We start from the raw sequence: 70,784 nt of genomic DNA on the forward strand, positions 1-70,784 counted from the left end.
AGCACATCCTGCATAGGAGATGTCCCTGGTGTCCCAGAGGGAATTGGCCATGGATTTGGGAACAGTGGTGGAGATGCAGCCCAGGTCGAGGACGGAGAGGTTGAGGAGAAAGAAGTACATGGGGGTGTGGAGGCGGTGGTCGCAGGCTATGGCAGTGATGATGAGGCCGTTGGCCAGGAGGGCAGCCAGGTAGATGCCCAGGAAGAGCCAGAAGTGCAAGAGCTGCAGCTCCCGTGTGTCTGCGAATGCCAGGAGCAGGAACTCAGTGATGGAGGTGCTGTTGGACATCTCTTATATTTTTGATGAGCCACTATCTGAAAAGGTAAAGACAGTGCGAGAATAGGGCAGACTTCTCTGAGAAAAATTTTGTAGGTCCTTAGACAAAGTAACTGTCCCATACTGCAGGATGAGGAGAGATGTTCTGTCCATCAGCGCTGGTGTCAGCCGACCTGTGCTGGCACCTCTTTGACCTGGAGGAGGCTCACACACAGACATTTCCCCAAAAAGTATCCGGACACTGCTGAGAGCGTAGGAGTCCAGTTTCCAAGTGCAGACCTGCAAACTCCTCACCTCATCTCATCGCACCCAAGCAGGATCTCATCTCTCCTCGCCCAGCCAGGGACACAGAGGGCTCATTGTAGCTGCCCGCATAGAGATGCCCAGTAGCATTTCCGTGACCTCAGCATAGAGGTGTCTTCTCCATGGGGCAGCTCCTGTAGCAGCTATGGGGCTGCTATGTCTGTCCATGGTAGAGCTGTGCCCTTGGGGAAAGCAGCCTCCATCCAGCAGGACCCTCCAAGGAAACAGCTGAATGTTTCAGTCGTGGGATGTTCTGACAGGAGGGTCAGATCATTGCCAGCCCCACATGCTACATCCCCCAGACCCCAAAATATAAGAACCAATTTGGATGCTTTTCCTCCATTGATACACCTGCAGGAGAGGACCCCCAGCATCGGTGTCTGAGCTGCCGATTAACCCTCAACCAGGACACAGTAAATCCAAGGGGAAGAAGAAGGGAGCGCGGAGAAGAGAGGAGCATGCCAAAGAACTCCTGTCAATAGAGGAAGACAAGGAGACATGGTCGGACACTTGAGCATTTCTCCTCTGTGGTGGTTGGGCTGGTGGGAAGGCAACTCATACCCAAGTCTCCATGAGGTTAAAGGGTGGGCTGCTCTGCTGAGGGGGAGAGGAGACCGGGAGGGTTCTCTGGGAAAGGCATCTGCCCTGCAGGGAAATGCCTACATCCCCCCTCGCAGTGCATTTCTGTGAGCAGCTCCCTACACTCCCTGCCCCTCCCTGTGCATCCTGGAGCTGTCCCTGCCAGAGGCTGTTCCTCTCTCCCCGTGTCTCTGTCAGTGGTCACAGACCCCATCTCACCCGCTGAGTGCTCAGCTCTACCCTGCAGAAACCACCTGGCAACAGGGCACTGCCCAGGAACGTCTCTGTGGATGCAGGGACTAAGCTGCTCCGAAAAGTCCTCATGAGAATTTGTGTCTCAGTGCCTTCTCCAGAGCAGAGAAATGAATTTCCACCTCCCACTGCCCACCAAACAGAACAAGAGCAAACACAAAGCACAGGCTCATTTCACTTTCAGATAAATGCTGCCTTTATGTCCTTCTTGAACAGGACCCTCTGTAAATGGGGCGATCTGGGGCTGTGAGCAGCCCTGACCCATGCAGCACCCTCAAACTGGAGAAGCACCTTACTATGACAGAGGTCACTCCTTGCCCCGACAGCTTCTCCCCACAGAACCACAGGGAGCTCCCGGGGCCAGCTGAGTGCTGAGCCTGGCAGAGGCAGAGTCCCTGCCCCAGCACACAGCCCCTGGGGCGCAGGGACCCTGCTCTGAAGGACAGCCCTGGGCACCCCTGGCTGCACACACACATTCACACCCTGCAGCCGTCCCTGGGAGAAGGCAGCCATCATGCTCTGTCCCCCTCACAGTGCAGCAGGGAATCCCTGCTCTGGAGCATCTTCTCCTCCTCCTCTCCAGCAGAGAAGGTCTGAGAGTGGTACTTACAGATCCCGCAGGCTGGGGGAGGTGCCAGCTTTACAAAATCCCTCAGAAACTGAAGCTTCAATGACCTGCAGCCAGACACTTAATATGTCAAGGGCTGTGAAGTTTTCTTCTCCCGTGGGCTCTCAGTGTTCCCTCACCCCAGGCTGCCTTTAACCTTTCTGCCTCGCTCCTCTCCCCTCAGTGCCTGCAGGCAGAGCCCTCAGCCCTGCTGCGCTTGGCAGAGGAGCTGCTCCTGGGCAGAGCTCTCTCTCTGCGGTTCTGCCTGTTTGCTGTGAGTTCCCTTTGTCCCAGGAGCCCGGCCCAGCTCAGCAGCAGAGGACCAGCCCAAGGTGGCACTTCCTCTGCCCTCCTGGTCTCCCTGGAGATGTCCCTGGGGCTCCAAGGTCTGACAGCACCTGGGAGGCAGCCCTGTCTCTCCTGGGGAGTGTAGGCTGATGCAGAGTGAAGTAATCACTGTCCCTCTCTGAACATTGCCAAGACTGATTTTGGAAGTGAGATTTGTCCTTCCATGGTGTTGTCATCTAGGAGAGATGTCAGAGGAGAGATGTCCCTGTCCCATTGCCAGGCAGGACACCGCGGCAGGGACAGGCAGGGGTCATTTCTACCCACGCAGGGCAGGGATTTGAGTCTGTACAGGTGTCTCCTCTCTGGTGAGAAGCCTGGAGTGGGGTTCACCTCTGCCCCATACAACCCACAGACCCACAGCAGTCAGGAATTCTCTCGCCTCAGCTCAGTGTGCACAAAATAGGGGCTACAGGCCAGCCACTTCCCTGAGTTCCCACCATCATCCATGGGGATGGACGGTGGCAGTGAGCAGCTCACACACAAACACCTGCTAGGCACTGGAGGTGCCGGGGATGGTCCAAGACTGATGGACTCACTCTGCACTAAGGGTCTGCCTGTTTGCAGCCCAGCTCTCCCAATGCAGCTCTTGTAGCAGAACAGAAAATTCAAGGCTGTCTGCCTTCAAAAAGTAAAACAAACACAACCAACCCCCACAGCTCTGCTCTGCAGCCGGGTGAGTTGGGAGGGGCAATGCTGAAATGTCGTTGATTTCATGAGGAGATTTAAACAGAGATCACTCCTGGTTCCTACCTGCCTGTTGGTGCACAGCAGCACTGACTCCTCAGGAGCCCACAGCAGAACCCTCTGCTCCCCATTGCACCCTCAGCCAGCAGAACCCAGAGCTCAGCCAGGGAGCTGCACGAAGGTCTTTCTGGAAGGACAGACGCTGGGCGAATGATGGTTCCTTGAAAAATGGAGTCAGTTTTGCTTAGTGAACTCAGTCCTGACCCTTCACTGTCTTCTCCTGCTTTGACAGACTCCCATGCCCAGAGGAAGCTAATGTCCAACAGCAGCTCCATCACTGAGTTCCTCCTCCTGGCATTTGCAGACACACGGGAGCGGCAGCTCTTGCACTTCTGGCTCTTCCTGGGCATCTACCTGGCTGCCCTCCTGGGAAACGGCCTCATCATCACTGCCATAGCCTGCGACCACCACCTCCACACCCCCATGTACTTCTTCCTCCTCAACCTCTCCCTCCTTAACGTGGGCTGCATCTCCACCACTGTTCCCAAATCCATGGCCAATTCCCTCTGGGACATCAGGGCCATCTCCTACTTCGGATGCACTGCACAGGCCTTTTTATTTATCTTCTTGATCTCAGCTGAGTATTTTCTCCTCACCATCATGGCCTATGACCGCTACATTGCCATCTGCAAACCCCTGCACTTCTGGACCCTCCTGGGCAGCAGAGCTTGTGTCCACATGGCAGCAGCTGCCTGGGGCAGTGGGTTTCTCTTCAATACATTTTCACTGCCACTCTGCCAGGGCAATGCTGTGGACCAGTTCTTCTGTGAAATCCCCCACATCCTCAGGCTCTCCTGCTCAGAAACATATCTCAGGGGAGTCTGGGGTAATTGTGGTCAGTGTCTTTGCTGGATTTGGCTGTTTTGTGTTCATTGTGGTGTCCTATGCGCAGATCTTCAGGGCTGTGCTGAGGATCCCCTCTGAGCAGGGACGGCACAAAGCCTTTTCCACGTGCCTCCCTCACCTGGCTGTGGTCTCCTTGTTTATCAGCACTGCCATGTTTACCTACCTGAAGCAACCCTCCATCTCCTCCCCTTCTCTGAACCTGGTGGTGTCATTTCTGTACTCGGTGGTGCCTCCAGCACTCTCATCATCAGTCCCATCATCAGTCATCATCATGAGCACCTCCTCATCTACAGCACGAGGAACCAGGAACTCAAGGATAACCTGATGAAAGAGTACAAATACATATTCTTCCATCATTAGTGAGGACCCACCATACACTTTTAACTCCCGGGAATGCAGTAAAAGAATGGTAAAAGGATTTGTAATGCTGGGGAGTGTGCTCCTTTTCAGCCATGTTGCTCCCGGAGCATGCTGGGAGCTGTAGTGCTGGGGCACGTGGCTGCTGGTTGGCCATGTTGATCCCGGAGCATGCTGGGAGCTGTAGTGCAGGGCATGTGGCTGCTGATCGGCCATGTTCCTCCCGGGGCATGCTGGGAGCTGTAGTGCTGGGGCTTGGGTCTCCTTGTCTGCCATGTTGCTCCCGGAGCATGCTGGGAGCTGTAGTGCAGGGCAGGTGGCTGTTGGTCGGCCATGTTGTTTCCGGGGCATGCTGGGAACTGTAGTGCTGGGGCTTGGGACTCCTTTTCGGCCATGTTGCTCCCAGAGCATGCTGGGAGCTCTAGTGCTGGGCCACGGGGCAGCTGCTCGGCTATGTTGTTCCCGGGGCATGCTGGGAACTGTAGTGCTGGGCATGTGGCTGCTGGTCGGCCACGTTGTACCTGGGGCATGCTGGGAGCTGTAGTGCAGGGCATGTTGGTGCTGGTCGGCCATGTTGTTCCCAGGGCATGCTGGGAGCTGTAGTGCTGGGGCATGGGCTCCTTGTAGGCTATGTTGCTCCCGGGGCATGCTGGGAGCTGTAGTGCTGGGGCTTGTGGCTCCTTGTCTGCCATGTTGCTCCCAGAGCATGCTGGGAGCTGTAGTGCTGGGCCACGGGGCAGCTGGTTGGCGATGTTGTTCCCGGGGCATGCTGGGAACTGTAGTGCAGGGCATGTGGCTGCTGGTCGGCCACGTTGTACCTGGGGCACGCTGGGAGCTGTAGTGCAGGGCATGCTGGTACTGGTCGGCCATGTTGCTCCCAGGGCATGCTGGGAGCTGTAGTGCAGGGCATGTGGCTGCTGGTCAGCCACGTTGTACCCGGGGCATGCTGGGAATTGTTCTGACTCCACACTGACCTTCCGGGCAGCCGTGTTGATGCCCGCAGGTGCGATCTCTGCTCCAGCTGCAGCCCGAGCAAGGTGGGCACTCCCCAGCCCATGGTGGTGCTGGGGAGCTCCAGAGCGCCCAGTGCCATAGGGTCAGCTGGAGCCGGGCCGAGCCGGGGCATCCTCGGGAGTGTCCCGAGAGCTGGGGAGGGGAGGGAGATGGAGACAGAACTCCCCGGGCACAAGCACCAGGCACCCTATCTCCCAGAGCCCCCTTGAGCCCCCGGGGTTTTAGTTACTGCAGTCATAGGAGGAGGAGTGTTTTTTTCTTTTACAACAGTCCACGTACCGAAATGAGCTCTTTGTATTGCCATTTAGGTTCAAACATCTTGTTTGGGTCTGGTCAGGAAGGTATTTGGAAAACATCACTGTTGCATTTGGGGAATTTGGATTCCCATCCCTCCCCCTACTCCCCAAACTCTGTAGGATCCAGACCTTTTCTCCCTACCCACCTGTGGGTAGCCTGGCTTTCTTTGTTTTGCTGCCCCATGCCAAGAATACAGCAAGTGACTTGAGGGGTTTGTCGTGTGCTCCAGGCCAAAGAAAGTTTTAAACGGTCCCGGGTTATTCTCTGCAGCCATGCATCATGGTAGATTTTGTAAAGAACGCTGGGATGATGCATCAGAAGTGACAGAAAATGAGGTGATACTGCTAGTATTTTATTTTCAGTGCATGGTTTTGGAAAGAATATACTCAAATATTCTACAATACTGAGCTGTGAGAAAAAGATGAGTGCAAGGTAAGGAGCATCATGCTGCGTTTATTGCTGAATGTATGTTTTCAGGTCGTTCAAACCAGAAAGTACACACAGAGATTGTGCCTGCCAAAGGATTTGAATTTTTGTCCCAGGGCACGCGTATGAGTACTGGGGAGCAGTTTGCAGGAGCAGAACTTCAGCCTGCTCTTTTAAAAAAAAAAAACCCCAAGTAAAGTCTGTGAACCTCCAAGAACAGCCCCACAGTTTCCTGGCCTCAGCCCTTGTGCGCTGTGTTTCCCCGGCAATGCTGAGGGCGGGTCTGCGGGAAACCCCTGCTGCTAATAAACCACCCTTTATCGCGGAGCCGGGCCCCGTGTCCCAGAAGGCACGATGGTCTGAGATGTGGCTGCAAGCGACCGAGAGAGGTCCGGGGCACCCAGCAGTGGGAAACATAGAACATCTGGGGCCGGCTGCTGGTGGGAGCATTTGCAGTTCACCAGTGGACTTGCAGCTGGACTAGCTGATGAGCAAGAGGAGATACAGATGTTTCTCTTTCTCCGGTCACCAGGGACATCACCTGACTGCCATGACTTTTCAAATATCATGGAGAGTGGCTTTGCAACTGCCACTATTCCTGTTCCATCCTGTTCCTTCAGGACTCTGGGATGTGTCTTGTCAGATCCTATGGACTTAGGGATGTTCAGGTGCCTCAGGCAGTCACAAATCACATCTTCTCTTACAGTGGGAGTGACTTTGCTCCACCAGTTCCTGTCTTTCAGCCCATTCACTCAAGAATTTTTAGGAGTCTGACCAAACCAGGCTGTTGGCCCTGCTCTGGCTGGAGGCACAGAGAACTGTCTGTTCCTGCGGGAAGCCTCTATACAGGGCTGGAAATACTTCCCCCATCACCTGGGAAATTCTTTTTACATCGCTCTTCTGTTTATCCCCCAGTCCTGGTAGCTGTAGAAATCTGGAGGCGTTGCACTAAAAACATGGTTAATGTTCCGGAGACCTTTATTGTCCGTCAGCATAAGTCTTTTATAATTTTTCTCAGTTACACGTGAAGTGCACGTACTTAATAATCTAATTCTGTTGGTAGCAATGAAATGTTCACATGCCTTAAGCTTGGTTTGGATTGGTTATAGATTTTTTAGTTGCCTTTACTATTTTTGCCTTTGGTATTTACTTATCTTGTTCTTATTGCAGTTTTGTTATTGAGCAAGTGGTGTTCAAGGACATAGCTCAAATTCTTCAATATCAGACAGCTGTGCTGAACTCTCTGTTACCAAATTTCCCCCTTTTTGTTTTTCTACTATCAATATCCGATGTAGTATTTTCTGTATCATTTTTGTAGGCAGGTGACTCAAACACAAAATGTTAATGATTATGCTTACTGAGATACCTAGTGTCTCAATTCCGATTTTAGCCAAGGAAAGCAACCACCCAGTTATGCCACAGAGAAGCTTAATCAATATAATTACACGATATACATAATCATAATTAATTAAGCAAAACTAAATTTCACTACCTTCTAATAATTTTGTACTACGGCACTCTTCTACCGTTATAGATAGATCAAGTCCAGTGACTTTCTTATCTACAAGGCCAGTGACTAGTTGTTTTTTTTCCCCAGGCCTCTGTTGAAAAAAGGCATAAATTCTGCTAACAAAGTCTTGTATCTTAAAGCTTCCTTTCTCACTCCATGGCTTTCTTCCAGCGAGCAGGATTGTATCCCTCTCCCAAGGTCAGTTTGCTTTCATTGACACCGTACTGGCTCAAAAAATACCCACATTTCCCCCTTTCTTTATTTATGAGAAGAGGCTTGTTTCAACGCTTTATCTATTAAAGTCAGAACACATTTTAACACACACGCTAAATACAGATCAAAATACATACATAAAGAGCATGAATAAGCGTTCTACAGCTATTTGTAATAGGCTTAAATCAATCCACCAAAAAGATTTCTGAATATATCAAAACCATCACTTTGTTGCTGTTTTTGTACTCTGTTTGCAAGTTTTGAATACTTTGTGAATAGATTCCGAATGATCAGACAGATTCATGCAGCAAAGCCCATCAAAATCCTGACAATCATGATTTTGTGCTAATAATAAAAAAAATCTATTACTGGTCTTTTCTGTTACCAACCCGACTACGCCAAAGACACTGCCGAGCAAGAGGATGCTGATCAGCCGGGTCAGAGCAGAGAAAGGAGGCAGGCGCAGCACCTTCAGGGCGTCCCCTGTTGTAAATAAAGTGTGCTCTGGGTCCGTCCTCTCCACCCCGCTCCGAGCCTCCTCTGTTGATACCCTCAGCAGATTCAGTGAAAGAGTACTGACTAGGTGTTGCTGCACGTGTGGTCAGCACATGCAACAAGGCCTGTCAAATATGTGCTCTGCAGGCTAACAGCGGTTCTGTTTTGTAAAGTAGCATAGTGTATAGAATCTACATCAGTTAACAGCGTTGATAGTGCCAATGCAGTTGTATTTATTTGCTTAGCAAGCCAACAGTCCAATTTATTTAGCATAGTTAACGCCTAGGCACTTGCCACACCAGGTGTAAAGACTGAAGCAGCAATAATTTTACTTAGTTTCCAAAACTCTGTATTATCCTGGCAACCAGATTCAAAGCTGTGTGTACTTCGTTTAGGTCTTTTATGCTGTCTGGATTTTGATATGTGCTCGCGTGATTACACCATGCTGTACCGTTGCAATGTATAAATCTTAAAGCATTTACAATCATTACCCCTCTAGTAACATTAGCTCCTGAATAGTTAAAGAAAATAGGCAGAAGTCCATCTTTAGTGATCCCAAAAGTTCCATCTCTTGTAATTTAGCACTCAGCACTCACGGCTGCTGTTGTTTTACACAGAATTGTTGTCCTACCGCTATCTGATCTGGCAGGTCAACCAAGCATGTTCTGAAAGGGTTATTTGAAGATGACAGAGACAGACAAATGGCGCCCCACCCTGTGGCACCAGCCATAGTTACCCACACGTTTATTCTTTCCATGACTGATGTCCTTGGAGCTGCCACACAGCTTGTTAACAATCCGACGAACGCAAGGCAGCTTGGAGCGCTGGTCGTACGCATCGTGCAGGGATCCACTTGTTCACTGCTCCTGTAGAGACACAAGCATATCCTTCCCCCACGTCATAAGAGGGAATGGTCCTTCCCAATTACTTGTTTCCAGATTCTTATTTTCACTTTTTTTTTTTTAAACTGGTCATACAACAAAGGATTATTAATTTCCTTTAGCATTGTCCATTCAGCGCATTGTATCACATTGACCACAGAGGCAGAATCTGAGACAATACTGAGGGATTCATCTTTCCACTTCTACAAAGCTCGTACCACCACTGCAAGTTCGACAATTTGGGCTGAACATTCTACCAATTGTACGTCATGATGCCACTTATCATTTTTCTTCCACACAGTTACAGATTTGTGCGTTTCTCCTGATCCATCTGTAAATACTGTCAAGGCATTTTTTATGGGAGTGCAACTTAAATGAGTTGCTGGATACAACATTAATTCTCTTGAAAATTGCAGCATTGGTTGCTTAGGCCAATGAATGGAAATCTATAGCAAAACTGTTTGTAACGCAGTTTGTGCTTCTGGAGTGAGTCTCCTAGGAGAGGTTAAATCTGAGTCTCCCTTATGTATTTGGAGTAGTGGAGAAAGCAATTCTGTAGAGGCCTAATACCAGGCATACCCAGTTGATAGCTCCCAGCAATTTCTGCAAATCATTTAAGGTAAACACTCTGACGAATTTTTAACTTTTACGGCCTAATTATTTTTTCCATAATTTGTCAGCCGAGATACTGCTAGGGACATACCTTTTGAATTTTTTCTTGAGCAATAACCAATTTAAATCCGGATAATGCACTGGTGATCTTATTAGGAACTCTGTCCACCAGAGACTCATCAGGTGCTGCAATTGAGATATCATTCTTATAATGATAAACGAGGCTATTCTTATACAACCGCCTTACTAGTGCTATGGCCTGTGCAACGTACCATTGGCAGATGGGTGGACTGTTTTTCATACCCTGCGGAAGTACCGTCCAGTGATATCGCTGATTAGGTTCTCCCATATTGATTGAAGGCACAGAAAATGCGAATCGTGGAGCATCCGATTTTTCTGTATTACAAACACAGGTGTATTCCAGGGGCTGTCTGTTGGCTTTGTACATCCAAGTTGTAATCACTCCTCAGCTCACTCATTCAAATGGTGCAGCTTTTTTCTTGCTAAAGGCCACTGGTCAGCTCAGACGGGAGTATCTGTAACCATGGCAGTTTTTCGGTAAGCTGCCCCCGCCCCGCCGGATGGGGGGTGGGGGGGTGCCTGGCGGCAGCCGCGGCAAGAGATCCTTAAGCCACCATCACAGGCAAAACAGACTTGACCTGGGGAAAATTATTCATTTATTACTAAAACCAAAGCAGGATAATGAGAAAGGGAACAAGACAACCTCCTCCCCGTCCCCTCCCTCTTCCCGGGCTTAACACTATCTCCACCTCCTTCCCCGGCCCCCTAAGCGGGCCTGGGCAGGGGGCGGAAGAGGGAATGGGGGCCAGGGTCGGCCAATCACACCTTGCCTTATGCTGCAGTTTACTAAGAGGAAACCTACAACAGAAGAACAAAACAATGTAGAAGAATATTAATATACACAAAATGAACTGTGTACAATTTCTCACCACTCGATGTCCAAATGAACGATACTCTGTCTGTTTTGGGTTTTGTGGGGTTTTTTTGGTTTTTTTTTTGGGTTTGGTTTTTTTTGTTTTTTTTGGTTTTTTTTTGGCCCAGCTTCCTGCACCTGCTCGTTAACGAGACTTGGAAAGCCAGACAGTGTCCTTGGTCTCATTCACAACAACTCTTATCATCAGAGCATTTTATCAACATTCTTCACGCACAAAATCCAAAGCTTCTGAGAGGAAAATTAACTCCATCCCTGCTAAAACCAAGACAGTATTCACCCCTTATTTCACACCATTTACTTCATGCTTATACGCACACACACACAAACACGCCACCTCTATAACAAGGAAGCTCCAAAGACTGCAGGCTCCTTTTCCGGATCTCTGGGACCTGGATCAAAGGGATTTTCCGGCTCGCTGTTAGTCTTTGTTTCCATGGACGAAGGAGCGGACGGGGTAACGGGTGCTGTTGAATCTCCTTTCTGTGCGTGATTCTTTAAGGCTTCAAACATTACACGCCACACCGGTAATAACTTTTGAACAGCAGGGTCACCCTGTGTTACACAGTCCCACAGTCCAATACCTATGGTGTTCCAGGAGCCCACTGTATAGATATTACAGAGGTTTGTGTTTGATACGTGAGCGGACACCCAAGTCAACAGGCTCTTCAGGTCAGTGTTATTAATAGCACAGTTCTGCTCCTCTAACACTTTTGTTAGACTCGTTAAAACTGATTTATGTTCCTCTGAAGCAGTGCTTCTCGTTGTTCTGGTCTGGAGGACCGCGGCTCTATCACCCACCGCTTTCTCCTTGGTCTCGGGGACCGCGGCTCTTTTCCCCACCAGGAAAGCGCTAGGACCCCGCTCCGCGTCCCGCGACTCCTCGGGCGCCGCCTCGAAACTGGTTCCCACCTCACTATCGCCCCTTTGCGAATTTACAAGCGGCGGAGCCGAAGGGGCAGAAGGAGAGACAGAGGGCACCCCTGCGTCCTCACATCCGGGGGGTTGCCCCCTCAGCCCAGGCCCCCCCAGCAAGCAAGGCGCAACACATGGGGGAGCACACCCAAACTCCATCGCCCCTTATCACTGTCAGAGGCTCTCGGCCGAACCGGGCAGGCCACCGGAGCGCCACCCCCTAGTCTCCTCCACGCCGTCTCGACTCCGTTCGTCCCCCTCCCCTTCCGAGGGCCACCCTTCTTTGGTTGCAGTTAAAGCCGCAACCCACACTTCGTGCGCCTCTCGAGCCTTAGCCAGCAGTCTTTTCACCGAACTTAACGTCTCCAGCCGTGCCGCCACACCCTTCATTCTGACCCCCCCTTCTTCCAACGACTCTTTCCCCGCCGCCTGTAACTGCGCCACGTCCATCACCTCTCCCGGCTTGTTAATCAAGCCCCTAATGAACTCCGTCAACGGTGCCCTGTGCACCAGACAATTAAGATCTTTACCCAACGCCTTTAATACCTTCACTGTATCACAGACGGATGCCATCCTAACAGCAGGCAGGCATGACCGCCGTGCGGCCCCAGCTCAAAACCGTCCAGACGTGTCACACGTCGGGGTCACCGCTTGCCGGCTCTCTTGCCAGCTAACCTACCCCGCACGCAGTGGAGCCCCGCCCCGGGGAAAGCAGGGCATCACACGGATACCGTCAAGCCAAGCCTTCAATTTAATGCTGTGCAACACAGGGTTAAATACCCGTACACGCGCTATGCACGTGAACGCACCCGCCCCCTGCGCCCATGAATCTATCCGTGCCCGCCACGCACCTGCCCCTGCACTCATGGACTTATTCATGCCCACCACGTACGTGGACGCACCTGCCCCCTGCGCCGATGGACCTATCCGCGCCTAGCGTGCGAATCACCACGGACTGCCCCTCCTGCATACATGCAGCCCTGCTAACGTTACCCCACAGGGGGAGATAATATAAGAAAAAAAGACTTGGGGTTTGAGATAAGGACAGGGAGAAAATCCTTAAAGTTACTGTTTCAGGCAAAACAGACTCGACTTGGGGGAAAATATTCATTTATTAATAAAACCAAAGCAGGATAATGTGACAGAGAACAAGATAACCTCCCCTCACCCCTCCCTCTTCCCAGGCTTAACATTATCTCTACCACCTTCCCCTCCCTGAGTGGCACAGGGGGGAAGAGGGAATGGGGATTGCGGTCAGTCCATCAGACGTTGTTTTACACCATGGCTTCAGTGTTGGGGAAAGAACTCCTCACATTCCTCCCCTGCTCCAGCGTGGGGTCCCTCCCATGGGCTGCAGTCCTTAGTGAAACTGCTCCAGCGTGGGTCATCTCTTCCATGGAGTGCAGTTCCTCCAGAACAGCTGCCCCAGAGGGGCCTCCATGGGCCACAGCCTCCTTCAGGCCTCCACCTCCTCTGGCGTGGGGGCCTCCATGGGCTGCAGGGGGACAACCTGCTCCACCATGGCCATCACCATGGGCTGCAAGGGAATTCTGCCCAGGAGCTGCATTACTGCTCATCTTCCTTCTTTACTGACCTTGGCATCTGCAGCTGTTCCACTCACAAGAAAAAATCTTCACAGCAGGAAGGCAGACGCCTCTCAGGATCTCTTCACAACTCATCTCCTCTCCTCTTCTTTCAGCTGGGCCAGGCCGCGTTGGGCCCAGTCGGCAGCCCGGCGGGAGGCCAGAGGGTGAGGCCTGCAAGGCCCACAAGGCTCGTGCCTCCCCCTCTTTGCCCCTGCTTCAGCTTCTTCACATCCTCTCTCCTTCTTTTTTTTTTTTTTTTTCTTTCCCTGTCTTAAATACATTATTGCAGATGGGTTATCACAGAACATTCTGCTGCCAATTGGCTTGGCCTTGGCCAACAGCCTTGGCCACTCAGCTCTAGGCCCAGCCGAGTCCACTGAACAAAGGGGAAACAACTTCTAGCAGTTTCCTACAGAAGCTACCACCATAGTCCCACCTTAATAAATAAAATGAGAACACCAGGGGTGCCTGAAGCGCCCACATGGGACTAGGAAATGTGACCCAGGGCTGATGGGAGCATTTCTGGAGCAGGAGATGGTGGACAGGCAGGGTAGGCCAAAGCATCTCAGTTCAGACAACTCATTTCTCTCCCTTGAGGAGAAGGGAAAATATGAATAATGGCACCCGAGCTGTCCAGTGTTGGAGGAGAATGAGAAATGAGTGGGTCTTGATGCTGCAGAGCCTGCCGGAAGACATTTCTATAGCCCAGATCTTCTGCGATTAGCGCAGGCTGTTCAAAAAAGAGCTTTTCACTCTGTCTCTTTGCTTCCCTCTGTGAATCAAAGGAGCTCATGGCTTCAGAGTGTGACATGCTGTGAGCAAATATGGACAAACAGCGTCCAGGGCAGGGAGTGCTTTGGGGGCTCCTGGGCTCTGTGATTGGCACAAAATGTATTTTCCTTTGGTCTAAGGCCATCCACGGTGGAAAGTGAACTTCAGAGGAGGTAAGGTGGGCTTAATATACAGCAGAGGAGTGAATTTCTTTTTTTTTATTGAACTAGACATTCATTTAGTTTCGGTTTTTTGATAATTAAGAAACATCATTCTGTATCCAGGTGCACGTCATTCCCCAAGTAAAACAAGTGGAAACTGGTGTCAATGGGTGAAATCAGGCAGCTACAGGCTGGAGTGGAGAAAGCTCTGATCTGAACAGAGGCGCTGTAAGTCCCAGGTGGCTGAGGAGAGAGATGTGAGGTTGTACACGGGGATGAAGACAGCCCATAGAGTGTCTGACATACAGGGTCTTGACTTCCCTACATATTCAGATTCAATCAGGACTCAAGATCAGTATCAACAGGAGTTTGCTGATGGCACGTAATGCATAAGCAGAAAAAATGGCATGGTGCATAAAGAATAAATTGTTTCTTACTGACATTTATCACTGAGAACTTTGTACTTTGACTACACTCCTGTAGCCTCTCAAATTAGCCACCTAAGAACAGAGGAATTGAATTATGCCCAGAGACTTGGCTTGTTAGGGCATTTTGCATGTTAATGAGCCCTCTGCTGCCAAGTTCCTGAACTGCAGGCACCGAAAGTGGATTCAAGTGGCCTCTAGAGCAGTCAAAGTCAGCAGCAAACCACGTTTCTGGGGATGTCAGTGGGCTCCACTGAGGGCCATCACTGAAGAGCCCATGAAGGAATGAGGAGATAAGGTTGCTGTCCCTGCGAGCTGGTGAAGTAGGAAGTCAGAGGCACTGCTTACAGGTTGAAAATCCAGTGTTAAGGCGACTGTGAAAGCCCTTGACATGTTTCATTGAGCAGGATTATCTAGTAGTGACCCCATACCCTGGGCAGGGGCATCCTTTTCCTCATGGGATGCTGACGGCCATTCCTGGGAGCACTGAGAAGTGAAGGTGTGTGATGCTGAGTGCAGGAGAGCAGTAGGACACCTCCCAGCCTCTATGGAGAGTGGGGAATGGGAAAAAAGCCTTGTGGCTGTAAGGAACTCATGTTTTCTCAGGGGCCTGATTGGAAGAGACAGCAGCCAGAGTAGAAAGGAAAATTATTTCAGTTCTGTTGGGGGGTTGCAGACTCAACAAAGAGACCATCTCCACCCCTGCTTCCCCACCTCACTCTGACCCCTTGCTGTCCCAAGTTTGACTGAACTCACAATGGCTGTGAGTTCCCCATCACGTGTGCAGCTTCTTCCAAAGCCCTGCTAATGCTCCTCAGGTACTAAAGGTGCCAACCCCTGACTCCCTTGACTCCTATTTTAGCTCCGTGTCCCAGCCCTGAACCGCACATCCTCCTTCTTCTGCTGCCTCAACATCAAAACTGAACATATTTCATTTGAGCATGACACACTTCCACCCCTCGCCATTTCACATCTTCTTCCTCACTTTTACACACACACTGCCACACACCCCCCACTGCATCCCTGCACTCCCATGTGTCGCACAATCTTTCCTCTTCCCCTGCAGCGATGGGAACTCAGTCCAGGAGGTTTGTGCTTCTTCCATGCTCATGGATGTTTCCTGAGGCCCATCCAAGCATGGAGAGTGAAGGAAGAAAACAGAGGTGTCTCAGGGCTGAAGGCCACCCATGGCATGAAGAGACAGAGGACAGTGTCTCCGTGTGTTCCTTGTGCCTGTCTCCCAGACATCCTTCTTGTCCACTGCCAACAAGTTGTTCTGTGCCAGGCCCTCTCCCAGGAAAAGACTCCTGGCCCAGGGGCTCCTCAGGCTGCTGCAGCTCCCCAGCAATAGAGAAAGCTGCCCCAAGCTGGTGCATTCAGAAATAGGTTTCTCTTGGTCATTGGTCCCCTCCTGGAAGCACAGAGTTGCTCCTTTGCTCTTCCCCAGGGGTGTCCCTGCCCCCAGAGAGCCGTTCTCCAGGGCAGTGTGTCCATGCTGACCTGATTTGCTGCCCCTGTCCCCTCCCTGTGCTCTCCACATGGCCCTGAGCTGCTGGCCCTGCTCTGCAGAGTGAGGGGCCTGTGGTGAGAAAGCCATGAGCTGACAGTCCCAGGCAGATCCCTGTGTGGAATGTCGATCATTCACCATCTCCAAGGGAACCAGACACCCACATGTTAAGGCTCAGCCTGGCCCATTCTCAAACACCTTGCTCCAACCCTCCTCCCCTCATCCCATGGAGAACCCCAGCACAGCAGCACGGCACTGTGGGGGCAATTCCTTCAGCCTGACCTCAAATTTGGAAGAAGAGCCCAACCTCCAGACACTGAGAATGCAGAAATTTCCTTGTGTCAGACACACGTGAACAGACCTCTGGGTCAGACAGGCTGGGTCCATGCCTCTGGTGAAGTGGAGTGTATGCAGGCATGGACAAACATGCTTATCACAGATAAAATACCCAAAGCGAAGACTGCTGAGGTGAATTTGCAAGCACTTCTGTAGAGACATGGGCAGCTCAATGCTTCTGAGAAAGAGCTGATTGAATCAGCTTCTGCACTGTGTCTTTCAGCTCCTGGTTCCTCATGCTGTAGATGAGGGGGTTCACTGCTGGGGGCACCACTGAGTACAGAGCTGCCACCACTATATCCAGCAATGGGGAGGAGATGGAGAGGGGCTTGAGGTAGGCAAATGTGCCAGTGCTGATAAACAGGGAGACCACAGCCAGGTGAGGGAGGCACGTGGAAAAGGCTTTGTGCCGTCCCTGCTCAGAGGGGATCCTCAGCACAGCCCTGAAGATCTGCACATAGGACACAACAACAGCCAGAGGATACTAAGAGACTAACTACAACAAGCCCAGCTTCCTTGAGGTAGGAGTCTGAGCAGGAGAGCTTGAGGATCTGGGGGACTTCACAGAAGAACTGGTCCACAGCATTGCCCTGGCAGAGTGGCAGTGAAAATGTACTGGCAGTGTGCAGCAGAGCATAGAGAAACCCACTGCCCCAGGCAGCTGCTGCCATGTGGACACAAGCTCTGCTGCCCAGGAGGGTCCCGTAGTGCAGGGGTCTGCAGATGGCAATGTAGCGGTCATAGGCCATGACAGTGAGAAGCCAGTACTCTGCTGACATCAGAAAGAAAAACAAAAAGACCTGTGCAGCACATCCTGAGTAGGAGATGTTCCTGCTGTTCCAGAGGGAATTGGCCATGGATTTGGGAACAGTGGTGGAGATGCAGCCCATGTCAAGGAGGGAGAGGTTGAGGAGAAAGAAGTACATGGGGGTGTGGAGGCGGTGGTCGCAGGCTATGGCAGTGATGATGAGGCCGTTTCCCAGGAGGGCAGCCAGGTAGATGCCCAGGAAGAGCCAGAAGTGCAAGAGCTGCAGCTCCCGCGTGTCTGCGAATGCCAGGAGGAGGAACTCAGTGACGGAGCTGCTGTTGGACATTTCCTTTCTCTGGGCATGGGAACCCCTGTAAGGAGGAAAAGTCATTCCAAGCGCACGGTGACTTTTCTGAGCCAAACTAAAGAAATTTTGTACAGACTCTTGCCTTCCTAAAAATTCTGTCCTTTTTTTTTTCTTTCCCATTTCTGAAGACCTTCCTTCATCTTTGTTGCTGAAGCTCTGGTTTGGTGCTGGCTGAATGTACCATGAGGAACTGGGCCTCTGCCCGCTGGCTGCCCAGGTGTCCACCCTGCTCTGCAGCAGTGAGTTCATGGGAACAGTGGAAGCAGGGGCCAGGTCTGGTGTTCGACTTTGCCGGATGAAAGCACCCCTAATGCAGAAGGGCTTGTCAGCATCCGCATTTCCTGTTCTAAGAAATTAAGATGGTAGGAAAAGCAGATGGAAGGTCAAAAATTGAAAAAAATCCCTCATTTTTTTTTGAAGAGTGTTTTAGCATGTGAGTAAGTCTCAGTATTTCTTCTGCACTCAGGGAGAACAGAGTGAATCCTGCATATGAAGAGGATTGCCTCTGGCTTAGAGCAGAATGAGGGGAGCTGCTCTGTCCATCAGTCACACGTGATCTGGGCTTGAAGCATTCTGAGATTGAGGGTGAGTACACTGCTGTGTTTTTCTGAGATGCCAGCAGACACTGCCGAGAGCAGAGGGATCTACTGTAGGAACACAGGGAGCTGCTGTAGGAATGTCTCTCAAAAGCCAAACTCTTTTCACCATCTCTACAGTCAGACAGAAATGATATTCTCATGAGAACACCTTCCCGCATTGTCGGATACAGGCAAGGCCACGCAGCAGGCGTAAGGGCCAGTGATGGGTGGGTGCTGCCCACAGGCTCCGCTATGACAATGAGCTGCTGAAGTTGTCCTGCAGCCAAAGGCTCTGCTCTGCACAGCACAGGCGTGAAGGCCAGGCTGCACGTGCAGCGCAGCACAGCTCCATGTACAATGGTCTGCTGGTAAGGGTCACTGCTCAGGTTTCCCTCTGAGAAGTCTGCACTCCACCCTGGTGCCACGGCTGAGCCGCTACGGCCCAAATGTGCACAGCCAGGAGGAGATGGGTCACAGGCAGGAGGAGCTGGAGCCCCAGGGCTTGTCACACAACTGTGGTGGTTTAGGATTAAATGAGATGTGGTGGGACAGCTTCCTCACATGGGGTTTCGCAATGCAGGAATAGAGGCCCTGCTGGAGAGACAGTCAGGGAGGATGAGCATGGAGGATGCCCTTTGTGTTGAAGGCTATGGTTTGTTGGTTCTCTTGCTATGGAGGTGAACAACCAGTTGTGGATGAGGATCAACTCAAGGGTTACTTGAGCAAACTGAACCACCATGACAGAAATGGAGATGTGTGTTCTGATCAGATCCCTGAACACAAGTGTTGGGATGCCATTACATTTGAGACTACATTTTTTGGTCCAGAGGACTATGATGGCTCTTGAGGTGTCCTGAAATATCTCCTGACCCATGTGGTGCTTTAGTCTGTGAAGAGAATCAAAACAACACCTCTGACTGCAGTAATATCTTCTTCAGTACTGACATACAGAGCAGACAGAGGGGTCTCAGACCTTCAAGACACTCTGCTGAAAAGTTAGGTCTTCAGAGCTCCAAAGCTAATGGTGGTGTACCAGTGTCCATCCCATGAATATTTGCCCTTCTTTGTGCTTTTCACCAGTTTGAGACATGTCCCTTGACATTTCTGGGTAGCAAAATAAACTCCTCTCACACACAGTTGAAATAAGGATGAAAGAGAGCAGAAAGGAATGAGAGGCAATATTGTCTGAGAGGTGTTACCATGAAATGATAACACACACTGCAGTGAGAGGAAAAGCACTGTTCTAAAAACTCCATACCGGAGGCTAAACTCTGTTACGTTACAGCTGCCCAGTCAAGTAAGAAGGAATGACAGGAATAAAAGTAAAGAAATTACATTTATCATCATCAAGAAGGGGAAGAAATTGTAGAGCATGGTACTGTTACTCTTTGAAGTGAAAACAGAAATACGTCCATAACGTGGCTGTTAAGCCCCCATCCAGCTGCTCGCTCACTCGTCTCTCCTGAGGGATGAGGAGAGAATCAGAAAGGGCAAAGTGAGAGAAACTCCTGGGTCAAGATGATGAAACTTGAACAAGTAAAGTAAAAGCTGTGCCCAGAAACAAAATAAACCGAGGGATTCATTCATGACTTCCCATTGGCAGACAGGTGCTCAGGAAAGCAGGATTCTATCACAAAACTCTAAATATCTGCCTCTTCCTTCTTCCTCCAGCTTGTATTGCTGAGCATGACATCATGTGGTACAGAATATCCCCGTGATCAGTTGGGGTCAGCTGTGCTGGCTGTGTCCCCTCTCAACTACTTGCCCACCTCCAGGTAGGGAAGTGTGAGGAACAGAAAAATTCTTGGCACTGTGCAAGCACTGCTCAGCAACAGCTAAATCAATGATGCATTACCAACACTGTTTTGGTCACAGATCCCCAAATTGTAACTACGCGGACTGCTATGAAGACAATTAACTCCATCTCAGCCAGGCAGGGTAGGCTGGAGGTCTTGGAAGCTGTGAGGATGGTAACAGTGAAGAACTTGTGAGGGGGAAAATGAGACAGTAAATTAAAGGTGAGGCCAAGGATGTCAAGAGATCTGTGGAGTAACAGCTTACTCAAAGCAGGATCACACCAGGTTGCTCTTGGCTTTATCCAGACGGGTATGAGAAAATTCCAGGGATGGATGAAGCGCACACTCTCCGGGAAATGGCTTCCCATGTCTCACTGTCCACGTGTTGCAACAGTGTCTCCCTATATTGAGCCTGACCATCTCTTCTTTTCACTCCTTGCCTCCTGTGCTCCTGCCTTTCACCAAAGTGTCTTCTGATAACCCTCACCGTAGGTAGTACAAGTCTGTGACATCCTCCCCTCAAAGCCCTCCATCCTCCTCACACCACAGGAGTGAGAGCTCCTTTTGGGAGGTGTATTTTTCATTTTGTGGTTTTGTCTTTTGTTTAGTATACATTGCACACTGACCAGTGTACAATGTGAAATATCTCTCTCTTAAGAACATCAATACAGCTTCATGCTGTAAAGACTCAATGACATGAAAGGGAGGGAAATGTTCACAGCACTCTGCAGACACACACACACAGTGTGGTTCCCTCCAGGAGTTGGTTTTACACCCTCTGTCTATCCAGCAGCTAGCCCTGGGATCCCCTCATCCCTCCTGTTCCCCCATGCCCACACAAGCACACACACACACACACACACACAAATGGCTCTCTCCAGCCCAGAATTTCTGAACCATTGAGGCTGGAAGGCAGTCAGCTTCCACCTTCTCTGTGCTGCCTCTTCATGCTTTGTTTTAATCAGGAGGTCCTTTCTCATCCATGCCAGCCCCCTGACAACTATGCATGACTTCCTGTCTCTTGGGGTGGGCTGTTCTGCAGCTGGGAGAGACCCTTGACCATCCAACAGCTCTCTGCACCCTTTTTCTCTGCAGTGCCATATCCCATGGGATTCATCAAGGCAGGTCCCTCAGTAGGCCAGAGCCTGCTCTCCTGAAGCCCTGCTCTTGGCCTTGTCCCTTTCTTTCAGGAACCTCAACTCTACCTTCTCACCCCTGGCTTCTACATTTCTGACCATCTCTTCCTTGTTTGTAAGTATGATGTCCCACAGGGCAACTCACCTCACTGGCTGCTCTGTCACCTTTGTCAGGAAGACGCTGTCAATGTGCTCCAAAAACCTCCTTGCTATGTTGCCCTTTCAGCAAATACTGGGATAGTTCAGGTCTGCCATGAGGACCAGGGCCTGCAAACATGAGGCTTCTTTTTACAATGAGAGTGGTGAAACACTGGACCAGGTTGCCCAGAGAGGTGGTAGATGCCTCATCTGTGGAAACATTCAAGACCAACTTGGACAGGGCACTGAGCAACCTGATCTGGTTGAAGATGTCCCCGTTCCTTACAGGACGGATGAACTACATGACCCTTAAAGGTCCCTTACAACCCAAATGTCGTAGTTCAGCCCTGATCAGGACCAGACTACACAGTCTCTCTCCCGCTCCCCCCACCCTCCGAGAGAACAGGGGGAGATGATATAAGAAAAACGGCTCAAGGTTTGAGATAAGGACGGGGAGAAATCCTTAAAGTTACCGTCACGGGCAAAACAGACTCGACTTGGGGAAAACTATTCATTTATTTTCTAAAATTAGCAGGAGAATGAGACAGGGAACAAGATAACCTCCCCCCCACCCCTCCCTCTTCCCGGGCTTAACATTATCTCTACTACCTTCCCCTCCCGAGCGGCACGGGGGGGGGGAAAAGGGAATGGGGGTCGCGGTCAGTTCATCACGCGTTGTTTTACGCCGCTGTATCATCGTCGGGGGAAGAACTCCTCGCATTCCTCCTCTGCTCCAGCGTGGGGTCCCTCCCACGGGCCACAGTCCTTCGTGAAACTGCTCCGGCATGGGTCATCTCTTCCACGGGGTGCAGTCCCTCTAGAACAGCTGTCCCAGCGGGCCCTCCACAGGCCACAGCCTCCTTCAGGCCTCCACCTGCTCTGGCGTGGGGTCCTCCACGGGCTGCAGGTGGATCTCTGCCCCTCCGTGGACCTCGATGGGCTGCAGGGGGACAACCCGCTCCACCATGGTCTTCACCACGAGTTGCAGAGGAATCTTGGCCAGGAGCCACATTACTCCTCCCCCTCCTTCTTCACTGACCTTGGCGTCTGCAGCCGTTCCTCACAACAGGCTGGCAGACACCTCTCAGGATCCTTTTTACATCTTATTCACTTCTCATCTCCTCTCCACTTCTTGCAGCCGGGCCGGGCCAAGTTGGGCCCAGTCGGCTGCCCGGCGGGAGGCCAGAGGGTGAGGCCTGCAAGGCCCATGAGGCTCACGCCTCCCCCTCTCTGCCCCCCGCTCAGCTGCTTCACATCTTCTCTTCCCTCCTTTTCCTGTTTTCCCCTACTTAAATACGTTATCGCAGAGGCGTTATCACGGGACATTCTGCTACCAATCGGCTCGGCCTTGGCCAGCAGTGGGTCCGCCCTAGGCCCGGCCGAGTCCACTGAACAAAGGGGAGCGACCTCTAGCAGTTTCCTACAGAAGCTACCACCTTAGGCCCCCCCTCACTAACAAAACCAGAACACCAAAATAGGCTATGATTTTATGATTCTATGATACTTGTAGTTTTCTGCAGAAGGCCTCATCTACTTCCTCTTCCTGATCACGGTGTCACACCAGACATCCACCAACCACAGTGTTGCCCATGTTGTTCTGCCCTCTCATGTTGACCACTCAGCTCTCAGCTGACTCATTGTCCCCAGGCAGAACTCCAGGCCCTCCTGCTGCTCTCTCCCATAAAGGGCAACTTCCCCTCCGAGCACACATCTGTGGCCTTGTGACTTGTAGATCCCCCCGGCCCCCCAGTTTCTCCCGGAGGTGTTATTTGTAGTGCCCTGCAACTCCTGCTGCTGTTACCTTGTGAGAGACACCACCATCATGGTGAGCCATCTGCACACAAACATGAACAGCTGGCTCAGTGCAGAGGAATCTTGAGAAAACCTGGGATTGGGCCAACAGAAACCTCTGGAAGTTTTACAAGGAGTAGTGTCCAGTTCTGCAAAGGGGAGAGATTAACCAAATTCATAAGGAGAGGCTGAGACCTGACACGGACCCTGAGGAGAAGGGTTTGGACACTATGAGGGACACCACAGGAGCCAGTGGTACATGCTCACCATGAACAAGGCCAGCTGCATATGACACTGTATTAAGGAGGAGCATGGGCCTCCCAGACAACCTAAGTTAACATCCTTCTCTTCTCAGAAGTTGTGTAGCCCCACACACACAGGTGTGTCCCAGTGTGGGGATCTCCATTTTAAAGTGGGAAGGAATTGGAGAGTGTCCAGAGAAGGTCTGCTGCCAAGGTGTTTGGGACCTGGTGCATGTGACCTTTGTGAGACAGCTGAAAGACAAGGGCTTCTTTGGCCCAAAGTTCTGGATGCTCCAGAGAATACAGGAGTAGCCTGAGAGTTCTTGAAGGGTGGTTTCAGAGATGGTGGTGCTGTTCTTTGTAGTGCAATACAGTATAAGAAAGAAATAATGCCCTAATGTTCATCTTGGTAGGTCCAGGGTGGTCATAAGGAGAAAGAAATGTCACTCAAGAGCAGTGCTGTTGTGCAGCAGGTCACCCTGGATCAGCCCAAGGCTCTGTGTTTCACGGGAGGGCCAGGGAGGACAGAGAGATATCAGTAAAGGAAGGAAGATGCTCAGGTGAGAGCGAGGTGCAGTAGCAGGGTGGATGTGGACAGCCTGTGGGGAAGGAGGCAGAGGTGAGGCAATGCTGTAGGGCAGCCCGTGGTGGAGATGGCAGGGGGACATGGAAAGACTTAAAGTCCCCCAAAATGATGAGGTCTTTTTCCCGTTGTCAATGGCTATTGTGTCTGCCACTGATGGCTATGAGACACCCTATCCGCAGAGCATTAGGGCGTCCTTGCCTCCTTGTCCATATCCAGCAGCCTGGGAGGTGTCGTACCATAGTCCTGCCCTTGGCACCACAGCTTCCCAGATCACAGTGCCCCAGGAAGAGCCCTGAGCCACTTGTGAGGGACAGTATCTCCCTTCCTAGGGGCTGGGATTTAGGGCTGGACACTTTGGCTTAATGTGACACACCCAGGTTCACTCAGCATCAGAGCCACCTCGACATTGCCTTTGCCTGTCACCTCTGCCTCCAGGTTTCTGCTCTCACCAGCCCCAGGGAGGCTTTGTCAGTAATGTCCCTCAGTGGGACCCATTAAGGCTCCAAGAAACTTTGGAGTTTGCATCTGACTTGGCTTCTGGAGTGGTTTCCTCAACTTCATCTCAGTGTCTGAGGTTCATGGACTCCTCCCGAAAACCACCAGAGAGGTTATTAAAATGCCTTGGGCTGGTCCTCTGCTGATGAGCTGCCCTGGCCCTGGGGCTCCTTAGGCAGCTCCCACATCTCTCCAGTCTCACCTCCCTGTGCCTGTTTGGCACTGACCCAATGTCACTGGAGAGTCTTGTTTGTGGGAACTTTGATTCACTGCTTCACTTGTGAGAAATTTCACCTTTGAGGGAGTTTCACCTTCTGAGTCACCATTCACTTCCAGCCCAAGGCACATGGTGAGTCCCCATCCTGTCCTGACCTCTCTAAACTAATTTGCAGAGAAACTGAACATGCCAACAGTGCAGTCATACATGATGCAGCCTGAGGAGATAATAGGGAGCCCATACACCGTCTCCACTGTCATTGGACTCCAAGAAAAGAGCTTTTAAAACCACAATTTTTGGTCCAGTTGAACCCAATTTACTGTGAGCATAACTCAAAACACCAGGAGAAAACAAAGCCCAAAGGTTCTTTAAAAGATCAATTCCTTGGAAATTTTTTTTGGCAGCAACTTTGGCAGAAGTAGCCAGCCTTCAGTCACTGCAGACGGTACATATAATTTATTGAGGAGCTGCTATTGGACAGGTCACATCTGACACACTTTAGTCAGACGCAAGAGGATCAAGCCTCAAAAGAAGTAAAAGAACATAGAAAATCACACAGAAGTAGAATTATCACAGAGGAAAAAGATAAGGTAAACTCTAAGAAACATGCAGAGAAGGGGAGGTAGGTTGTTATTAGTGAAACTACGTCCATTGCAAGAGTTTCCATAGGGCATCCTTGAGCTCCTGGTTCCTCATGCTGTAGATGAGGGGGTTCACTGCTGGAGGCACCACCGAGTACAGAAATGACACCACCAGGTCCAGGATTGGGGAGGAGATGGAGGGGGGCTTCAGGTAGGCAACCATGCCAGTGCTGATAAACAGGGAGACCACAGCCAGGTGAGGGAGGCACATGGAAAAGGCTTTGTGCCGTCCCTGCTCAGAGGGGATCCTCAGCACAGCCCTGAAGATCTGCACATAGGACACAACAATGAACACAAAACAGCCAAATGAGAAACAGAGACTAAACGCAATAAGCCCAGCTTCCCTGAGGTAGGTGTCTGAGCAGGAGAGCTTGAGGATGTGGGGGATTTCACAGAAGAAGTGGTCCACAGCATTGCCCTGGCAGAGTGGCAGTGAAAATGTATTGGCCGTGTGCAGCAGAGCATGGAGAAACCCACTGCCCCAGGCAGCTGCTGCCATGTGGACACAAGCTCTGCTGCCCAGGAGGGTCCCATAGTGCAGGGGTCTGCAGATGGCAGCATAGCGGTCATAGGCCATGACTGTGAGAAGATAGTACTCAGCATATATAAAATGAAAAAGAAAAAGAACTGGGCCATACACCCTGGGTGTGAGATATCTCTGATATTCCAGAGGGAATTGGCCATGGATTTGGGAACAGTGGTGGAGATGCAGCCCAGGTCAAGGACAGAGAGGCTGAGGAGGAAGAAGTACATGGGGGTGTGGAGGCGGTGGTCGCAGGCTATGGCAGTGATGATGAGGCCGTTTCCCAGGAGGGCAGCCAGGTAGATGCCCAGGAAGAGCCAGAAGTGCAAGAGCTGCAGCTCCCGTGTGTCTGCGAATGCCAGGAGCAGGAACTCAGTGATGGAGCTGCTGTTGGACATTTCCTTCCTCTGAACATGGGGGCCTGTCCAAGGCAGAAGAGGCGGTGAAGCATTATGAAAGACAACTCTGAGGAAAACCTCTTCAATTTCTCATAGAACCATTACCCTCCCCAAAGACTCTGTTCTTCCAGAAAGACCTTCGTGCAGCTCCCTGGCTGAGCTCTGGGTTCTGCTGACTGATGGTGCAATGGGGAGCAGAGGATTCTGCTGTGGGCTCCTGAGGAGTCAGTGCTGCTGTGCACCAACAGGCAGGTAGGAACCAGGAGTGATCTCTGTTTAAATCTCCTCATGAAATCAGTGACATTTCAGCACTGTCCCTCCCAACTCACCCGGCTGCAGAGCAGAGCTGTGGGGGTTGGATTATATTTCTTTTACTTTTTGAAGCAGACAGCCTTGAAATTTCTGACACACTACAGGTGCTACTTTGAGAGACCTGGGATGCAAACAGGCAGACCCTTAGTGGAGACTGAGTCCATCAGACTTTCTCCCAGGTGACCTGGGCTTGCATCTCTTTATTGTGGAGGATGATCATACCCAGCTGTTCCCTTGAAAAGAAAATTGGATAATGCTGAGAGCAGAGGAATCCAGTTTAAAACTCCCCTCCCCAGTAAAACTCCCCTCAGTAAAGATCTGTGAGCTTTCTGATCCCTTGAAGATGGGGTGTCTGGCAAAAAGAGCCAGCTTCATCCCCACCCTCTGGACTGCATTGCCCAGAGACCCACAGGCCAGAAGAGCGCTTGGACACCTTGCTCCCATGGACACATCTGCACGGCAAGGCCTGCAGGGTCAGTGGCTGAGCTGCTGCTGAACCCCCATCCCCAGAGAGCCCAAAAACAAGAGCAGCAGCAGCAGGGGCAGGTGGAGAAAGAAGGAGAAATGCCCCAGTGCTTCTGCCCAGGGCGGCAAGGCCATGGAGGGACTGAGGGGCACTGGGGAGAGTCTCCTCTGCTGGAGCTCTGGCTGAAGATTCTACAACTCACAGAGCCCATCCCACCCACCGTGTGCTCACCCCTGTCATCAGGACAGCTCCTGGCAGCAGGACCCTGCCCAGGCCCATCTTTCTGTTGGCCAGCCCTAAGGAGCAGTTCAGAAAAACACTGAAGAGATGACTGAGCTCTCTGTAGGCAAAGGAATGGATGAAGGAGCTTTATCAAGTTCCTCGCAGACCTGCTGATCTGTCAGTGTAACGCTATAGGAGCCTCCTTCTCTTGTCCAAACCCAACAGCTGCATTGCTGTTCCCTCACAGTCACAGCAGGAAACCGAGAGCACAGACCCTGGAAAGCACCTTTCCTTCCAGGCAGCCCCTGCCTGTTTGTGCTTCTTGAAAAGCTGCTTCTGCCCATGTCCTGGGAGTGACCTGGAGCTGTGAGAAGCTCTGAGCCATGCAGCACCCTCTTGTCAGCAGAAGGACCCTACCCTGATGGGGGTCTCTCCTCCCACCCACAGCTTCTCCCTCAGTGCCCCTGGGGAGCTCCCTGGGAAGGCTGATTCCAGCAAACATTGGACTCCCTGCCCCAGCACACAGCCCCTGGGGCGCAGGGACCCTGCTCTGAAGGACAGCCCTGGGCACCCCTGGCTGCACACACACATTCACACCCTGCAGCCGTCCCTGGGAGAAGGCAGCCGTCGTGCCCTGTCCCTCTGGCAGTGCAGCAGGGAATCCCTGCTCTGGAGCATCTCCTCCTCCTCCTCCACGCTGGAGAGAGATCTCTGTGGGCTATGGCAGCTGGATGAGACCCCTCCAGGAAACTCCTGTCCATTGCCCTGCAGCCAGAGACTTACCGTGCAGAGGGCTGTGAAGGTTTGTCCTCCAGTGAGCTCTCAGCCCAGGCCGCCTTCAACCTCTCTCTGCCCTGCCGGTCCCCACTCAGTGCATGCAGGAGAGCCCTCAGCCCTGCTGCGCTTTGCAGAGCAGCTGCTCCTGGGCAGAGCTGTCTCTCTGCCGTTCTGCCTCCTTGCCGTGAGCTCCCTGCGTTCGAGGAGCCTGGAGCAGCTCAGCAGCAGAGGAGCAGCCCAAGGCATTGTAATGACCTCTCTGGTGGGTTTGGGGCCAAGTCCATGAACCTTGGACATGGTGGGGAATTATAGAATCATACAATGGTTAGAGTTGGAAGGGACCTTCAAAGGTCATCTGGTCCAACCCCCCTGCAAGGAGCAGGGACATCCCTGACTAGAGCAGGTTGCTCAGAGCCTCATCCAGCCTGGCCTTGAACATTTCCAGGGATGGGGCATCCCTCCCTTCCAGCGTGTCAACGGCACCACACAACTTGGTGGCATCGGCGAACTTGCTGAGGGTGCACTCTATCCCACTGTCCATGTCGCTGACAAGGATGTTGAACAGGGCTGGGCCCAGCACGGACCCCTGAGGGACACCACTCGTGACTGGTCTCCACATGGACATTGAGCTGTTAACCACCACTCTCTGAGTGCGGCCATCCAACCAACTCCTTATCCGTCCATCAAACCCATGTTTCTCTAGTTCAGAGAGAAGGATGTCGTGCGGGACAGTGTCAAAGCTTTGCACAAGTCCAGATAGATGATGTCCGTTGCTCATCCCTTCTCCACTGATGCTGTCACCCATCATAGAAGGCCACCAAATTGGTCAGGCACAATCTGCCCTTGGTGAAGCCATGTTGGCTGTCACCAACCACCTCCTTGCTCTCCATGTGCCTTAGCATGGTTTCCAGGAGAATGTGCTCCATGACCTTGCCAGGCACAGTGATGAGGCTGACCAGCCTGGAGTTGCCCGGGTCTTCCTTGTTCCCCTTTTTAAAAATGAGGTTATGTTACCCCTCTTTCAGTCATTGGGGACCTCACCGGACCGCCATGACTTTTCAAATACAGAGGCCAGTTTCCCTTTATATCATATAATTCTTGGCATCCTATCTTCTTGATATTTTTTGATCCACATACCTCATGTACAAATGGAGCCAGACTGCACTGTAGAGAGACACAATAAAGAAACCAGTACAAAATTATTTCTTCAAACACCCATCTCTATTTAACTTCCCTGGAGCAAGGTGCAGTTGCAGCATGCAGGAGGGGTTCAGGAGCCAAGAGCCCAGATGCCATGAGGGGACCTACGGCCTTTCCATTGCTCTCCAGTTTCCCTTTCCACTTGCACCTTGTTCAGAATCAGATCCCTCTCAAGTACCCAGGTGCTTCTTTGAGCTTCAAGGAGTCAGAAGCCTCGCCTCGTCTGTCAGCAACAGGATTATCTCATCAGCCAGCTCCTTCACTGCGTTTGTATCTATCTATCTCTGACAAACGTCTCTAGTGAAGTTATCCCTTGCGGGTGGTGAACCTCACTGGAAACACCTTGGACGGATGAGAAGCATGGGTCCTTGTTTATTAAACTTTACCATCCTCTCCTTCTGTTTGTTTGCAATGAAGGAAACCCTGCTGTGCCTGTGTGCAGCCAGGTCTCTCAGGAAAGCAGGTGGGAGTTGGTGCAGAGGAGCTGTCACCTCCAGCTGCATTCTTGGGTGGAGAAGTCTGATGTCAGGAAAAGTGATGCAAGTCCCAGGAGGTCGATGAGGGGAATGGTGGGGCTGGAGTGGTGAGGAATCAGATTGTCCATGCAGTGTCTGACCTCCAGGAGGAGCTGGTCCTACCCATCCTGATACCATTAGCAAATGTCCCGCATCCAAATCTACTGGAGAATGCTGCAATCACTCCTTCTGACAACCAAAAAAGTAACAAAATTGAAAAAAAAAATAAGAAACTTAAAAAAAAAAATTTTCTATTGAATATTTATTGAAAGCTTCCCCTTTACCTACACTCTGGAGACCTCTCCAATTATCTCTCCAAGAGTTGAAGATTGTAGGAAATAACTGGAAGAGACGTGGCCTTTTGCATTTTAATGAGCCCCAGGGTGTACCTGCTGCTGAGACCATGAAGCTCAGACACTGAGAGGAGCCTGGACAAACCCCTGAAGAAGTCAATGTCAGAAGCAACCCCTACAGTCTCAGGGAGTATTAATGGGTCCCACTGGGGCTCATTACCAACAAAGCCTCCCTGGGGGCTGGTTAGAGGAGAAAATGGGAGGCAGAGATGAGAGGCAGGCAAAGGCCATGTAAAGGTGGCTCTGAGGCTGAGTGAACCTCCATGTGTTGCATGAAGACAAAGGGCCATGGCCTGACCCCCAGCCCCTGGGAAGGGAGATCCTGTGGGTCACACATTGCTCAGGGCTTTTCCTGGGGCAGTGTGATGTGGGAATGTGTGGTGCCAAGTGCAGGACTGTGGTACGATGCTTATGAATCTCTCCTTGGTGGAGTGAGGAGGACTTCATGTCTTGGTTCCATCAAGTTATGGTGTCTCCTCACAGGCCTGGGTTGTCCCAGTAACAGCGATAGTGTGGAGGAAGACCTTTTGTCTGTTGTGGGCTTCTCGCCCTTCCACAGCTCTTAATCATCCCCAGCACAGGGTGTCCTGGAGGGTCTCACACCTACAGCTCTTGCCTTGCATGCTGTCAGTCTTCCTGCACGCTCCCAGTCTTCCTTGCTTACCCACCTTGCTCTCTCACTTCAGGATCCCACTACCCTTACTTGTATCTTTCCATCTGCTCTAGCTGTTGCTTAAAACACGAAATGATGGGATGGTCCAGGAGCTCTGTTGGTGACCTGTTGTAGCACAGAATTACCCTTGGAGAGACATTTCTTTGTTTTATTCCCCTCATCTCAACGTCTCCCCTCATCTCACCGTCTTCCATTATTTCCTTGTCATGCTTTTATTACTGTGAAGCAAAGCTCCACCATCTCTGAAACCACCCTTCAAGCACTCTCAGGATACTCCTAGTCTGCCCTGAGCCTCTCCACTGCTGAGCCGAAGATGCCCAGTTCCTTCTTCCTCTATACTCAGAACATATGGTTGAGGCTCTGAAGCCTGTCTTGGCAGACCTCTTCTGGGAACCCTCCAGTTCCTCCCAACTCCTCCACATGTGGAACTGCAGACAGGGACACACCTGTGTATGGAGCCGCACCAGTGCTGAGGTGAAGGGGAAGGTAACTCAAGTTGTCTGATTTGACACATTCTTCCTAATGCAGCCCCAGCTGGCCTTGTTCATGGGGAGCACGCACCACTGGCTTGTATGGCATCCCTCGCAGTGCCTTCTCCTCAGAGTCACTTCTCAGCATGTCAGCTTACAGTTGGCCCAATAAATGGGGTTATTCTCCCCTCCGATGCAGGACTGGCTACTTCTTCTGGTAAACTTCAAGAGGTATCTCTTGGCCAATTCCCTAAGGTACTCAAGGTTCCCCAAGCTCCATTTGGTCGGCCGTTAATGTCTGTGTGCTGATGGCTCACCCTCACTCAGGTGTGTCTGACACAATAACAGCAGGAGGAGTTTCAGGATACTATAGAAAATAAAAGACGTACTAGTTTAATTTCTGGCCCAGCTATGAATTATTGTGACAACTGTCTCTGCAACAGCAAATGAGGATACAAAGCAAGCAAATCAAGCACCAGTGGAAATAGACTTGATGAAGGTTGGTGTGCCAGGCTGTGTTAGGGGAAAAAGTTATACCTATATAGACAGACAGACAATATGACTCCCTCAAGGAGCTGGTCTTCAACCCTTCTGGCCAGTGTTCTTCTGCCTTCTCCTGCAGACCCCTCAGCTCTCAGCTGACTCAGATACAAAAATGAGGCATGTAGGTGGTGAAAGCAAAGACGAATAACTGGGAGAAACAAACATCCAAGTATCCAGGAATGAAGTTAGAAAAGCTAATACCCAAATGGAATTGAGTCTGGCCAGGGATGTCAAAGACAACAAGAATGGCCTCAAGAAGTACATAGGTGACAAAAGGAAGAATATGGAAAATACGGGCCCATTGCTGAACGATCAAGGGACTGGCTTACACAAGACATTGATACCGTGGACGTACTGAACACTTTCTTCACCTCTGTCTCCACTAGCAAGGCTTTGACGAATCTCAGGTCCTAGAGACCAGTGGGAAAGGTTGGAACAAGGAAAATGCACCCTTCGTAAAAGAGTATCAGGTCAGGGAACAGTGACTTTTTAATGTCATTCTGAGGTCACCCTTGATAATCTTTGATCGATGATGGTGACTGGGAGAAGTGCCTGGAGACAAAAGTAAAGCAAATGTCAGACCCATCTTCAAGAGTGGCACAAAGGGAGAACGAGGGAACTACAGGTCTGTCAGCCTCACCTTGATCCCTAGGAGGCTGATGGAACAGCTAAATCTGGAAAACAATTACCAGGCACTTTGAAGACAATAAAATGATCAGGAGTTTTCTGCATGGCTTCACGAAGGGGAAATCATGCTTAACAAACTGATAAACTTGTATGATGAAGTGATTGGCTTGGTAGATGAGAGCAGAGCAGCACTCAGAGAGTGGTGGTCAATGGCTCTCTGTCCTGCTGGAGACTGGTGACGAGTGGAGTTCCTCTGGGGTCCATATTGGGGCAGATCCTGTTTAAGATCTTTGTCAGTGGCATGGACAGTGGGATAGAGTGCACCCTCAGCAAGTTTGCTGATGACGCCAAGCTGTGTGGTGCCATCGACACGCTGGAGGGTAGGGATGCCATCGAGAGGGACCGTGACAGGCTGGAGAGGTGGGCCTGTGCCAACCTCATTAAGTTCAACCAGGCCTGCATCAAGAGAAGCGTGGCCAGCAGGTCGAGGGAGGTGATTCTCCCCCTCTACTCTGCCCTGGTGAGACCCCACCTGGAGTACTGTGTCCAGTTCTGCAGCCCCCAACACAAGAAGGACATGGACCAGTTGGAGAAGGTCCAGAGGAGGCCACAAAGATGATAAAAGGGCTGGAGCACCTCTCTTATGAGGACAGGCTGAGAGAGTTGGGGCTGTTCAGCCTGGAGAAGAGGAGGCTCCGGGGAGACCTGATAGCGGTCTTCCAGTACCTCAAGGGGGCCTACAAGAAAGATGGAGAAAGGATGTTTAGTAGGGCCTGTTGCAATAGGACAAGAGGTAATGGTTTTAAAATAGAGGGGGGTAGATTTAGGTTAGAAATTAGGAAAAAATTTTTTACGATGCGAGTTATAGAACACTGGAACAGGTTGCCCAGAAAGGTGGTGGAGGCCCCATCCCTGGAAACGTTCAAGGCCAGGCTGGATGAGGCTCTGAGCAACCTGACCTAGTCAGGGATGTCCCTGCTCCTTGCAGGGGGGTTGGACTAGATGACCTTTCAAGGTCCCTTCCTAACCATTCTATGATTCTATGATTTCCAAAGACACTACAGGTATCCAGGTTGGCCTCTAGATCCATCCAGCGGTAATTCATTGCGGGTAGTAGGAACTTTTCTCTAAGCTGGGCCTGCTGAGTCCCCACTGCATCTTGTGCAATTGTAGAGTCTGTCTTTGTGGATGCCTTGGTTTAGGACTTTACCTTGAGATGACTCCACCATGGGCAATCCATCACTATGTGAGGTACCAGTCACTGCCCACCCAAGGCACATGCTGCTTCAGGAGATCCACTGGGCTCTCCAGGAAGCTCCAGATTCCCCTCTTGAAGGGGTTCTCTGCCATATGGAAAGCCCCAGGTATGTACCTCAGTGAGCATTCACTCTCCCCACTGTGATTAGACACTGACGAGCGAGTTCTAAACCCAACCATTGATCACAAGGTCACTGCAAAGTTTTTGCTCCTGAACCCATGGAGCAACAGACCTGTTTGGAGTCCAGTTTCTTGGACCTGTTCATGACAGCACCTTTAGAAGAAAAGGACAACCTTCAGGCACTGCACTGGGGAGATTTCATTTTATTACAGAGGTGCTAGGACACCTATCCCACCTATCCCCCAGTTCTATCCCACTATTAGGTAGAATTTTATACAGGCTCAAAACTGAAAAAAAAGCAAGGTCATACCTCGGTATAAGTGAGGGGAAAAAATTGTGAAAAGACATAAGAACAATCTACAACATAATGATACAAATACAGTGAATAAAAAGATCCGGTTTTGTCTAGGGCATTGTGGGAATCAGCTGTGAAGAAAGACAGGAGGTGTTTGACTGCTGAAAAATGACTGAGAAATCCATTTCCATGCTCCATCGTTGATAACAGTAATGATAATGACAACCAAAATGATAAAAATAACAATAATGACAATGATAACAATAATGATAAGAACACGGATCATGATAAGGGTAATGATGACAATAAGAATGATAAACAAAGCACCAGAGTCATCTGTGGTTAGTGATGAGAAGTGTATCACTATTCAGAAACATCCAAGAAATCACTTTATTAATGGCATCCTTGAGCTCCTGGTTCCTCATGCTGTAAATGAGGGGGTTCACTGCTGGAGGCACCACCGAGTAAAGAAATGACACCACCAGGTTCAGAGAAGGGGAGGAGATGGAGGGTTGCTTCAGGTAGGTAAACATGCCAGTGCTGATAAGCAGGGAGACCACAGCCAGGTGAGGGAGGCACGTGGAAAAGGCTTTGTGCCGTCCCTGCTCAGAAAGGATCCTCAGCACAGCCCTGAAGATCTGCACATAGGAAACAACAATGAACACAAAACAGCCAAATGCAAAACAGAGACACTGAGCACAAGAAGCCCAGCTTCCCTGAGGTAGGAGTCTGAGCAGGAGAGCTTGAGGATCTGGGGGATTTCACAGAAGAACTGGTCCACAGCATTTCCCTGGCAGAGTGGCAGTGAAAATGTATTGGCCGTGTGCAGCAGAGCATAGAGAAACCCACTGCCCCAGGCAGCTGCTGCCATGTGGACACAAGCTCTGCTGCCCAGGAGGGTCCCGTAGTGCAGGGGTTTGCAGATGGCAGTGTAGCGGTCATAAGCCATGACAGTGAGAAGCCAGTACTCTGCTGACATCAAAAAGAAGAAGAAAAAGACCTGTGCAGCACATCCTGCATAGGAGATGACCCTGGTGTCCCAGAGGGAATTGGCCATGGATTTGGGGACAGTGGTAGAGATGGATGCCAGGTCAAGGGCAGAGAGGTTGAGGAGAAAGAAGTACATGGGTGTGTGGAGGCAGTGGTCGCAGGCTATGGCAGTGATGATGAGGCCGTTGGCCAGGAGGGCAGCCAGGTAGATGCCCAGGAAGAGCCAGAAGTGCAAGAGCTGCAGCTCCCGTGTGTCTGCGAAGGCCAGGAGCAGGAACTCAGTGATGGAGGTGCTGTTGGACATCCCTTATATTTTTGATGAGCCACTATCTGAAAAGGTAAAGACAGTGCGAGAATAGGGCAGACTTCTCTGAGAAAAATTTTGTAGGTCCTTAGACAAGGTAACTGTCCCATACTGCAGGATGAGGAGAGATGTTCTGCCGTCAGGGCTGGTGTCAGCCGACCTGTGCTGGCACCTCTTTGACCTGGAGGAGGCTCACACACAGACATTTCCCCAAAAAGTATCCGGACACTGCTGAGAGCGTAGGAGTCCCGTTTCCAAGTGCAGACCTGCAAACTCCTCACCTCATCTCATCGCACCCAAGCAGGATCTCATCTCTCCTCGCCCAGCCAGGGACACAGAGGGCTCATTGTAGCTGCCCACATAGAAATGCCCAGTAGCATTTCCATGACCTCAGCATAGAGGTGTCTTCTCCATGGGGCAGCTATGTTTCACAGAAAGCCCATGGTACAGCTGTGCTCTTGGGGAAAGCAGCCTCCGTCCAGCAGGACCCTCCAGGGAAACAGCTGAATGTTTCAGTGGTGGGATGTCCTGACGGGAGGGTCAGATCATTGCCAGCCCCACAAGCTACATCTCCCAGACCCCAAAATATAAGAACCAATTTGGATGCTTTTCCTCCATTGCTACATCTGCATGAGAGGATCCCCAGCATCAGTGTCTGAGCTGCCAATTAACCCTCAACCAGGACACAGTGAATCCAAGGGGAAGAAGAAGGGGGCGCGGAGAAGAGAGGAGCATGCCAAAGAACTCCTGTCAATAGAGGAAGACAAGGAGACATGGTCGGACACTTGAGCATTTCTCCTCTGTGGTGGTTGGGCTGGGGGGAAGGCAACTCATACCCAAGTCTCCATGATGTTAAAGGGTGGGCTGCTCTGCTGAGGGGGAGAGGAGACCGGGAGGGTTCTCTGGGAAAGGCATCTGCCCTGCACGGAAATGCCTACATCCCCCCTCGCAGTGCATTTCTGTGAGCAGCTCCCTACACTCCCTGCCCCTCCCTGTGCATCCTGGAGCTGTTCCTGCCAGAGGCTGTTCCCCTCTCCCCGTGTCTCTGTCAGTGGTCACAGACCCCATCTCACCCACTGAGTGCTCAGCTTTACCCTGCAGAAACCTCCTGGCAACAGGGCACTGCCCAGCAACGTCTCTGTGGATGCAGGGGCTAAGAAGCCGCTCAGAAAAGTCCTCATGAGAATTTGTGTCTCAGTGCCTTCTCCAGAGCAGAGAAATGAATTTCCACCTCCCACTGCCCACCAAACAGAACAAGAGCAAACACAAAGCACAGGCTCATTTCACTTTCAGATAAATGCTGCCTTTATGTCCTTCTTGAACAGGACCCTCTGTAAATGGGGTGATCTGGGGCTGTGAGCAGCCCTGACCCATGCAGCACCCTCAAACTGGAGAAGCACCTTACTATGACAGAGGTCACTCCTTGCCCCCACAGCTTCTCCCCACAGAACCACAGGGAGCTCCCGGGGCCGGCTGAGTGCTGAGCCTGGCAGAGGCAGAGTCCCTGCCCCAGCACACAGCCCCTGGGGCGCAGGGACCCTGCTCTGAAGGACAGCCCTGGGCACCCCTGGCTGCACACACACATTCACACCCTGCAGCCGTCCCTGGGAGAAGGCAGCCGTCGTGCTCTGTCCCTCTGGCAGTGCAGCAGGGAATCCCTGCTCTGGAGCATCTCCTCCTCCTCCTCTACAGCAGAGAAGGTCTGAGAGTGGTACTTACAGATCCCGCAGGCTGGGGGAGGTGCCAGCTTTACAAAATCCCTCAAGAAACTGAAGCTTCAATGACCTGCAGCCAGACACTTAATATGTCAAGGGCTGTGAAGTTTTCTCCTCCAGTGGCCTCTCAGTGTTCCCTCACCCCAGGCTGCCTTTAACCTCTCTCTGCCTCGCTCCTCTCCCCTCAGCTCATGCAGGCAGTGCCCTCAGCCCTGCTGTGCTTGGCAGAGGAGCTGCTCCTGAGCAGAGCTGTCTCTCTGCAGCACTGCCCTGTTTGCTATGAGTTCCCTTTGTCCCAGGAGCCCGGCCCAGCTCAGCAGCAGAGGCCCAGCCCAAGGTGGCACTTTCTCTGCCCTCCTGGTCTCCCTGGAGATGTCTCTGGGGCTCCAAGGTCTGACAGCACCTGGGAGGCAGCCCTGTCTCTCCTGGGGAGTGTAGGCTGATGCAGAGTGAAGTAATCAGTGTCCCTCTCTGAACATTGCCAAGACTGATTTTGGAAGTGAGATTTGTCCTTCCATGGTGTTGTCATCCAGGAGAGATGTCAATGCTCACCTGCCTTTACCCCGATCCCTGTCCCATTGCCAGGCAGGACACCACGGCAGGGACAGGCAGGGGTCATTTCTACCCATGCAGGGCAGGGATTTGAGTCTGTACAGGTGTCTCCTCTCTGGTGAGAAGCCCAGAGCCTGGAGTGGGGTTCACCTCTGCCCAACACACCCCACAGACCCACAGGAGTCAGGAATCCTCTTGCCTCAGCTCAGTGTGCACAAAATAGGGGCTACAGGCCAGCCACTTCCCTGAGCTCCCACCATCATCCATGGGGATGGACAGTGGCAGTGAGCAGCTCACACACAAACACCTGCTAGGCACTGGAGGTGCCAGGGACGGTCCAAGACTTGTGTACATCTCTGTAAGCTGTGATGGAGCACACATGGGACACCTGCACCTGCCTGAATGTCAGCTGTGGAGCTGTGAGGATGGGGTCACTTTGTCACCTCAGATTGCATTCAGTGTTTAGGGCACCTGAACATCTGGTAGACACATTTCCAAGGTAGCCACTGGACTTCCAGATGACCAAAAGGATGAGTGCACTGGGAGGGGAGTCAGATCTCTCTCTAGGTCCCATCCTCTATACTCAGTAGAGCTCAGCTCACTGCAAAACTGCATGTGCACATCCCTCTGTCGCAGGCACTGACATTATTTCAAGGTCTTCCCTCAATGGCATAAGAAAGGTCGCTAGTGCCCTGTCTGGTCCCTGGGGTGCCCAGCACAACTGCTTGTGGCTGGCAAATACAGCATGGGACCTCCAGGAAAGCCATGTGCCCCTGGAGTAGGGGCTGGCCAGAAACCCCAGAGCCTCCCAAAGGGGCCTGGTATGTGCAGCATCTGAACACCAGCACCACGGCAAGCATGCAAGATCCATCCCATCTACACCCAGGGATACTGCAGGATTGGGAGGACCATCACACCAGGGTCACCACTCATGTCCCTGTGCTCTCAAGCCCTGACAGTTCTCCTCTCCTTTATCCTCTACCCATGTCCCTGATGACATAAAGAAAAACCACGCCACTGATGTCCACAGCGTGGCTGGATCACAGGCCCTGCCACCCAGGGACATTCTTAGTGGTCCCTTGTGTTCCTGGAGATTGGACAAGGCACTGCAGAGTCACCTCTGCTAGAAAACTCTTCTCTTGCAAGGTCCCAAGCGAGGCTAAACTACAACACATGGGAAGCAAGACAGAAGAGCAAGAGAACTCAGGTTTGAGATCTCAGAGAAGCAGACATTGGCCTGCTCAGGGTTGTTGTTGTAGGAGATCCCATGGAGTGGAAGCTCTGAACGATAAAAATCTATGACAGCTGAGAGTCCTTTAAGGACAGGAAAGGTCTGTCCTGATACTCAGGAAAACAAGCCTTCATCTCAGGAAACTGGCTGAGCTAACCAGGAGCCTCACGGCTCAGCTCCAGTGCCAAAAGGCAGCAGGCAGGAGCTGGAAGCAGGGACAAGCTGCAAAGGTGGAGTTTAGAAAAGTTGTCTGGGGAAATAGGGATTATCTTAGGAGAGTTAAAGCTCCCCAAAAGTCAAGCTTGCAAGGAATGTCAAAGGGCAACAAGATGAGCTACTACTGCTTCCTTAACAGTTAAAAAAACCCCCAAATAAATGTGAAGTAGGCCACAGTTGAATTTAGAATAGAATAGAATGGAACAGAACAGAACTGAACGGAACTGAATGGAACTGAATTTTGCAATTGGAAGGGACCTACAGCAATCATCTATTCCAACTACCTGACCACTTCAGGGCTGACCAAAAGTTAAAACATGCTGTTAGGGCATTGCCCAAATGCCTTTTAAACACTGACATGGGGCATCAACTGCCTCTCTAGGAAGCCTGTTCCAGTGTTTGACCACCCTCTCAGAAAAGAAATTCTTCCTAATGTCCAGTCTAAAACTCCCCTGGTGCAGCTTTGAGCCATTCCCACACCTGGATACCAGGGAGAAGAGCTCAGCACCTCCCTCTCCACACCCCCTCCTCAGGAAGCTGTAAAGAGCATTGAGGTCGCTCCTCGGCCTCCTTCTCTCCAAACTAGACAAACCTAGTTTGTCCTCAGCCGCTCCTCATAGGACATGCCTTCCAGCCATGTTGTCCTCCTCTGCATGCATTCAAGTACCTTAAAATGCTTCTTAAACTGTGGGCCCCACACCTACACAGTGCTCAAGCTGAGGCCGTATCAATACTAAATACAGCAGGATAATCACTTCTTCTGACCGACTGGTTATACTGGTCAAATTTAGGAAGAGTAGATGAGCTAGGTCTGAAGTACCCTGTGTCTTTTTTTCCTCTGTCTTCACTAGCAAGGTCTCTGTGACGGATTCACTGGACCCCTAGCTGTACTCTAGTTTGGGTTGACTGAGGAGCCTAAGTCAGTCAACTAGGATAACTCATGGCCTGCAGTGAACCTGCGAGCTGTTAGGTCCTGGCTCACGCACAAGGGAGAGAAGGTGCCTCAGAAAAAAAAAAAAATTGAAAGGTGATTTTGAAGCCCAAAAATGTAAGAAAACCAAAGCTCAGAAGAAGACACCAGAGCTAAAATGATGACGTCTATCTTGTCTGTGCTATTGACTAGCAGCCAACTGCTCTATAAATACTACCATCAGGATGGGCCCAGTTTGAGCTCTCCCTGAATGGCAGCTGGACTGCATGCCAGGTGACTGTCCCTTTGAGCAGGGACACCTCTCAAGGTTTGAGATCCCTCACCTGAGACTAAGGGATCTTAGTTTTGGTAAAAAGAGTAAGGGATCTTATCTTGGCATAAATCTCTGCCCAAGGAGGGGAGATGCCTTACTGAGGAAGGATCCCTGCTAAGTGACTGATAGCATGCTGAATTAATCCTAATGAAACATTACTAATCCATGTAGCTACTCAATATTAATTATCATAAACTTTGTAGAGATAATACCATTAGACATAAACCATTTTCCAAGTCTGAAACTGAGATTGGACCTAGCAGCACCTAGGTTTCACAAGGAGTTTCTAAAGCAAGAAGATCCACTCTGAACTTCATGACTTGGCAAAAGAGACTTCCTTATCCTTTTCCTTGTCCTGGTAAACCACTGTGAAACTTTGTTAAATTCGATCCAATATGTCAAACTTTTTCTAATTATCATTTTGCCTCAAGAAAAAGTATTACAGCTTCTCTCTTTTGAGTGAGGCGCATTCCACTCATGTGAGAAAACAAGTCCATGGAAAAGGACAGGATACACCCAAGGGTGCTGGGCAAGCTGGACAGTGTCCTTGTTTGTCTGTCCTTGAAATTTCAGGGCCCTCTGGGAAGGCTGTTGATGACTGCAGAAAGGCAGATGTTGCACCCATCTTCAAGAATGTTCAGAGGGAGGAATTGGAGAACTACAGCCCAGTCAGCCTCACCTCATTCCCTGGTAACATGGTGGAATAAATCTGCCTGGAAGAAGGTTCCAGGCCTGAAATGGACAAGATTGGGAAGAGTCAGCAAGGGCAAATAAAAATCACCCTTGACCAGCCCAGTTGCATTCTCCATGAAGAAGAATGTCACTTAGTGGGCCCTTGCTTTACTAAGGCCTTTAACACAGGCCCCCTGGTCTCTCTGTATCCAAACCACTGAGCTCTGGAGTGGGTGAATGGATCATAGGTGGGTGGAAACTTGATTGAGCCATGCAGTCACAGTACAACCAGTTATAGTGGCCTCCATCAGCGACCAACACCTAGGGCAACACTGGTAGATATCTTTATTGATGAACAAGGGAGCAGCGTAAACACTCAGCTTGTTTGTGGATGATGCCAGATGGAGAGGGAACTCCTGAGAAACCTCATGTCCATCGAGCTGACCTAGGTGATGTTCAGATGGCTTGTACACCCTGAGTTCCGCACAAAGTCAATGATACCGAAGAGAAGGAAGGAAGGAGTAAGAGGCATAAGAAGAAACATGAATTATGTCAATATAGGTGTAGTAGTTTCTCTGAACAAAATAACTGTCTTTATACACAAGTCTATAAATATATATGCATATGTATTTGCATATCTCTGTATTTATACCTGTTATATCTACAGAAGCACACAGGGAGATGAAATCTTGCAGGGAATGAAAAGACAGAATGACCAGATGCCTTACAGACTCCTTTAAGAAGTCACTGTAACACAGCTATGCTGAGGTTTGTGCAGAAACGGTGTCGTAGTTCAGCCCGAACGGGGACCAGACTACGCAGTCTGTCTCTCGCTCCCCCCACCGTCCGAGAGAATAGGAGGAGATGATATAAGAAAAAACAGCTCAAGGTTTGAGATAAGGACGGGGAGAAATCCTTAAAGTTACCGCCACCGGCAAAACAGACTCGACTTGGGTAAAACTATTCATTTATTTCTAAAATTAGCAAGAGAATGAGACAGGGAACAAGATAACCTCCCCCCCACCCCTCCCTCTTCCCGGGCTTAACATTATCTCTACTACCTTCCCCTCCTGAGCGGCACGGGGGGGGAAAAGGGAATGGGGGTCGCGGTCAGTTCATCACGCGTTGTTTTACGCCGCTGTATCATCGTCAGGGGAAGAACTCCTCGCATTCCTCCTCTGCTCCAGCGTGGGGTCCCTCCCACGGGCCACAGTCCTTCGTGAAACTGCTCCGGCGTGGGTCATCTCTTCCACGGGGTGCAGTCCCTCTAGAACAGCTGTCCCAGCGGGCCCTTCACGGGCCACAGCCTCCTTCAGGCCTCCACCTGCTCTGGCGTGGGGTCCTCCACGGGCTGCAGGTGGATCTCTGCCCCTCCGTGGACCTCCATGGGCTGCAGGGGGACAACCCGCTCCACCATGGTCTTCACCACGAGTTGCAGAGGAATCTTGGCCAGGAGCCATATTACTCCTCCCCCTCCATCTTCACTGACCTTGGCGTCTGCAGCCGTTCCTCACAACAGGCTGGCAGATGTCTCTCAGGATCCTTTTTACATCTTATTCACTTCTCATCTCCTCTCCACTTCTTGCAGCCAGGCCGGGCCGAGTTGGGCCCAGACGGCTGCCCGGCGGGAGGCCAGAGGGTGAGGCCTGCAAGGCCCATGAGGCTCGCGCCTCCCCCTCTCTGCCCCCCGCTCAGCTGCTTCACATCTTCTCCTCCTCTTTTTCCTGTTTTCCCCTACTTAAATACGTTATCGCAGAGGCGTTATCACGGGACATTCTGCTACCAATTGGCTCGGCCTTGGCCAGCAGTGGGTCCGCCCTAGGCCCGGCCGAGTCCACTGAACAAAGGGGAGCGACTTCTAGCAGTTTCCTACAGAAGCTACCACCTTAGGCCCCCCCTCACTAACAAAACCAAAACAAACGGTCATCCAAAAATTAGAGTGTTTCACTGAAACTGCTTCCCCCCATCAGCTGAGAGAGCTCGATACCTTGGTGTGACTCTGTGCCATGAGTGAGGAGAGGCATGGCCAGAGAAGGACAGGAAGATATTGGGGAGCTCTGGGGTCTGTGCTTGAAACAAAATTCTATCAATTAATGCTGCAGGCCTGATTGTGCAGAAATGTGCAGGAAATTTTACAGAAAAATGAAACAATGAAGAAGTAAACGCAAAGATCTAAAGTGAAGAAATATTTTAATATGCTTTTCATCTTATTAAATTCTTTGTGTTCTTCTCCTTGGTTTTGTTCATTTTGATTTAACATACTAGTCTTTGCGGGGATTTTGTGACTGTTTTCTATTTTTAGAAGGAAAAGCCGTTTCCAAAACTGATCTGGGATGCAGCTACAGGGACACAGATGTCATCAGGTACAGTGACACAGGCGCCTGGTGCCAGTTCAGGTGCCCTGGGACCCTCTGCCTGGCCCATGCAATCAGTGTCCGAGGCACCCTGGTCTTCTGTAGGAGACCTCCTGTCCTGTCTGACAGCGACCAGTCCCAGGCAAACACCTCAGCTACAGTGGGGCCTCTACAAGGGGCACTTTATGTCCCTGGTCAGACAGCTGAGCTCTGCCTGGAAGGAGGAAGAACTGCTTCTAACTTCTAAAAATCACATGAATACCTTTATACCAGCTGAGATACTTGAATCCTTTTCCTAAAATGATGATGTCTTTCCACCATGCAAGAACAGGAATTTCCAGGAAGTATATTAATGAGAGGAGAAGAAATATTGACCTTTACTTGTATTTGCATTGCCGGGACTCTGGCCATTATACCGTGTATTCTCCCAAATCATAGAATCATAGAATGGTTAGGGTTGGAAGGGACCTTCAAAGGTCATCTATTCCAACACCCCTGCAAGGAGTAGGGACATCCCAGACTAGATCAGGTTGCTCAGAGCCTCATCCAGCCTGGCCTTGAATGTTTCCAGGGATGGGGCTTCCACCACCTTTCTGGGCAACCTGTTCCAGTGTTCTAAAACCCTCAGTGTAAAAATTTTTTCCTAATATCCAATGTAAATCTACCTCCCTCTATTTTAAAACCATTGCCCCACGTCCTATCACAACAGGCCCTACTGAACAGCCACTCCCCATCTTTCTTGTAGGCCCCCTTGAGGTACTGGAAGACCGCTATCAGGTCTCCCCTGAGCCTCCTCTTCTCCAGGCTGAACAGCCCCAACTCTCTCAGCCTGTCCTCATAAGAGAGGTGCTCCAGCCCTTTTATCATCTTCGTGGCCTCCTCTGGACCTTCTCCAACTGGTCCATGTCCTTCTTGTGTTGGGGGCTCCAGAACTGGACACAGTACTCCAGGTGGGGTCTAACAAGGGCAGAGTAGAGGGGGAGAATCACCTCCCTCGACCTGCTGGCCGTGCTCCTCTTCGTGCAGCCCAGGATGCGGTTGGCCTTCTGGGCCGCAAGTGCGCACTGGGGGCTCATGTTGAGCTTCTCATCCACCAGCACTCCCAAGTCCTTCTCCTCAGGGCTGCTCTCAATCCATTCTCCGCCCAGCCTGTATTTGTGCCTGGGATTGCCATGACCCAGGTGCAGGACCTTGCACTTGGCCTGGTTGAACTTCATGAGGTTGGCACCGGCCCACCTCTCCAGCCTGTCAAGGTCCCTATGGGTGGCATCCCTCCCTTCCAGCGTGTCGACGGCACCGCACAGCTCAGTGTCATGGGCGAACTTGCTGAGGGTTCACTCTATCCCACTGTCCATGTCGCCGACGAAGATGTTGAACAGGGCCGGGCCCAGCATGGACCCCTGAGGGACGCCACTCATGGCCCGTCTCCACATGGACATTGAGCCATTGGTTGACCGCCACTCCCTGTGTGTGGCTGACCAGCCAATTCCTTATCCACCGAGTGGTCCGTCCATCAAACCCATGTCTCTCCAGTTTAGAAAGAAGGATGTCATGCGGGACAGTGTCAAAAGCATTGCACAAGTCCGGGTAGCTTATATCCATTGCTCATCCCTTGTCCACCAATGCTGTCACCCTGTCATAGAAGGCCACCAAATTGGTCAGGCATGATCTGCCCTTGGTGAAGCCATGTTGGCTGTCACCAACCACCTCCTTGCTCTCCATGTGCCTTAGCATGGTTTCCAGGAGAATCTGCTCCATGACCTTGCCAGGCACAGAGCTGAGGCTGACTGTAGGCCTGCTTTAGGAATCATAGAATGGTTTGGGTTGGAAGGGACCTTAAAGACCACCTAGTTCCAACTCCACTGCTTTTGGCAGGGACACCTTCCACTAGACCATGTTGCTCAAAGCCCCGACCAACCTGATCTTGAACATTTCCAGGCAGGGGACATCCACAGCTTCTCTGGGCAACCTCTTTAAGTGCTTCACCATTCATGTAGTGAAGAATTGCTTCCTTATATCTCATCTCGAGCTAGTCCGTTTCTGTTGAAGTCATTACTCTTTGTCCTATCACTACATATCGTTGTCAAAAGTCCCTCTCCAACTTTCTTGTAGGCCTGCTTTAGGTAGTGGAAGGCTGCTAGAAGGTGTCTCCAGAGCATTCTCTTATCCAGGCTGAATAGCCCCCACTCTCTCAGCCTGTCCTCATAGAAGAGGTGTGTCAGCCCTCTGATCATCTTTGTGGCCTCCTCTGGACTTGCTCCAATAGGTCCACATCCTTATGTTAGAGTCACCAGAGCTGGACGCAGTACTCCAGGTGGTGTCTCATGAGAGCAGAGTAGAGGGGGAGAATCACCGCCCTCGACGGGCTGGCCATGCTTCTTTTGATGCAGCACAAGATGCGATTGGCTTTCTGGGCCGCAAGCACAAAGTGCTGGCTCATGTTGGGCTCAGTGGAGTAACTGCCACAGTCATCCATGGAGTAACTGTCATCATCTTTTCTAAGCACCCCATGGAAGTCTCTGGATGTAGGAGCCTGGGCCTCCATGGGGACTTTAATGACCCTGGCATTTCTGGAAGAGGAACACAGCAGCATGCAAACACTCCAGGTGGCTTTAGGACAGCTTATTGTCACAGCTGCCAGATGGGTCAACAAGGGCAATGCAAACCTGGATCTGATATTTACAGAGAATGAGGAGCTGGTCAGTGGTGTGAAGATTGGCTGTTGTGACCCTGAAACAGTGAGATCTGAGGTGCTCGGAGGAGTGTGGAACAACAGTAGAAGTCTGCAGATTCTTGTCATCAGTGGAGCAGAATTTGGCGTATTGTGGGGAGTTTTAGTGGGGATCTCATGGTCAGCAGCACTGATGGACAGCAAAGCTCAGTGTACCTGGTCTTGAAGGACAGCATCCTCCAAGCACAGGTATTATCTGTTTCAAAACTCTGTTGAAATTCAAAAGGCAGTTCAAGGGCATTATAATAAGATGTGACTAGTTTAGAAACAATTAAAGAAGAAATAAAGATAATATGTGGACCCTGCTGAATTCAGTAAGAGTAGGTGGAGATAGATCTGAGATACTCTATGTCCTCTTTGCCTCGTATTTCACCAACAAATTCTCCTCAGCCATTGTGCCTCGTGGCAGGACTCTATAGGAACACAACCAATGATGGATAGGAATCAGATCAGAGGTTACTTGAGAAACCTCAAATAGTACCAGTTAGAAGAAAACAGAGCGAAAATCTTGAGGGAAAATCTTGAGGGAACGTGTCAACAGCTTGTTCGTTGTTGTCCATGGTTGATGAAAAATAAATATGAGACTCTACAGAACAGTGTCCAAGTTCTCAGAACGAAGTCTTCTTACACATTTGTTACTACGATGTCTCTTCTGCACATGATTCAAGTTCTTCCTGATACCGTCATTCAGGGTTTGATGCAGTTGCCCACAGAGAGGTGGCCACTGCCTCCAGGACACCCAGGGGCACCTGAAGCCCCCACATGGGACTGGGAAATGTGACCCAGGGCTGATGGGAGCATTTCTGGAGCAGGAGATGGTGGACAGGCAGGGTAGGCCAAAGCATCTCAGTTGAGACAACTCATTTCTCTCCCTTGAGGAGAAGGGAAACTCGGGACAATTGCATCCAAGCTGTCCAGTGTTGGAGGAGAATGAGAAATGAGTGGGTCTCGATGCTGCAGAGCCTGCCTGAAGACATTTCTATAGCCCAGATCTGCTGCGATTAGCACAGGCTGTTCAAAAAAGAGCTTTCCACTGACTTTGTCCCTTTGCTTCCCTCTGTGAATTGAGGGAGCTCATGGCTTCAGAGCGTGATATGCTGTTAGCAAATATGGACAAACAGTGTCCAGGGCAGGGAGTGCTTTGGGGGCTCCTGGGCTCTGTGCTTGACACAAAATGTATTTTCCTTTGGTCTAAGGCCATGCACTGTGGAAAGCAAACTTCAGAGGAGGTAAGGTGGGCTTAATATACAGCAGAGGAGTGCATTTTTTTTTTTCAAATTGAACTAGAAATTCATTTAGTTTTGTTTTTTTTTATAATTAAGAAACATCATTCTGTATCCAGGTGCACGTCATTCCCCAAGTAAAACAAGTGGAAACTGGTGTCAATGGGCGAAATCAGGCAGCTACAGGCTGGAGTGGAGAAAGCTCTGATCTGAACAGAGGTGCTGCCAGTCCCAGGTGGCTGAGGAGAGATATGTGAGGTTGTACATGGGGATGAAGACTGCCCATAGAGTGTCTGACATACAGGGTCTTGACTTGCCTACATATTCCGATTCAATCAGGACTCAAGATCAGTATCAACAGGAGTTTGCTGATGGCACGTAATGCATAAGCAGAAAAAATGGCATGGTGCATAAAGAATAAATAGTTTCTTACTGACAGTTATCACTGAGAACTTTGTACTTTGACTACACTCCTGTAGCCTCTCAAATTAGCCACCTAAGAACGGAGGAATTGAATTATGCCCAGAGACTTGGCTTGTTAGGGCATTTTGCATGTTAATGAGCCCTCTGGTGCCAAGTTCCTGAACTGCAGGCACTGAAAGTGGATTCAAGTGGCCTCTAGAGCAGTCAAAGTCAGCAGCAAACCACGTTTCTGGGGATGTCAGTGGGCTCCACTGAGGGCCATCACTGAAGGGCCCATGAAGGAATGAGAGATAAGGTTCCTGTCCCTGCGTGCTGGTGAAGTAGGAAGTCAGAGGCACTGCTTACAGGTTGAAAATCCAGTGTTAAGGCGACTGTGAAAGCCCTTGACGTGTTCCATTGAGCAGGATGATCTTGTAGTGACCCCATACCCTGGGCAGGGGCATCCTTTTCCTCATGGGATGCTGACGGCCATTCATGGGAGCACTGAGAAGTGAAGGTGTGTGATGCTGAGTGCAGGAGAGCGGTAGGACACCTCCCAGCTGCTATAGAGAGTGGGGAATGGGAAAAAAGCCTTGTGGCTTTAAGGAACTCATGTTTTCTCAGGGGCCTGATTGGAAGAGACAGCAGCCAGAGTAGAAAGGAAAATTATTTCAGTTCTGTTGGGGGGTTGCAGACTCAACAAAGAGACCATCTCCACCCCTGCTTCCCCACCTCACTCTGACCCCTTGCTGTCCCAAGTTTGACTGAACTCACAATGGCTGTGAGTTCCCCATCACCCGTGCAGCTTCTTCCAAAGCCCCGCTAATGCTCCTCAGGTACTAAAGATGCCAACCCCTGACTCCCTTCACTCCTCTTTTTAGCTCCGTGTCCCAGCCCTGAACCGCGCATCTTCCTTCTTCTGCTGCCTCAACATCAAAACTGAACATATTTCATTTGAGCATGACACACTCCCACCCCTCACCATTTCACATCTTCTTCCTCTCTTTTATACACACACTGCCACACACCCCCACTGCATCCCTGCACTCCCATGTGTCTCACAATCTTTCCTCTTCCCCCGCCGTGATGGGAACTCAGCCCAGGATGTTTGTGCTTCTTCCATGCTCATGGATGTTTCCTGAGGCCCATCCAAGCATGGAGAGTGAAGGAAGAAAAAAGAGGTGTCTCAGGGCTGAAGGCCACCCATGGCATGAAGAGACAGAGGACAGTGTCTCCGTGTGTCCCTTGTGCCTGTCTCCCAGACATCCTTCTTGTCCACTGCCAACAAGTTGTTCTGTGCCAGCCCCTCTCCCAGGAAAAGACTCCTGGCCCAGGGGCTCCTCAGGCTGCTGCGGCTCCCCAGCAATAGAGAAAGCTGCCCCAAGCTGGTGCATTCACAAATAGGTTTCTCTTGGTCATTGACCCCCTCCTGGAAGCACAGAGTTGCTCCTTTGCTCTTCCTCAGGGGTGTCCTTGCCCCCAGAGAGCCGTTCTCCAGGGCAATGTGTCCATGCTGACCTGACTTGCTGCCCCTGTCCCCTCCCTGTGCTCTCCACATGGCCCTTACCTGGAGGCCCTGCTCTGCATAGTGAGGGGCTGTGGTGAGAAAGCCGTGGGCTGACAGTCCCAGGCAGATCCCTGTGTGGAATGTCGATCGTTCACCATCTCCAAGGGAACCAGACACCCACATGTTAAGGCTCAGCCTGGCCCATTCTCAAACACCTTGACCCAACCCTCCTCCCCTCATCCCATGGGGAACCCCAGCAGAGCAGCTCGGCACTGTGGGGGCAATTCCTTCAGCCTGAACTCAAATTTGGAAGAAGAGTCCAACCTCCAGACACTGAGAATGCAGAAATTTCCTTGTGTCAGACACACGTGAACAGACCTCTGTGTCAGACAGGCTGGGTCCATGCCTCTGGTGAAGTGGAGTGCATGCAGGCATGGACAAACATGCTTAGCATAGATAAAATACCCAAAGCGAATACCACTGAGGTGAATTTGCAACCACTTCTGTAGAGACATGGGCAGCTCAATGCTTCTGAGAAAGAGCTGATTGAATCAGCTTCTGCACTGTGTCTTTTAGCTCCTGGTTCCTCATGCTGTAGATGAGCGGGTTCACTGCTGGAGGCACCACTGAGTACAGAGATGACACCACCATATCCAGCAATGGGGAGGAGATGGAGAGGGGCTTGAGGTATGAAAACGTGGTAGTGCTGATAAACAGGGAGACCACAGCCAGGTGAGGGAGGCACGTGGAAAAGGCTTTGTGCCGTCCCTGCTCAGAGGGGATCCTCAGCACAGCCCTGAAGATCTGCACATAGGACACCACAATGAAAACAAAACAGACAAATGCTACTGAGAGACTAACTACAAGAAGCCAAACTTCCCTGAGGTAGGAGTCTGAGCAGGAGAGCTTGAGGATCTGGGGGACATCACAGAAGAATTGGTCCACAGCATTGCCCTGGCAGTGTGGCAGTGAAAATGTATTGGCAGTGTGCAGCAGAGCATGGAGAAACCCACTGCCCCAGGCAGCTGCTGCCATGTGGACACAAGCTCTGCTGCCCAGGAGGGTCCCGTAGTGCAGGGGTTTGCAGATGGCAATGTACCGGTCATAGGCCATGATGGTGAGAAGCCAGTACTCTGCTGACATCAAAAAGAAGAAGAACAAGACCTGTGCAGCACATCCTGAGTAGGAGATGGCCCTGGTTTTCCACAGGGAATTGGCCATGGATTTTGGAACAATAATGGAGATGCAGCCCAGGTCAAGTAGGGAGAGGTTGAGGAGGAAGAAGTACATGGGGGTGTGGAGGCGGTGGTCGCAGGCTATGGCAGTGATGATGAGGCTGTTGCCCAGGAGGGCAGCCAGGTAGATGCCCAGGAAGAGCCAGAAGTGCAAGAGCTGCAGCTCCCGTGTGTCTGCGAATGCCAGGAGGAGGAACTCAGTGATGGAGCTGCTGTTGGACATTTCCTTCCTCTGGGCATGGGAACCCCTGTAAGGAGGAAAAGTCATTGCAAACTCAGAGAGACTTTTCTGAGCCAAACTAAAGAAATTTTGTACAGACTCTTCCCTTCCTAAAAACTCTGTCCCTTTTTAATTTTTTTGCAGTTTTAAAGACTTTCCTTCATCACTGTTGCTGAAGGTCTGGTTTGGTGCTGGCTGAATGTGCTATGAGGATTTGGGCCTCTGCCCGCTGGCTGCCCAGTTGTCCGCCCTGCTCTGCAGCAGTGAGTTCATGGGAATGGTGGAAGGAGAGGCCAGCTCTGGTGTTCGACTTTGCCAGATGAAATCACCCCTAATGCAGAAGGGCTTGTCAGCATCTGCATTTCCTCTTCTCAGAAATTAAGATGGTAGGAAAAGCAGATGGAAACTCAAAAATTGAAAAAAATCCCTCTTTTTTTTTTTTTTTTTTGGAGGAGTGTTTTAGCATGTGAGTAAGTCTCAGCATTTCTTCTGCACTCAGGGAGAACAGAGTGAATCCTGCATATGAAGAGGATTGCCTCTGGCTTAGAGCAGAGTGAAGGGAGCTGCTCTGTCCATCAGTCACACGTGATCTGGGCTTGCAGCATTCTGAGATTAAGGGCGAGTTCACTGCTATGTTTTTGTGAGATGCCAGCAGACACTGCTGAGAGCACAGGGATCCAATGCAGACCACTAAATATCTCACCCTTACTCAAGGTCTCAGCACCTCACTTCTAGCCCAGCTCAACAGCATTTCTTTGGTCATAGCATCTCTGTGCTTATCCATGGGAATTTCAGATAAGACAAAGATGGTAAGAGACAGTTTGGCAGGCTTGGGGGAAACTCACAGCATAGAAGGACATCTAAAAATTTATGTAAGTGTTTTCACAATGGAAGCGTGGCCAGCAGGTCGAGGGAGGTGATTCTCCCCCTCTACTCTGCCCTGGTGAGACCCCATCTGGAGTATTGTGTCCAGTTCTGGAGCCCCCAGCACAAGAAGGACATGGACCAGTTGGAGAAGGTCCAGAGGAGGGCCACGAAGATGATAAAAGGGCTGGAGCACCTCTCATATGAGGACAGGCTGAGAGAGTTGGGGCTGTTCAGCCTGGAGAAGAGGAGGCTCCGGGGAGACCTGATAGCGGTCTTCCAGTACCTCAAGGGGGCCTACAAGAAAGATGGGGATAGGCTGTTTAGTAGGGCCTGTTGCGACAGGACGAGAGGTAATGATTTTAAAATAGAGGGGGGTAGATTTAGGTTAGAAATTAGGAAAAAAATTTTTACAATGCGAGTTATAGAACACTGGAACAGGTTGCCCAGAAAGGTGGTGGAGGCCCCATCTCTGGAAGCGTTCAAGGCCAGGCTGGATGAGGCTCTAAGCAACCTGACCTAGTTGGGGATGTCCCTGCTCCTTGCAGGGGGCTTGGACTAGATGACCTTTGAAGGTCCCTTCCAACCCTAACCATTCTATGATTCTATGATTCATTCTATGATTCTATCTCACTGAGGGAAAAGCAGCTCCTGCCCCAGCCCCACAGCCTGCAGTGCCCACAGCCCCACAGGTGAAAGCTGGGACACTTGTTCCCATGGACACAGCTGCAGGAAAGGACCCACAAGATCAGGGGGGGACTCTGCAGCTGGAACTCCCCTCCCCAGACAGCCTGACAGCAAGAACAAGGTCCCAGCAGCAACACCACAGAGAGGTGGAGGCACAAGGGCAAATACAGCCAGGGTGCGGCTGAGAGAGGACAGGGCAGAGGCAGGCGGGCACTGGGGACAGCGTCCCCCTCCCCCAGCTGTGCGTGCCCCCTCCCCGACACCACCATTGCCGGGCAGCTGCTCTCAGCCCCTGTGCTCTGCAGAGGGCCGTGGGCACGTGGCTGGAGAGCTGCAGCACGGCTCTGCTGGAGCTCTGGCTGCAGAGGAGGGGGTTCATGGCTGGGACCCCACAGCCCTGAGGGCAGAGGCTTGGGTGGGTGGGAGAGGAGGCCAGGGGGCTTGCCCATAGGAAGGGGTCTGCCCTGGAGGGGATGATACAGAGATTTCTGAATTCTCCCTCCCACAACGTTTCTTCTTTTAGTTTCCCCTCAGTCCTTGATCGTAACTGTGATGCCTGGGGATTTTCCTCCTGGCAGCTGTTTTCCTGTCTGATCTCTTTTCCCTGTCAGCACTCACAGACCCCATCCCAACCTCTGTGCACTCACCCTGGCCCTACACACACCTGCCTGTTTGCAGGGCACTGGTTGGGTGCCTGTTCCTGTTTGGAGGTTCCAAAGGCCAGGGCAGGACAACCCTGCTGGGTGCAGCAAGGGTGATGCTGGTGCTGTCCCTGGGCAGAGGAGTGGCTGAAGGCACTTGAGGAGGCTCTTAGCAGACCAGCTGACCACTCACATTTACAGCTCAGGAGTCTCAAGGACTTGTCCAAGCTTGACAGCTCCTTTTCTATTTCTTTCCCTCCCTTCTCCTCACCTGCTATCTGTCCCCTACCCTCAGAGCAGGGAAAAAAAAAATCACACTCAGGAAATCTCTTTATCTCTATAGCAAACCCTGCCTTGACCTTCCTCTTGAAACATCCCCTTGGAACTTTCCCAGTGGTGATGTGGAGCTGTGAGCAGCCCTGACCCACACAGCGCCCTCTCGACAGCAGAAGGACCCTGCTCGGCCAGAAGTTGTTTTTCCACTCACAGCTTCTTTCCCCAGCGCCGTGGGGAGCTCACAAAGGGAGGCTGAGTGCTGAGCCTGGCAGAGGCAGAGTCCCTGCCCCAGCACACAGCCCCTGGGGCGCAGGGACCCTGCTCTGAAGGACAGCCCTGGGCACCCCTGCCTGCACACACACATTCACACCCTGCAGCCGTCCCTGGGAGAAGGCAGCCATCATGCTCTGTCCCTCTGACAGAGCGGCAGGGAATTCCTGCTCTGGAGCATGTCCTCCTCTCTGCTCTGGAGAAAATGAGAGACTCCTCCTTGAAGATCATATATGCTTTGGGATAGCTTTTGGGTGTCCCTCCAGCTGCATTGCCCTGCATCCATAGACTTACCATGTCAAGGAATGTGAAGATATCTCCCTCACCAAGGTCTCAGCATCCTCCCACCCCAGGCTGCCTTTAACCTATCTGTGCCTCGCTCCTTTCCCCTCAGCTCCTGCAGGCAGAGCCCTCAGCCCTGCTGCGCTTGGCAGAGGAGCTGCTCCTGGGCAGAGCTGTCTCTCTGCAGCGCTGCCCTGTTACCAGCAGCTCCCTCCATCCCAGGAGCCCGGCCCAGCTCAGCAGCAGAGGCCCAGCCCAAGGCAGCACTTTCTCTGTCCCCTCTGGGCTCCCTCCAGCTGTCCCTGGGGCTGCAGGGGAACCTGCTGGGAAACAGCCTGAAGCCATCACTGATGGTTCCATTCTCAGCTGCGGAAAGAGACTGATTTTCAGCAGTGTAATTCCGTTTTTACTGACAGAGTCTCTGTAAATATAAACTCTTCTTGGCACATTGTTAGGCAGGACACCCAGATAGAGATGGGCAGGGATCACATTTGCCTTTGCTGAGGGAAGGGATTCAACTGAGTTTGTGAATGCATCTTCTCCTCAGTTTGTGTTCCTGGGGCTGGAAGGAGACTCTGCTCCCTCCCATGCCTGCAACAAATGCCCAGGAAGTGGGATTCCTCTTGCCTCTCTTCAAGTGGTCATTAAATAGGTGCCTGCATGTCACCTCCTTAGGTCCCTTCCAGATGGTGGGAACCGCAGGGGATGAGGCACTGAAGAGGACTCTGACCCACACACAGCATGCCATGCAGACCTCACCCATAGACGACATTCCTCTGTTCTGATCAAGCTACTGTAGGAATGCCTCTCAAAAGACAAACTCTTTTCAGCATCTCTACAGTCAGACAGAAATGATGTTCTCATGAGAACACTTCCCGCATTGTTGGATACAGGCAAGGCCATGCAGGAGGCGTAAGGGCCGGCGCTGAGGGGGAGCTGCCCGCAGGCTCCGCTGTGACAATGAGCTGCTGAAGTTGTCCTGCAGCCAAAGGCTCTGCTCTGTACAGCACAGGCGTGAAGGCCAGGCTGCACGTGCAGCGCAGCACAGCTCCATGTACAACGGTCTGCTGGTCAGGGTCACTGCTCAGGTTTCCCTCTGAGAAGTCTGCACTCCACCCTGGTGCCACGGCTGAGCCGCTACGGCCCAAATGTGCACAGCCAGGAGGAGATGGGTCACAGGCAGGAGGAGCTGGAGCCCCAGGGCTTGTCACACAACTGTGGTGGTTTAGGATTAAATGAGATGTGGTGGGACAGCTTCCTCACATGGGGTTTCGCAATGCAGGAATAGAGGCTCTGCTGGAGAGACAGTCAGGGAGGATGAGCATGGAGGATGCCCTCTGTGTTGAAGGCTATGGTTTGTTGGTTCTCTTGCTATGGAGGTGAACAACCAGTTGTGGATGAGGATCAACTCAAGGGTTACTTGAGCAAACTGAACCACCATGACAGAAATGGAGATGGGTGTTCTGATCAGATCCCTGAACACAAGTGTTGGGATGCCATTACATTTGAGACTCCATTTTTTGGTCCAGAGGACTATGATGGCCCTTGAGGTGTCCTGAAATATCTCCTGACCCATGTGGTGCTTTAGTCTGTGAAGAGAATCAAAACAACACCTCTGACTGCAGTAATATCTTCTTCAGTACTGACATACAGAGCAGACAGAGGGATCTCAGACCTTCAAGACACTCTGCTGAAAAGTTAGGTCTTCAGAGCTCCAAAGCTAATGGTGGTGTACCAGTGTCCATCCCATGAATATTTGCCCTTCTTTGTGCTTTTCACCAGTTTGAGACATGTCCCTTGACATTTCTGGGTAGCAAAATAAACTCCTCTCACACACAGTTGAAATAAGGATGAAAGAGAGCAGAAAGGAATGAGGGGCAATATTGTCTGAGAGGTGTTACCATGAAATGATAACACACACTGCAGTGAGAGGAAAAGCACTGTTCTAAAAACTCCATACCGGAGGCTAAACTCTGTTATGTTACAGCTGCCCAGTCAAGTAAGAAGGAATGACAGGAATAAAAGTAAAGAAATTACATTTATCATCATCAAGAAGGGGAAGAAATTGTAGAGCATGGTACTGTTACTCTTTGAAGTGAAAACAGAAATACGTCCATAACGTGGCTGTTAAGCCCCCATCCAGCTGCTCGCTCACTCGTCTCTCCTGAGGGATGAGGAGAGAATCAGAAAGGGCAAAGTGAGAGAAACTCCTGGGTCAAGATGATGAAACTTGAACAAGTAAAGTAAAAGCTGTGCCCAGAAACAAAATAAACCGAGGGATTCATTCATGACTTCCCATTGGCAGACAGGTGCTCAGGAAAGCAGGATTCTATCACAAAACTCTAAATATCCGCCTCTTCCTTCTTCCTCCAGCTTGTATTGCTGAGCATGACATCATGTGGTACAGAATATCCCCGTGATCAGTTGGGGTCAGCTGTGCTGGCTGTGTCCCCTCTCAACTACTTGCCCACCTCCAGGTAGGGAAGTGTGAGGAACAGAAAAATTCTTGGCACTGTGCAAGCACTGCTCAGCAACAGCTAAATCAATGATGCATTACCAACACTGTTTTGGTCACAGATCCCCAAATTGTAACTACGCGGACTGCTATGAAGACAATTAACTCCATCTCAGCCAGGCAGGGTAGGCTGGAGGTCTTGGAAGCTGTGAGGATGGTAACAGTGAAGAACTTGTGAGGGGGAAAATGAGACAGTAAATTAAAGGTGAGGCCAAGGATGTCAAGAGATCTGTGGAGTAACAGCTTCCTCAAAGCAGGATCACACCAGGTTGCTCTTGGCTTTATCCAGACGGGTATGAGAAAATTCCAGGGATGGATGAAGCGCACACTCTCCGGGAAATGGCTTCCCATGTCTCACTGTCCACGTGTTGCAACAGTGTCTCCCTATATTGAGCCTGACCATCTCTTCTTTTCACTCCTTGCCTCCTGTGCTCCTGCCTTTCACCAAAGTGTCTTCTGATAACCCTCACCGTAGGTAGTACAAGTCTGTGACATCCTCCCCTCAAAGCCCTCCATCCTCCTCACACCACAGGAGTGAGAGCTCCTTTTGGGAGGTGTATTTTTCATTTTGTGGTTTTGTCTTTTGTTTAGTATACATTGCACACTGACCAGTGTACAACGTGAAATATCTCTCTCTTAAGAACATCAATACAGCTTCATGCTGTAAAGACTCAATGACATGAAAGGGAGGGAAATGTTCACAGCACTCTGCAGACACACACACACAGTGTGGTTCCCTCCAGGAGTTGGTTTTACACCCTCTGTCTATCCAGCAGCTAGCCCTGGGATCCCCTCATCCCTCCTGTTCCCCCATGCCCACACAAGCACACACACACACACACACACACAAATGGCTCTCTCCAGCCCAGAATTTCTGAACCATTGAGGCTGGAAGGCAGTCAGCTTCCACCTTCTCTGTGCTGCCTCTTCATGCTTTGTTTTAATCAGGAGGTCCTTTCTCATCCATGCCAGCCCCCTGACAACTATGCATGACTTCCTGTCTCTTGGGGTGGGCTGTTCTGCAGCTGGGAGAGACCCTTGACCATCCAACAGCTCTCTGCACCCTTTTTCTCTGCAGTGCCATATCCCATGGGATTCATCAAGGCAGGTCCCTCAGTAGGCCAGAGCCTGCTCTCCTGAAGCCCTGCTCTTGGCCTTGTCCCTTTCTTTCAGGAACCTCAACTCTACCTTCTCACCCCTGGCTTCTACATTTCTGACCATCTCTTCCTTGTTTGTAAGTATGATGTCCCACAGGGCAACTCACCTCACTGGCTGCTCTGTCACCTTTGTCAGGAAGACGCTGTCAATGTGCTCCAAAAACCTCCTTGCTATGTTGCCCTTTCAGCAAATACTGGGATAGTTCAGGTCTGCCATGAGGACCAGGGCCTGCAAACATGAGGCTTCTTTTTACAATGAGAGTGGTGAAACACTGGACCAGGTTGCCCAGAGAGGTGGTAGATGCCTCATCTGTGGAAACATTCAAGACCAACTTGGACAGGGCACTGAGCAACCTGATCTGGTTGAAGATGTCCCCGTTCCTTACAGGACGGATGAACTACATGACCCTTAAAGGTCCCTTACAACCCAAATGTCGTAGTTCAGCCCTGATCAGGACCAGACTACACAGTCTCTCTCCCGCTCCCCCCACCCTCCGAGAGAACAGGGGGAGATGATATAAGAAAAACGGCTCAAGGTTTGAGATAAGGACGGGGAGAAATCCTTAAAGTTACCGTCACGGGCAAAACAGACTCGACTTGGGGAAAACTATTCATTTATTTTCTAAAATTAGCAGGAGAATGAGACAGGGAACAAGATAACCTCCCCCCCACCCCTCCCTCTTCCCGGGCTTAACATTATCTCTACTACCTTCCCCTCCCGAGCGGCACGGGGGGGGGGAAAAGGGAATGGGGGTCGCGGTCAGTTCATCACGCGTTGTTTTACGCCGCTGTATCATCGTCGGGGGAAGAACTCCTCGCATTCCTCCTCTGCTCCAGCGTGGGGTCCCTCCCACGGGCCACAGTCCTTCGTGAAACTGCTCCGGCATGGGTCATCTCTTCCACGGGGTGCAGTCCCTCTAGAACAGCTGTCCCAGCGGGCCCTCCACGGGCCACAGCCTCCTTCAGGCCTCCACCTGCTCTGGCGTGGGGTCCTCCACGGGCTGCAGGTGGATCTCTGCCCCTCCGTGGACCTCCATGGGCTGCAGGGGGACAACCCGCTCCACCATGGTCTTCACCACGAGTTGCAGAGGAATCTTGGCCAGGAGCCACATTACTCCTCCCCCTCCTTCTTCACTGACCTTGGCGTCTGCAGCCGTTCCTCACAACAGGCTGGCAGACACCTCTCAGGATCCTTTTTACATCTTATTCACTTCTCATCTCCTCTCCACTTCTTGCAGCCGGGCCGGGCCAAGTTGGGCCCAGTCGGCTGCCCGGCGGGAGGCCAGAGGGTGAGGCCTGCAAGGCCCATGAGGCTCACGCCTCCCCCTCTCTGCCCCCCGCTCAGCTGCTTCACATCTTCTCTTCCCTCCTTTTCCTGTTTTCCCCTACTTAAATACGTTATCGCAGAGGCGTTATCACGGGACATTCTGCTACCAATCGGCTCGGCCTTGGCCAGCAGTGGGTCCGCCCTAGGCCCGGCCGAGTCCACTGAACAAAGGGGAGCGACCTCTAGCAGTTTCCTACAGAAGCTACCACCTTAGGCCCCCCCTCACTAACAAAACCAGAACACCAAAATAGGCTATGATTTTATGATTCTATGATACTTGTAGTTTTCTGCAGAAGGCCTCATCTACTTCCTCTTCCTGATCACGGTGTCACACCAGACATCCACCAACCACAGTGTTGCCCATGTTGTTCTGCCCTCTCATGTTGACCACTCAGCTCTCAGCTGACTCATTGTCCCCAGGCAGAACTCCAGGCCCTCCTGCTGCTCTCTCCCATAAAGGGCAACTTCCCCTCCGAGCACACATCTGTGGCCTTGTGACTTGTAGATCCCCCCGGCCCCCCAGTTTCTCCCGGAGGTGTTATTTGTAGTGCCCTGCAACTCCTGCTGCTGTTACCTTGTGAGAGACACCACCATCATGGTGAGCCATCTGCACACAAACATGAACAGCTGGCTCAGTGCAGAGGAATCTTGAGAAAACCTGGGATTGGGCCAACAGAAACCTCTGGAAGTTTTACAAGGAGTAGTGTCCAGTTCTGCAAAGGGGAGAGATTAACCAAATTCATAAGGAGAGGCTGAGACCTGACACGGACCCTGAGGAGAAGGGTTTGGACACTATGAGGGACACCACAGGAGCCAGTGGTACATGCTCACCATGAACAAGGCCAGCTGCATATGACACTGTATTAAGGAGGAGCATGGGCCTCCCAGACAACCTAAGTTAACATCCTTCTCTTCTCAGAAGTTGTGTAGCCCCACACACACAGGTGTGTCCCAGTGTGGGGATCTCCATTTTAAAGTGGGAAGGAATTGGAGAGTGTCCAGAGAAGGTCTGCTGCCAAGGTGTTTGGGACCTGGTGCATGTGACCTTTGTGAGACAGCTGAAAGACAAGGGCTTCTTTGGCCCAAAGTTCTGGATGCTCCAGAGAATACAGGAGTAGCCTGAGAGTTCTTGAAGGGTGGTTTCAGAGATGGTGGTGCTGTTCTTTGTAGTGCAATACAGTATAAGAAAGAAATAATGCCCTAATGTTCATCTTGGTAGGTCCAGGGTGGTCATAAGGAGAAAGAAATGTCACTCAAGAGCAGTGCTGTTGTGCAGCAGGTCACCCTGGATCAGCCCAAGGCTCTGTGTTTCACGGGAGGGCCAGGGAGGACAGAGAGATATCAGTAAAGGAAGGAAGATGCTCAGGTGAGAGCGAGGTGCAGTAGCAGGGTGGATGTGGACAGCCTGTGGGGAAGGAGGCAGAGGTGAGGCAATGCTGTAGGGCAGCCCGTGGTGGAGATGGCAGGGGGACATGGAAAGACTTAAAGTCCCCCAAAACAATGAGGTCTTTTTCCCGTTGTCAATGGCTATTGTGTCTGCCACTGATGGCTATGAGACACCCTATCCGCAGAGCATTAGGGCGTCCTTGCCTCCTTGTCCATATCCAGCAGCCTGGGAGGTGTCGTACCATAGTCCTGCCCTTGGCACCACAGCTTCCCAGATCACAGTGCCCCAGGAAGAGCCCTGAGCCACTTGTGAGGGACAGTATCTCCCTTCCTAGGGGCTGGGATTTAGGGCTGGACACTTTGGCTTAATGTGACACACCCAGGTTCACTCAGCATCAGAGCCACCTCGACATTGCCTTTGCCTGTCACCTCTGCCTCCAGGTTTCTGCTCTCACCAGCCCCAGGGAGGCTTTGTCAGTAATGTCCCTCAGTGGGACCCATTAAGGCTCCAAGAAACTTTGGAGTTTGCATCTGACTTGGCTTCTGGAGTGGTTTCCTCAACTTCATCTCAGTGTCTGAGGTTCATGGACTCCTCCCGAAAACCACCAGAGAGGTTATTAAAATGCCTTGGGCTGGTCCTCTGCTGATGAGCTGCCCTGGCCCTGGGGCTCCTTAGGCAGCTCCCACATCTCTCCAGTCTCACCTCCCTGTGCCTGTTTGGCACTGACCCAATGTCACTGGAGAGTCTTGTTTGTGGGAACTTTGATTCACTGCTTCACTTGTGAGAAATTTCACCTTTGAGGGAGTTTCACCTTCTGAGTCACCATTCACTTCCAGCCCAAGGCACATGGTGAGTCCCCATCCTGTCCTGACCTCTCTAAACTAATTTGCAGAGAAACTGAACATGCCAACAGTGCAGTCATACATGATGCAGCCTGAGGAGATAATAGGGAGCCCATACACCGTCTCCACTGTCATTGGACTCCAAGAAAAGAGCTTTTAAAACCACAATTTTTGGTCCAGTTGAACCCAATTTACTGTGAGCATAACTCAAAACACCAGGAGAAAACAAAGCCCAAAGGTTCTTTAAAAGATCAATTCCTTGGAAATTTTTTTTGGCAGCAACTTTGGCAGAAGTACCCAGCCTTCAGTCACTGCAGACGGTACATATAATTTATTGAGGAGCTGCTATTGGACAGGTCACATCTGACACACTTTAGTCAGACGCAAGAGGATCAAGCCTCAAAAGAAGTAAAAGAACATAGAAAATCACACAGAAGTAGAATTATCACAGAGGAAAAAGATAAGGTAAACTCTAAGAAACATGCAGAGAAGGGGAGGTAGGTTGTTATTAGTGAAACTACGTCCATTGCAAGAGTTTCCATAGGGCATCCTTGAGCTCCTGGTTCCTCATGCTGTAGATGAGGGGGTTCACTGCTGGAGGCACCACCGAGTACAGAAATGACACCACCAGGTCCAGGATTGGGGAGGAGATGGAGGGGGGCTTCAGGTAGGCAACCATGCCAGTGCTGATAAACAGGGAGACCACAGCCAGGTGAGGGAGGCACATGGAAAAGGCTTTGTGCCGTCCCTGCTCAGAGGGGATCCTCAGCACAGCCCTGAAGATCTGCACATAGGACACCACAATGAACACAAAACAGCCAAATGAGAAACAGAGACTAAACGCAATAAGCCCAGCTTCCCTGAGGTAGGTGTCTGAGCAGGAGAGCTTGAGGATGTGGGGGATTTCACAGAAGAAGTGGTCCACAGCATTGCCCTGGCAGAGTGGCAGTGAAAATGTATTGGCCGTGTGCAGCAGAGCATGGAGAAACCCACTGCCCCAGGCAGCTGCTGCCATGTGGACACAAGCTCTGCTGCCCAGGAGGGTCCCATAGTGCAGGGGTCTGCAGATGGCAGCATAGCGGTCATAGGCCATGACTGTGAGAAGATAGTACTCAGCATATATAAAATGAAAAAGAAAAAGAACTGGGCCATACACCCTGGGTGTGAGATATCTCTGATATTCCAGAGGGAATTGGCCATGGATTTGGGAACAGTGGTGGAGATGCAGCCCAGGTCAAGGACAGAGAGGCTGAGGAGGAAGAAGTACATGGGGGTGTGGAGGCGGTGGTCGCAGGCTATGGCAGTGATGATGAGGCCGTTTCCCAGGAGGGCAGCCAGGTAGATGCCCAGGAAGAGCCAGAAGTGCAAGAGCTGCAGCTCCCGTGTGTCTGCGAATGCCAGGAGCAGGAACTCAGTGATGGAGCTGCTGTTGGACATTTCCTTCCTCTGAACATGGGGGCCTGTCCAAGGCAGAAGAGGCGGTGAAGCATTATGAAAGACAACTCTGAGGAAAACCTCTTCAATTTCTCATAGAACCATTACCCTCCCCAAAGACTCTGTTCTTCCAGAAAGACCTTTGTGCAGCTCCCTGGCTGAGCTCTGGGTTCTGCTGACTGATGGTGCAATGGGGAGCAGAGGATTCTGCTGTGGGCTCCTGAGGAGTCAGTGCTGCGCTGCACCAACAGGCAGGTAGGAACCAGGAGTGATCTCTGTTTAAATCTCCTCATGAAATCAGTGACATTTCAGCACTGTCCCTCCCAACTCACCCGGCTGCAGAGCAGAGCTGTGGGGGTTGGATTATATTTCTTTTACTTTTTGAAGCAGACAGCCTTGAAATTTCTGACACACTACAGGTGCTACTTTGAGAGACCTGGGATGCAAACAGGCAGACCCTTAGTGGAGACTGAGTCCATCAGACTTTCTCCCAGGTGACCTGGGCTTGCATCTCTTTATTGTGGAGGATGATCATACCCAGCTGTTCCCTTGAAAAGAAAATTGGATAATGCTGAGAGCAGAGGAATCCAGTTTAAAACTCCCCTCCCCAGTAAAACTCCCCTCAGTAAAGATCTGTGAGCTTTCTGATCCCTTGAAGATGGGGTGTCTGGCAAAAAGAGCCAGCTTCATCCCCACCCTCTGGACTGCATTGCCCAGAGACCCACAGGCCAGAAGAGCGCTTGGACACCTTGCTCCCATGGACACATCTGCACGGCAAGGCCTGCAGGGTCAGTGGCTGAGCTGCTGCTGAACCCCCATCCCCAGAGAGCCCAAAAACAAGAGCAGCAGCAGCAGGGGCAGGTGGAGAAAGAAGGAGAAATGCCCCAGTGCTTCTGCCCAGGGCGGCAAGGCCATGGAGGGACTGAGGGGCACTGGGGAGAGTCTCCTCTGCTGGAGCTCTGGCTGAAGATTCTACAACTCACAGAGCCCATCCCACCCACCGTGTGCTCACCCCTGTCATCAGGACAGCTCCTGGCAGCAGGACCCTGCCCAGGCCCATCTTTCTGTTGGCCAGTCCTAAGGAGCAGTTCAGAAAAACACTGAAGAGATGACTGAGCTCTCTGTAGGCAAAGGAATGGATGAAGGAGCTTTATCAAGTTCCTCGCAGACCTGCTGATCTGTCAGTGTAACGCTATAGGAGCCTCCTTCTCTTGTCCAAACCCAACAGCTGCATTGCTGTTCCCTCACAGTCACAGCAGGAAACCGAGAGCACAGACCCTGGAAAGCACCTTTCCTTCCAGGCAGCCCCTGCCTGTTTGTGCTTCTTGAAAAGCTGCTTCTGCCCATGTCCTGGGAGTGACCTGGAGCTGTGAGAAGCTCTGAGCCATGCAGCACCCTCTTGTCAGCAGAAGGACCCTACCCTGATGGGGGTCTCTCCTCCCACCCACAGCTTCTCCCTCAGTGCCCCTGGGGAGCTCCCTGGGAAGGCTGATTCCAGCAAACATTGGACTCCCTGCCCCAGCACACAGCCCCTGGGGCGCAGGGACCCTGCTCTGAAGGACAGCCCTGGGCACCCCTGGCTGCACACACACATTCACACCCTGCAGCCGTCCCTGGGAGAAGGCAGCCGTCGTGCCCTGTCCCTCTGGCAGTGCAGCAGGGAATCCCTGCTCTGGAGCATCTCCTCCTCCTCCTCCACGCTGGAGAGAGATCTCTGTGGGCTATGGCAGCTGGATGAGACCCCTCCAGGAAACTCCTGTCCATTGCCCTGCAGCCAGAGACTTACCGTGCAGAGGGCTGTGAAGGTTTGTCCTCCAGTGAGCTCTCAGCCCAGGCCGCCTTCAACCTCTCTCTGCCCTGCCGGTCCCCACTCAGTGCATGCAGGAGAGCCCTCAGCCCTGCTGCGCTTTGCAGAGCAGCTGCTCCTGGGCAGAGCTGTCTCTCTGCCGTTCTGCCTCCTTGCCGTGAGCTCCCTGCGTTCGAGGAGCCTGGAGCAGCTCAGCAGCAGAGGAGCAGCCCAAGGCATTGTAATGACCTCTCTGGTGGGTTTGGGGCCAAGTCCATGAACCTTGGACATGGTGGGGAATTATAGAATCATACAATGGTTAGAGTTGGAAGGGACCTTCAAAGGTCATCTGGTCCAACCCCCCTGCAAGGAGCAGGGACATCCCTGACTAGAGCAGGTTGCTCAGAGCCTCATCCAGCCTGGCCTTGAACATTTCCAGGGATGGGGCATCCCTCCCTTCCAGCGTGTCAACGGCACCACACAACTTGGTGGCATCGGCGAACTTGCTGAGGGTGCACTCTATCCCACTGTCCATGTCGCTGACAAGGATGTTGAACAGGGCTGGGCCCAGCACGGACCCCTGAGGGACACCACTCGTGACTGGTCTCCACATGGACATTGAGCTGTTAACCACCACTCTCTGAGTGCGGCCATCCAACCAACTCCTTATCCGTCCATCAAACCCATGTTTCTCTAGTTCAGAGAGAAGGATGTCGTGCGGGACAGTGTCAAAGCTTTGCACAAGTCCAGATAGATGATGTCCGTTGCTCATCCCTTCTCCACTGATGCTGTCACCCATCATAGAAGGCCACCAAATTGGTCAGGCACAATCTGCCCTTGGTGAAGCCATGTTGGCTGTCACCAACCACCTCCTTGCTCTCCATGTGCCTTAGCATGGTTTCCAGGAGAATGTGCTCCATGACCTTGCCAGGCACAGTGATGAGGCTGACCAGCCTGGAGTTGCCCGGGTCTTCCTTGTTCCCCTTTTTAAAAATGAGGTTATGTTACCCCTCTTTCAGTCATTGGGGACCTCACCGGACCGCCATGACTTTTCAAATACAGAGGCCAGTTTCCCTTTATATCATATAATTCTTGGCATCCTATCTTCTTGATATTTTTTGATCCACATACCTCATGTACAAATGGAGCCAGACTGCACTGTAGAGAGACACAATAAAGAAACCAGTACAAAATTATTTCTTCAAACACCCATCTCTATTTAACTTCCCTGGAGCAAGGTGCAGTTGCAGCATGCAGGAGGGGTTCAGGAGCCAAGAGCCCAGATGCCATGAGGGGACCTATGGCCTTTCCATTGCTCTCCAGTTTCCCTTTCCACTTGCACCTTGTTCAGAATCAGATCCCTCTCAAGTACCCAGGTGCTTCTTTGAGCTTCAAGGAGTCAGAAGCCTCGCCTCGTCTGTCAGCAACAGGATTATCTCATCAGCCAGCTCCTTCACTGCGTTTGTATCTATCTATCTCTGACAAACGTCTCTAGTGAAGTTATCCCTTGCGGGTGGTGAACCTCACTGGAAACACCTTGGACGGATGAGAAGCATGGGTCCTTGTTTATTAAACTTTACCATCCTCTCCTTCTGTTTGTTTGCAATGAAGGAAACCCTGCTGTGCCTGTGTGCAGCCAGGTCTCTCAGGAAAGCAGGTGGGAGTTGGTGCAGAGGAGCTGTCACCTCCAGCTGCATTCTTGGGTGGAGAAGTCTGATGTCAGGAAAAGTGATGCAAGTCCCAGGAGGTCGATGAGGGGAATGGTGGGGCTGGAGTGGTGAGGAATCAGATTGTCCATGCAGTGTCTGACCTCCAGGAGGAGCTGGTCCTACCCATCCTGATACCATTAGCAAATGTCCCGCATCCAAATCTACTGGAGAATGCTGCAATCACTCCTTCTGACAACCAAAAAAGTAACAAAATTGAAAAAAAAAATAAGAAACTTAAAAAAAAAAATTTTCTATTGAATATTTATTGAAAGCTTCCCCTTTACCTACACTCTGGAGACCTCTCCAATTATCTCTCCAAGAGTTGAAGATTGTAGGAAATAACTGGAAGAGACGTGGCCTTTTGCATTTTAATGAGCCCCAGGGTGTACCTGCTGCTGAGACCATGAAGCTCAGACACTGAGAGGAGCCTGGACAAACCCCTGAAGAAGTCAATGTCAGAAGCAACCCCTACAGTCTCAGGGAGTATTAATGGGTCCCACTGGGGCTCATTACCAACAAAGCCTCCCTGGGGGCTGGTTAGAGGAGAAAATGGGAGGCAGAGATGAGAGGCAGGCAAAGGCCATGTAAAGGTGGCTCTGAGGCTGAGTGAACCTCCATGTGTTGCATGAAGACAAAGGGCCATGGCCTGACCCCCAGCCCCTGGGAAGGGAGATCCTGTGGGTCACACATTGCTCAGGGCTTTTCCTGGGGCAGTGTGATGTGGGAATGTGTGGTGCCAAGTGCAGGACTGTGGTACGATGCTTATGAATCTCTCCTTGGTGGAGTGAGGAGGACTTCATGTCTTGGTTCCATCAAGTTATGGTGTCTCCTCACAGGCCTGGGTTGTCCCAGTAACAGCGATAGTGTGGAGGAAGACCTTTTGTCTGTTGTGGGCTTCTCGCCCTTCCACAGCTCTTAATCATCCCCAGCACAGGGTGTCCTGGAGGGTCTCACACCTACAGCTCTTGCCTTGCATGCTGTCAGTCTTCCTGCACGCTCCCAGTCTTCCTTGCTTACCCACCTTGCTCTCTCACTTCAGGATCCCACTACCCTTACTTGTATCTTTCCATCTGCTCTAGCTGTTGCTTAAAACACGAAATGATGGGATGGTCCAGGAGCTCTGTTGGTGACCTGTTGTAGCACAGAATTACCCTTGGAGAGACATTTCTTTGTTTTATTCCCCTCATCTCAACGTCTCCCCTCATCTCACCGTCTTCCATTATTTCCTTGTCATGCTTTTATTACTGTGAAGCAAAGCTCCACCATCTCTGAAACCACCCTTCAAGCACTCTCAGGATACTCCTAGTCTGCCCTGAGCCTCTCCACTGCTGAGCCGAAGATGCCCAGTTCCTTCTTCCTCTATACTCAGAACATATGGTTGAGGCTCTGAAGCCTGTCTTGGCAGACCTCTTCTGGGAACCCTCCAGTTCCTCCCAACTCCTCCACATGTGGAACTGCAGACAGGGACACACCTGTGTATGGAGCCGCACCAGTGCTGAGGTGAAGGGGAAGGTAACTCAAGTTGTCTGATTTGACACATTCTTCCTAATGCAGCCCCAGCTGGCCTTGTTCATGGTGAGCACGCACCACTGGCTTGTATGGCATCCCTCGCAGTGCCTTCTCCTCAGAGTCACTTCTCAGCATGTCAGCTTACAGTTGGCCCAATAAATGGGGTTATTCTCCCCTCCGATGCAGGACTGGCTACTTCTTCTGGTAAACTTCAAGAGGTATCTCTTGGCCAATTCCCCAAGGTACTCAAGGTTCCCCAAGCTCCATTTGGTCGGCCGTTAATGTCTGTGTGCTGATGGCTCACCCTCACTCAGGTGTGTCTGACACAATAACAGCAGGAGGAGTTTCAGGATACTATAGAAAATAAAAGACGTACTAGTTTAATTTCTGGCCCAGCTATGAATTATTGTGACAACTGTCTCTGCAACAGCAAATGAGGATACAAAGCAAGCAAATCAAGCACCAGTGGAAATAGACTTGATGAAGGTTGGTGTGCCAGGCTGTGTTAGGGGAAAAAGTTATACCTATATAGACAGACAGACAATATGACTCCCTCCAGGAGCTGGTCTTCAACCCTTCTGGCCAGTGTTCTTCTGCCTTCTCCTGCAGACCCCTCAGCTCTCAGCTGACTCAGATACAAAAATGAGGCATGTAGGTGGTGAAAGCAAAGACGAATAACTGGGAGAAACAAACATCCAAGTATCCAGGAATGAAGTTAGAAAAGCTAATACCCAAATGGAATTGAGTCTGGCCAGGGATGTCAAAGACAACAAGAATGGCCTCAAGAAGTACATAGGTGACAAAAGGAAGAATATGGAAAATACGGGCCCATTGCTGAACGATCAAGGGACTGGCTTACACAAGACATTGATACCGTGGACGTACTGAACACTTTCTTCACCTCTGTCTCCACTAGCAAGGCTTTGACGAATCTCAGGTCCTAGAGACCAGTGGGAAAGGTTGGAACAAGGAAAATGCACCCTTCGTAAAAGAGTATCAGGTCAGGGAACAGTGACTTTTTAATGTCATTCTGAGGTCACCCTTGATAATCTTTGATCGATGATGGTGACTGGGAGAAGTGCCTGGAGACAAAAGTAAAGCAAATGTCAGACCCATCTTCAAGAGTGGCACAAAGGGAGAACGAGGGAACTACAGGTCTGTCAGCCTCACCTTGATCCCTAGGAGGCTGATGGAACAGCTAAATCTGGAAAACAATTACCAGGCACTTTGAAGACAATAAAATGATCAGGAGTTTTCTGCATGGCTTCACGAAGGGGAAATCATGCTTAACAAACTGATAAACTTGTATGATGAAGTGATTGGCTTGGTAGATGAGAGCAGAGCAGCACTCAGAGAGTGGTGGTCAATGGCTCTCTGTCCTGCTGGAGACTGGTGACGAGTGGAGTTCCTCTGGGGTCCATATTGGGGCAGATCCTGTTTAAGATCTTTGTCAGTGGCATGGACAATGGGATAGAGTGCACCCTCAGCAAGTTTGCTGATGACGCCAAGCTGTGTGGTGCCATCGACACGCTGGAGGGTAGGGATGCCATCGAGAGGGACCGTGACAGGCTGGAGAGGTGGGCCTGTGCCAACCTCATTAAGTTCAACCAGGCCTGCATCAAGAGAAGCGTGGCCAGCAGGTCGAGGGAGGTGATTCTCCCCCTCTACTCTGCCCTGGTGAGACCCCACCTGGAGTACTGTGTCCAGTTCTGCAGCCCCCAACACAAGAAGGACATGGACCAGTTGGAGAAGGTCCAGAGGAGGCCACAAAGATGATAAAAGGGCTGGAGCACCTCTCTTATGAGGACAGGCTGAGAGAGTTGGGGCTGTTCAGCCTGGAGAAGAGGAGGCTCCGGGGAGACCTGATAGCGGTCTTCCAGTACCTCAAGGGGGCCTACAAGAAAGATGGAGAAAGGATGTTTAGTAGGGCCTGTTGCAATAGGACAAGAGGTAATGGTTTTAAAATAGAGGGGGGTAGATTTAGGTTAGAAATTAGGAAAAAATTTTTTACGATGCGAGTTATAGAACACTGGAACAGGTTGCCCAGAAAGGTGGTGGAGGCCCCATCCCTGGAAACGTTCAAGGCCAGGCTGGATGAGGCTCTGAGCAACCTGACCTAGTCAGGGATGTCCCTGCTCCTTGCAGGGGGGTTGGACTAGATGACCTTTCAAGGTCCCTTCCTAACCATTCTATGATTCTATGATTTCCAAAGACACTACAGGTATCCAGGTCGGCCTCTAGATCCATCCAGCGGTAATTCATTGCGGGTAGTAGGAACTTTTCTCTAAGCTGGGCCTGCTGAGTCCCCACTGCATCTTGTGCAATTGTAGAGTCTGTCTTTGTGGATGCCTTGGTTTAGGACTTTACCTTGAGATGACTCCACCATGGGCAATCCATCACTATGTGAGGTACCAGTCACTGCCCACCCAAGGCACATGCTGCTTCAGGAGATCCACTGGGCTCTCCAGGAAGCTCCAGATTCCCCTCTTGAAGGGGTTCTCTGCCATATGGAAAGCCCCAGGTATGTACCTCAGTGAGCATTCACTCTCCCCACTGTGATTAGACACTGACGAGCGAGTTCTAAACCCAACCATTGATCACAAGGTCACTGCAAAGTTTTTGCTCCTGAACCCATGGAGCAACAGACCTGTTTGGAGTCCAGTTTCTTGGACCTGTTCATGACAGCACCTTTAGAAGAAAAGGACAACCTTCAGGCACTGCACTGGGGAGATTTCATTTTATTACAGAGGTGCTAGGACACCTATCCCACCTATCCCCCAGTTCTATCCCACTATTAGGTAGAATTTTATACAGGCTCAAAACTGAAAAAAAAGCAAGGTCATACCTCGGTATAAGTGAGGGGAAAAAATTGTGAAAAGACATAAGAACAATCTACAACATAATGATACAAATACAGTGAATAAAAAGATCCGGTTTTGTCTAGGGCATTGTGGGAATCAGCTGTGAAGAAAGACAGGAGGTGTTTGACTGCTGAAAAATGACTGAGAAATCCATTTCCATGCTCCATCGTTGATAACAGTAATGATAATGACAACCAAAATGATAAAAATAACAATAATGACAATGATAACAATAATGATAAGAACACGGATCATGATAAGGGTAATGATGACAATAAGAATGATAAACAAAGCACCAGAGTCATCTGTGGTTAGTGATGAGAAGTGTATCACTATTCAGAAACATCCAAGAAATCACTTTATTAATGGCATCCTTGAGCTCCTGGTTCCTCATGCTGTAAATGAGGGGGTTCACTGCTGGAGGCACCACCGAGTAAAGAAATGACACCACCAGGTTCAGAGAAGGGGAGGAGATGGAGGGTTGCTTCAGGTAGGTAAACATGCCAGTGCTGATAAGCAGGGAGACCACAGCCAGGTGAGGGAGGCACGTGGAAAAGGCTTTGTGCCGTCCCTGCTCAGAAAGGATCCTCAGCACAGCCCTGAAGATCTGCACATAGGAAACAACAATGAACACAAAACAGCCAAATGCAAAACAGACACTGAGCACAAGAAGCCCAGCTTCCCTGAGGTAGGAGTCTGAGCAGGAGAGCTTGAGGATCTGGGGGATTTCACAGAAGAACT

General features: G+C 51.1%; 3 protein-coding genes and 2 pseudogenes across 3 annotated transcripts in view; all 5 read right to left on the bottom strand.

The window, feature by feature from the left end:
* Positions 1-288, bottom strand: part of LOC147599836 (olfactory receptor 14A16-like) — a 960-nt gene extending 672 nt beyond the window's left edge. Inside the window, exon 1 of the mRNA XM_086754102.1 lies at positions 1-288. This exon is cut by the window's left edge and continues 672 nt beyond it. Coding sequence (XP_086610228.1) covers positions 1-288 — 288 coding nt within the window.
* A 4,652-nt stretch (positions 289-4,940) lies between these two features.
* Positions 4,941-17,507, bottom strand: LOC147599837 (olfactory receptor 14C36-like; annotated as a pseudogene).
* Positions 17,508-34,232: 16,725 nt separating this feature from the next.
* LOC147599838 (olfactory receptor 14C36-like) lies at positions 34,233-35,194 on the bottom strand (annotated as a pseudogene).
* A 14,369-nt stretch (positions 35,195-49,563) lies between these two features.
* LOC147599839 (olfactory receptor 14A16-like) lies at positions 49,564-50,499 on the bottom strand. The gene has a single exon (XM_086753664.1). The coding sequence runs from the start codon at positions 50,497-50,499 to the stop codon at positions 49,564-49,566; it is 936 nt and encodes a 311-aa protein (XP_086609790.1).
* Positions 50,500-70,344: 19,845 nt separating this feature from the next.
* LOC147599840 (olfactory receptor 14C36-like) overlaps positions 70,345-70,784 on the bottom strand; it is a 960-nt gene continuing 520 nt past the window's right edge. Inside the window, exon 1 of the mRNA XM_086753577.1 lies at positions 70,345-70,784. This exon is cut by the window's right edge and continues 520 nt beyond it. Coding sequence (XP_086609703.1) covers positions 70,345-70,784 — 440 coding nt within the window.

The sequence above is a fragment of the Chlamydotis macqueenii genome, chromosome 8 (assembly GCF_036417535.1).
Source record: "Chlamydotis macqueenii isolate bChlMac1 chromosome 8, bChlMac1.mat, whole genome shotgun sequence".
Lineage (NCBI taxonomy): Eukaryota > Metazoa > Chordata > Aves > Otidiformes > Otididae > Chlamydotis > Chlamydotis macqueenii.

Bases quoted from the DNA above. Each gene is read 5' to 3' on its own strand.
- LOC147599839 (XM_086753664.1), bottom strand. From the start codon at position 50,499: ATGTCCAACAGCAGCTCCATCACTGAGTTCCTCCTCCTGGCATTCGCA.